Here is a 54,195-nt window from a genome sequence, read left to right on the forward strand (position 1 = left end):
AGTGCTGATGACAAAACTTGAACGTCCTGGCGACAAAGTTTGAAACCTCATTTATGGTTAAAAAAGCAAGATGGAAAATGAAGATAAAGCAGGGTTACTTGAAATAAGACTAAGAAAACAGCTGTTTATTCTCCTGACCTATAAAATCTATTGTTTATATCAGGGAAACAGAAGTTGATTTCAGGGAAGATGGAAACTTTTTGTGAGTTGTGTATAATGTAAAGGAAAATATGAATTCTTTATATCCTGAAGTAAAGACAGTTTACGCATCTCCTTTTTAGAATGTTTCTTGGGAGATAATTGGGCAAGAGTCAGTTTTTTAAATGTAAGTTTCATGTGTACTGCATTATAATTTGACATTGGTATACACAGCAAAGTGATCACAACCACAAGTTCAATTGCCATCAATCACACTGCAGTTGACTCTCTTCACCAATTTTGTCTACCCCTCACTCCCCCTTCCTCTTTGGTAATCGCCAATTGTTTGCTGTAGCTATGAGTGTCTTTTGTTCTATTTTGTTTGCTCATCTGCTTTTAGTAAGATCCCACATACGAGTGATATAGTATGGTATTTGCTTTTCTCCGCTTGAGATGGACCTCCGCAGAAGGTCCATCTATGTTGTTGCAAATGGCAGAATTTCATTCTGTTTAATGGCCGAGTAGTATTTATTTTATGTGTAAATCATTCATCTTCTTTATCCATTCATCTGTTGACAGGCACTTGTGTTGTTTCCATATCTTAGCTATTGCACATAATGCTATAAACATAGGTGTCATGTGTGTGTGTATGCTTAGTTGCTTAGTCATGCCTGACTCTTCTCTACCTCATGGACTATATCCCACCAGGCTGTGAAATCCATGGATTTCCCAGGCAAGAATACTGGAGTGGGTTGCCATTTCCTCCGCCAGGGAATCTTCTTGACCCAGGGATCAAACCCTGGTCTCCTGCATTGCAGGCAAATTCATTGCCTGCAGCTACTACGGAAGCCCATACGGTAGCCCATATAGGCTACGCATATATCCTTTCAAATTAGTTTTTGTGTTCTTTGGGTAAATACTCAGAATTGGAACAGCTGGGTCATATTGTAGTCCCAGTTTTTTTTGGAGGAAACGTTATACTATTTTCCATAGTTGCTGGACCAATCTCTATATTTTCTCTGAAATTTTGAATGCTGATAAAACTTCCCAGGGACTGGCTGCTTTATAACCTTGAGAGGTCTCCAAGTGCTTCAGCTCTGTTCCTTCTGAAATGTGAATAGCTAGAAAGTTAGAGCCCCAGGCTCCCTGACACCTTGAGAGTTTAAACTAGGCTCATTCCTGGCTGTAAACATTTCTCTTCAGGGAGATGAGAGAAGTTAGAATATTCTTTTAGATGAGGGCAATTAACCAAACAATGAATACCTCAGTTCCCACATGAGCATAGGTTGAACTCTAAAAGGAAGGTACAGAGAGTTCAGCATATGACAGCAAAATGTGCTGTGCAGTCTACTAATGGGAAAACGCGATACAATTGACTCTAAGAAAATATGTTATATACTAAAAGTTGTGCAATGCACAAAGATTCAACTGCTTGCATATGTAAGGAACATGGTTTTATTCTTTCTAGTCATTTCCATCTATCTATAGGCATGGACTATGTGCATGCATGTGTGCTAAGCTGTTTCAGTCACGTACGACTCTTTGTGACCCCCCCTGGAATGTAGCCTGCTAGTCTCCTCTGTCCATGGGATGCTCCACGTAAGAATCCTGGAGTGGGTTGCCATACCCTTCTCCAGGGGATCTTCCCAGTCCAGGGATCGAACCTGAGTCTTCTATATCTCTTGCATTGGCAGGCAGGTTCTTTACCACTAGTGTGACCCGGGACACCTGTGCATGTACTACGTACTGCTTATTCAGTAAAGTAACAGATTTCCTTCTGTTTTATTGGTTATGGAGAGAATTTTATTTGTTAAGACTTTTAATTCACCAATAATATGAAAGAATGAATTTCCTGCCTACACTACATATCCCTTTCCAGATGACCAAAGTTATTGTCTATAGATAAATTTGGGCATGTTGGTTGTGAATATTCAATTCAAAATAGGTACAAAATTATTCTATTTATGGAAACACTTATAAACTAATAATAAAAACCTTGATTACTATATGTGTCATTCTTAGAATTTCTAGTTCATGGTTGGGATTTTAGTTTATTATTTTTATTCTTTCTGTGACTAATGAATTTTTTAAATGACTGAATTATTTTACAGTCACGGAAGAACATATACATAATAGTAAAGTAATCATCTTTTGAAAAAAATCTTTTAAGAAGAAAATTTCTGCTAAGTGTTAGGTATTGAAATTCATCTGTCATTTTTTATATACAAGTATTTAATAAATAATCAGTGACATTGTGCAAAGTCAGTCTTATATAGTGTTCAGTGTAAACAGATGAGTTATCTTAGGTAGGTTACATAGGAAATGTGGTCACCATGAGGGATTTTACTCCTCTTGGTTTGGCTTGAAAGCAGAAGCAACTGATGAAGTTGCAGGGCACAGTGAAGGTGTTTATCCTAGTAAGTTCACGTGTGCATGCTTAGTCACTAAGTTGTTTCTGACTCTCTGTGACCCCATGGACTATATGCCACCAGGCTCCTCTGTCCATGTGTAAGTAGGAGACAAAGATTCAGAACAATAGTAGGTTGGGCTGTAAAAAATTATTTTTTCATGTGGCAATTAACATCAAAATATTTCAGAATAATAGTGTGTTGTGTATGTTTAAATGTAGACTCCAATTTATTCTCATAGGGTGGTTAACAGAATGTGACTTAACAAATCTACAGTAAAACATTTTAAGATAAGTTGGTTTTGTACAGGAAGTCCTCTGAATTAACAACATGGAATTTGCTTAGTGGCATCAGTTCAGTCAGTTCAGTTCCGTGGTCAGTCACATCTGACTCTTTGTGACCCCATGGACTGAAGCAGGCCAGGCTTCCTTGCTCATCACTAACTCCTGGAGCTTGCTCAAACTCATGTCCATCAAGTCGGTGATGCCATCAAACTGATGTCCATCGAGTTGGTGATGGGCTTTCCTGATAGCTCAGTTGGTAAAGAATAGGCCTACAATGCAAGAGGCCCTGGTTCTATTCCTGGGTGGAGAAGATCCCCTGGAGATGGGATAGGCTACCTACTCCAGTGTTCTTGGGCTTCCCTTGTGGCTCAGCTGGTAAAGAATCCACCTGCAATGCAGGAGACCTGGGTTCAATTCCTGGGTGGGGGAGATCCCCTGGAGATGTGAAATGGTATAAGAGTCAACAATAATAATGACAATGACATCCGTGTGGCTTAAAACATGTGATAGGTTAGGAGAACTGAGCAAGTCCCAGCCCCCTTTTCTGAATAGGAAGTAAGGTAGGAAACTGTGGCTTCTGCCAGCTTTGTGTGTTCCAAGGTTTGCCCCTGTTGCCCTGCCTCTCCTCACCCCAGGGAGGACCAGGCCCTGAGAGAACTTCAAGTCCAGAGGACCTGCCACATTTGCTCATAGCTGCTCACCATGGACCAGGCCTTTGCTTCATGGAGCAGGACTTTCCCAGGCTGCAGACTGATTGCTTAAATGTTCTTGCTTGTGTTATACTCAATGTTCACACAACTAGCAGAATTGAACATGAGCCCGAGGAGACCAAAGGAGACCCCTTGACACTGTCTTTTCAGTCCTGCTTCTGTAAAAAGTCATATCTTGTATTCTTGAAGAAATCTCTTGTGTTGTTTGCAATTCTAATGAGTTCCTGCAACCCATCTGTAGCACTGAAGAATTGCCTTAATAAATACATCCTGTGAGGACTATGTAATACCCAGTCAACAGATGAGAGACCTTTGTGAGGCAGGCCATACACAAGTCTGAGGAGAAGGGGTAAGGAATGTAGAAATATCCAGAGTAGCCCACTTCTTCCCAATGTTGGTGGAACATTGGGAAGCTCACTTCTACCAAATGTTGTGTTGAAAGAATGATTATGATGTTGCCTTCCTACAGAATTGCTCAACAAGTACTTGTATAGATCTTTGATTCCATCAGTAATTTAACATATGTTTATTAATTATGAAGTACGGAAGAGGCCTTTCACCTGGAGCTTTGTCTTGAGATATGTATAACTTTACTACAACAGACAGCCACTTAGGACTGAACATCAGAGTTGGTCAGATTCCTTTCACTCTGCTGTAACTGTCCAGTCCCTCACTCTTAACCACTTCATTTCTCTAAACCATGATCACTTCCTGGCACAAATGGGTGTGCCCGTTTCTTGTTTGCATTACTTGCTATGTGTGTCGGGGAGACTTGATGGGGAAGCAGAACTCCTCACTGCCCCCCCACCCCCAACCATCCAGACTTCCGGTATTCAGGGCATTCCTCTAGTGACACCAGAGGGTCTTTGGGGAGTGGACCAGCTGTGAAACTTATTCCAGAGACTTTGGTCAGAGAAGTGGCAACTGAACCTTAACTCACAACCCTTAAGAAAGCAGAGTCATGCTGTAGATGCCACAGTCTGTCAGCCTGTGACTGTCATGTTCAGTGAGAAATGGATCTCCATATCAAAAGCACAGCTTTATTTCAACAGAAGCTCCTTAGGCAACTGACAATTATGGTGACAACCAAAGTATTGCCAATCACAGGCTGTTTCTTCACTATTTTAAACAGTATCATTGTTCTGTGGGCCAAAGGTGGGTACTTCATTGCTGTATAGTTTTCTGACATAGAAACTCAAGGAACCCAGAGCACGTGGGGGTATCCAGTCCCTTCCAGAGAAAAACAGCAGGCTCAGATGGGTGTGCACGTGCTTTCCACCCAAGTCCTCCTCTATATTGGCTAAAAACTGCCATAGAAAGGGCTCATTTGCTTAGGTTTATAAATGACATGATGTTATCCTTTCTAGTCATTATAGTCTACCTATACGCATGTACTGTCATGCATGTGTGCTCAGCTGTGTCTGACTCTGCAATCCCATGGACTGTAACCTGCTAGGCTCCTCTGTTTAGGGATTGTCCAGGCAAGAATACTGGAGTGGCTTGCCATTTCCTCCTCCAGGGTATCTTCCTGACCGAGGGATCGAACCCGCGTCTCCTGCATTGCAGGCGGATTCTTTACCTCTGAGCCACCAGGGAAGCCCCATAGGCACGTGCTGCTGCTGCTGCTAAGTCGCTTGTCATGTCTGACTCTGTGCAACCCCATAGATGGCAGCCCACCAGGCTCCGCCGTCCTTGGGATTCTCCAGGCAAGAACATTGGAGTGAGTTGCCATTTCCTTCTCCAGGGCATGAAAGTGAAAAGTGAAAGTGAAGTCGCTCACTCATGTCTGACTCTTTGCGACCCCATGGACTGCAGCCTACCAGGCTCCTCCATCCATGGGATTTTCCAGAAAAGAGTACTGGAGTCGGGTGCCATTGCCTTCTCCAATAGGTACGTGCTAGGTATAGTTTATTGAATAATGTAAAAAATATCCTCTTTATACATCATTAAGAAGAGGAATTTCTTTAAGACTTTTAATTTACCAATAATATGAAGGATTGAATTTTTGCTTACATTTCACACCTCTCTCCAGATGACCAAAGTTACCGTCTGTAGATAAATTCGGATATGTCTGTTGTGAATAAATCAATTCATAATAGGTACATAACTGTTCTCTTTATAAAAGCATTTGTACAGCAATAATAAATACACCAGAGCCTTGAACATTATTTTCACTATAAACACCATTTCCATCTCATTGTTAGGACTGTAGGTTATTACTTTTATACTTTTCTGTGAATAGTGAATTTTTTAAAATGATTTTGAATTCTTTTATAATCATAGAATAACACATGCACAACAGGAAAATGCTTTTCCTTTGAAAAAGAGAAAGATTTATTTTCAAGAGAAAATTTCCTGCTAGGTGATGGGTATTGAAATCCATTGTCATACATTTGTTAGGTGAGTATTAAGCAATGAATAACATTACACAATATCTGTCATACAGAGTGTTTGATGTACACAGATGAATTATCTTAATAGAGTTGCTTACATAGAAATGAGGCTGCAAGAAGAGATTTTACTAGTCCTCTTGGTTTAGACAGAAACCAGCGGTAATTGATTTAGTTTCTGGGTGCAATAAAGGTGTTTTATTCTAGCGAGCAAATAGGAAACCAAGATTCAGAAAACTTGCAGGTTGGAACTGGAAAAAGTTATTTTTTCCAAATGGTAATTAACATTAAAATACTTCAGAATAATAAGTGTGCTCTTTATGTTTAGATGCTGACTCCAATTAGTGCCCATAGGGTGATTAATAGAATGTGAATTGACCAAATCTAGAATGAAACATTTTAAGGTGATTTTGTACAGGAGGTCTTCTTATCTGAATTAACAGCAAGGAGTTTGTTAAGTGGCATAAGAATTAGCAATGAAGTCAGTATGGCTTAAAACATGTGTTATGTCCGGAGAACTGAACAGATCCCAACCTCCTTGCACGAACAGGACATAAGGAGGGAGGGGCCATGGCTCTGCTAGCTTGCATGTTCCAAGGTTCACTCCTGTTGCCCCACTTCTCCCCACCCCAGAGGGAGCCCAGGCCCTGAGAGAACTTCAAGCCCAGAGGACTTGCCACAGCTGCTCACCATGGACCAGGCCTTTGCTTCAGAACAGGACTTCCCCAGACTGCAGATTGGTTGTTTAAATGTTCTTGCCTGTGTTACACTCAATGTTCACACAACTAGCAGAATATAATCTGAACCTCAAGAGATCAAAGGAGCTCACGACACTTTGCTAGTCCTGCTTCCTTTTATTTCTTTTTCTGCTCTGATTGCTGTGGCCAAACCTTCTAAAACTATGTTGAATAGTAATGGTGTAAGTGGGCACCCTTGTCTTGTTCCTGACTTTAAGGGAAATTCTTTCAACTTTTCACCATTGAGGATAATGTTTACTGTGGGTTTGTCATATATAGCTTTTATTATGTTGAGGTATGTTCCTTCTATTCCTGCTTTCTGGAGAGTTGTTATCATAAATGGATGTTGAATTTTGTCAAAGGCTTTCTCTGCATCTACTGAGATAATCATATGGCTTTTATTTTTTAATTTGTTAATGTTGTGTATTACATTGATTGATTTGCGGATATTGAAGAATTCTTGTATCCCCAGGATAAAGACCACTTGGTCACGGTGTATGATCTTTTTGGGTTGTCGGATTCTGATTGCTAGAATTTTCATTCAAAATTGTGTGGGTTTTCAATTAATTAATTAATTTATTTTTTGCATATCAAGCACTGGCAATCACTTTTGTAATAACTTTAGTAATTCTTTGGTAATCAGTTTTTAAGCTCCTCTTCAACAAAACTATCATGACATATATATTTTAAAAATGAACTGTAGTGTTACACTACTAAAACATCAGAAGCCTTTCAAAATATACTTAGGAGGGTTTCTCAGCCCCTTTCATACGATCACCGAGAAATTTCAGTCCCATACCAACTACTTTATAAGGCCCAGGGAGTACTGCAACTAATGCCAAGCTCGCCATATCAAGGACATCTGAAATATTGAAGGACTTTTTAGTTGTTCGAATACCTTCTTTTAGTTGATCTATCTCTTTATCTAACGCCTCAGCTTCCTTTTTGAATCCATCTGTGAGTAACTCTTTTTGCATCTGTAAAAAGGAGAGTCCCTTTTTGAAAATATCCCAAATCAGCATTTTGCGTCAAACAACTACAGTTGATATGCATGTGTGTCTATGTCTCTAACACTTTAGATTTTTTTATATTATTCTAATATTTGTAAACATTAGTTTCCCATGTTCCTTCAGCACCATCGTCTTGGGTACAGAGAAGCTGGGTATAGGTCAGGTCTGAAAACTACCCCAGGGAGAGGTTCCAGCCTTATAAATACACTTTGGGAGAACATGTAGGTGAGTCCTAAATATTTGTCAGTATCACTGAGGTAGAATGACCAGACACACGTGACCAAAATGGCACTGCTGACTCACTTCAGAACTCTAGCTATCAAACTCCAGGCAGGGACAAAGAATGTATTTATTTTAGGGGTATAAAAGGAATCAGGAGATCTGATCAGGAAACAAATGTAGCAAAGTTTATAGCTTTCAGCATCCAGTATTTTATACCAGGCACAATCTGATATTTTCAGGAGCAGATGGAACTATTCCAGGTCTCTGACGGTTGTATCCCAAATTCTAAGGACTCTAAGACTGAGGTCCTATTCACTTGGGAACAAATGTGATGCTATAATCACCATGAACAGCAGTCCAGGAGCCTGGGCCATGTTATTTGTCCCACTGAAACCCTAACACTACAGAAGATGCTGAGTCTTACAGACATAAACCGATTCACATCTCTGATGTTACAGTGAATCCTATGTTTTTGTATTTCCTTCTGGGATCTGACTTAAGGTCAAATTCCTGTCCCTTTATTCCTGAGGAGTTAGGGTCTCCCCATCAGGCCCCGCCCAGGCCCATCTAGACTTACCTTCAGCTTGTGCTCCAGCATCGTTTCCTGCTCTCTCAGAAGGTTTTCTCTTTCCCTTTCCATCTTCTCTTGCAGTTGGGCCAGGTTTTCTTTGAAGCTTCTCTCTTGTGCCTCCATTTTTTGTTCTTCTTCATTTTGTTTCTCTCTTAGCAGCTCCTGTTCCCTCTCAGCTGCATCCTTCTTGGCACACTCAGCTGTTTCACAAGAATTTTAAAGAGGGGAGAACATGACTTATGTTGAGTTGTCACCTCCTTTGCTCAGAGATAAAGTGGCTTTAATATTGTGGAATGGAGTCTGACTGTTCCTGCTACCACATCAGACAACATCTTTCAGCATATGATGTAAAGCACTGATTGGATGTACATATAACTCACACTCCCCCATTTACTTCCATATATAGCAGAGAGGTTCCATGGAAGAAGAGGAAGCTCTAGTGTCAGGAAATGTTTGCTCCCACACCTGCCAAAAGACAACAGGAGCCACCTTCCCCTCTGAGAGCTCAGTCCTCCCCTGTACCTGCCATGGCCTTGTCCCCAGCAGTGAGGGCCTGGTCTGCCTGCAGGATGGCTTCCTCTACTCCTGCCTGTGACTGCAGGTAGCTCTGGAGAACCTGGTTGGCCTGAGGAATCAAGAAGGAGCAAAGACTTGTCAGGTAGAAAAGACGTAGTGTCTTGCTGTGGAAATTATTGTTCAGTAAACTATAGACTGCATCCTGTAAATTCTTCATCCTTTGTAGGCTCCTCAAATGGTTACAGACCTGAGAATTATGTGCATGTCTACAAACATGCACGGAGCATTTGCTTGGAAGGCCACCGGAGCTGATTTTCAGGAGTCCCAGAGAGCCTGGGTAAATAAGAGTCTTAGCCCTTACAGTGCTGCTGCTGCTAAGTCGCTTCAGTCGTGTCCGACTCTGTGCAACCCCATAGACGGCAGCCCACCAGGCTCCGCCTGGGATTCTCCAGGCAAGAACACTGGAGTGGGTTGATCTCACGTGTCCCAGGACCCAGAGAATAAATAATAACTTGATAGAAGCCTGAGTCAGACTTACCTGCTGACCCTGGAGAGTCTCCCAGATTGGCTGGAGGCAACTGGAGCTTCACTTGGGAACATAGACACTGGCAGAAGACATTCTGGGAAGCTCCTTCCACCACTTGGACACTGGTGCTGGTGAGCACCATTTTGGAACCTTCCCCCTATCTTATTAGCCCCAAGACCCAGCCCGGCCCTAATGCAATGTTCTGCAGATGCCAGTCCTGGGATGCCTCAGGCCAAGCAACTGACTAGACATGCATGCAGCCCCATCCACCAGCAGATCTCCTGAGCCCACAGCTGCCTCTGGACATGGCTGTGCCTACCAGAGGGCCAGGGACCCAGTCCCACTCACCAGGGGGACTGAGACCTGAAACTCTCCAGCCAGAGACGCTGAGAGACATCAGGGGAAGATACTGGGTACAAAAGACCTCAGTTTCTCAGTCTGCAGGGCCAGTCCACTCATTAGCAGGCCATGTTATTCCTGGGACCAGCTGGGTTCAAGACCACCTGGACCAATATCAGGCCGACACAATCTTCAAAATCCCCCAGATCCAGGAGCCTAATGGCTCTACCATGGTCAACACATGCTCTGGAACTCCTGGATCCTGCACCCAGACCCCAGGACATGGCTCGCTCCTCTAGCAGGGTGTTACTAGATCTAGGACCTGGCTCACCCACCAGTGGGCAGCCAACAGACCTGGGATCTCCTGGACTCTTACTCAACTCATCAGAAAAACAGCACTAGACTCAGAACCCTCCTGGGGTTCCAAGTCAGCCTCCTCATGATGAGCTGTCTCTGTGCAAATCAGGATCTGGCAACCAAATGAACCAACAAAGACCCTTTGACTCTAATCTGCTGCTCTTTCCCAATCCTATTGCTCCTCACCTTAACTCCTTTCCTGGGAACCAGTTTATAGTCTTGTTCAAACTTGTTCCTTGCTTCTAAATAGAGACTGTGTCCTCCAGGGACAAAGAATGTGCCTCCTGAAATACTTTTCACCAAGGATTCTGAAACCTGCTTAAGCTCAGCCTCACAATATTTGACAGAAGCCTCTTCATTCTGGATCATGAAACTGTCCTTCTTTTTCTCCATGATGTCCTGCCAAGGAAATAAGGGAAAATTTAATAGAAAGAAGTTGTTAGACAGGATGGTCCAGCTGTGCCCCCTTGGAAGAAGCAGTCTGACAGCATCAGGGCACATGAGACTCAGAATAGACATGGAGTCAGGCGTCAGTTGTAGTCCCAGTTCTGACCAACTCTTTGTGTGACTTGTATGAAGTCCCCTAAATTCCCTGGGCTCAGTGTCAACATCTGTGCAATGAATGGGTTGGCAGAAGCATAGTACTACTTTAACAGATTAGCATTAATAGTGATCTATCCATCCATCACCAATGAACAACGAAAAGACAATTATGACTGAAAGTAGGGCTTCTTCTGCCAACTTGGATGGTAAGGATAAAACATACATACATAGGAAATCAAGTTCCTACTAATGAATTAACTATACACTGAGCAGGGCTTCCCAGGTGACACAGTGGTAAAGAATCTGCATGCCAGTGCAGGACATGCAACAGATGCTGGTTCAATCCTTGGGTTGGGAAGATCCCCTGTAGGAAATGGCAGCTCACTCCAGTATTCTTGCCTGGAAAATTCTGTGGACAGAGGAGCCTGGGGGCTATAATCCATGGGATCTCAGAGTGAGACGTGACTTAGTGAAACAACACCACACCAATTAGAGTTTTCAATTTTTCTTATATTCTCATCTTATTGAGAATTTGAGTGTGTGAAAATATAGGAAAAGAAATGTTTTGCTTGTACTTATAAATTCCAATCAGGCTTGCTTTCTCAATACAAAGAAGAGATTTTTGTAACTTATAATGGTCAAGCAAGTCTGAAAGTCAGACTTTCAGTGAAGGTGCTAATGATAAGCAGAATTGTGATCTCCAAGAGTTCTCTTTCCCAGGGTCCACACTCTACCTAATCCCTGGACTTGTGAATATGATGAACAATTATTCTGTGTACAGACTAAATTGCACAGAACATGTTGACTTTACAAAATGGAGATTACCCAGGTGGATATTACCTGGTCACACTTGCACTTTACATGTTATTCTTCTCCAGTTGGTGGCAGAAGTGGTAGTCCAAGAGATTAGAAATAGAAGAAGAAAACAGTGCACCATTGCTGCACTGAAGATGGAGGGGAGTTCCCCAGAATGTCCATGTGGATACCAAGTCAATGTGAACCTTGTTTTTAGCTATGGGACACCAAGCAGAATACCCACAGACCCTGGGTGGGATCTGACCTGAGGAATGATAACCTAATAGATGTGTGTTGTTTCAAGTTGCTAAGAGCAGAGTAATTTGTTTTGCCACAACAGAAAATAAGAAGCCCAATTTTTAGAAAATTGATAACTTGTAGCCTGTAGAGCCCTATCAATCATTAGAATCTAAACTCCTTTCATGACAAGAAGCACAGGAACCATTTTGTCAAAAAGGGGGAGTCTCAGCATCACTCCAGAAGAAAGGAATCAGGAAGCATATATTCTAGGACACATTACCACGAGCTTCTTCTGGAACATCAGCTTGTCATCCTTGAAGGAGCGCTCCATGAAGATGGCAATGGCTTCCTTCTCACAGGCTGTGTGCACCTCCAGCAGCTCCTGGAGCGTGTCTGTGGGAAGGTTCAGTCGCTGGGTCATCTGCTCATTGTAGTGATCAGCCGCCTTCTGCACGGCTGCTGAGTTCTCACGCTCAGCCAGAGTTATTACTGCGTTCTCCAAACAGGGAACTCCTCCACTGTTGATGGCATTTACATAGGCCTCCACCAGAGTCCCCAACCCTGAAAGATACATAATATTTATTAAATGGAGAGAGAATTCTTGCCTGTTTTATAGGTTTAGACATTAGCACCTTAAAAAAATCACTAAATTTTATGGAAGTGGAAGTTCCCTTTTCCTCTATTTATTCTTCTCCTCATTCTACTTACTCATTCTTGGATCCTTCTCCTGTTTGATCTATGGATCTACTTCTTTATAATAACATCACTATGTCTACTATTCACTCTATCTTTTATGATTCTCAAATTCATCATATTACAACATTGAACAAATGATCTCAAACAATATGCCCAAGATTTTCCTAGATCACTTTTCCCATTGTAATAAAATAAAAAAGAACTTATTATAGATATAAGTAAGTTACATAGCTTGTGGGCATTATTTGTAAATGAAAATGTCTTACTGAAATGTCATCAAGAATTTCAGAATAGTTGAAACAAAAATGAAACCAAGCAGGGCTCATCTCAGCATGACTGCCCAGGAGGCATGTCTGTGAAGCCAGCCCTGTACATAAGATTGTATTTACATTTGTTTCTCAGACTCTCAATGAACTTACACAGATTCATAACTATTATTTACTTTCTGCTTCATATAAATTCACAAAATATCTTGCCTATTCTCACTCGAAACACTTATCCCTTCAGACATCTCATCACCATGAAGATTTCTATCTTTAATTTATATCACTAATGTAATAGTTTCATGAGATTTGGTAGACTGCAACAAGCACTTATATATGCTTCTTTAAATGAAGAAACATGCATTTTCATGAGTGGTGTGAACATCCATTTTCCAAGTCACATGGAGAAGAAAACACAACTGCAGAGAAACCAAGAGAAATCCAGAGTGTAATCACAAGTTTACCACACACTGAAGCACAGAGAGTCATGAGGTAGAGAAGGAGACTCACCTCCCCCAGTGACAGTGATTCCTTCTCTTAGGGTCTTGGGCTTTGCATGGGTAAAGATATATGAGCAAAACTCTTTTGATTGCTTCTGGAAATTCACATCCAATTGGTTATCTGATAGTTCCTCAACACGGAGTAATAGCTTTCTGTCATTTGTAGGCCGGTCAAAGACAAAGCACTTTCTTTTTGGAAAAAATTTCCTGACACACTCTCTGGGCATGTTGGAATTTTGGATTTTGGGATCCTTGCCTGCAGAATTGGAAAAAGAGCAATCATGAAAGGAATAGGGGACTGAGGACTTTCAGTTCCAAGGATCTTTGCATCACTATAACTCTTGTGCTCGTATATCTCCTATTATTGAATCGTGCAAATCAATCTTACACTAATCTACCCAGAGCTGGAAAATCCCCTCGTCCCCCTTTTTTGTATATCTCTGAGAGCAAAGGAAGTACTTCTGAGGAGGCGGGGGAGGAATCCCTTCTTAGTGACAAACTTCTGATTCTTTTCCTTAACTTTCCATGCTGTGCAGTGGATCAACTACTTATTAGATGTTTCTTGAGTAATAGATTAATCCAAGAAATTGTCAGAAATATTTTTCTGATATTACAGTTCCCATGTGAGAAATGACATATGGGCTCTATAGTAATGTGATAGTAGAAATAAAGATATTTATTATATATTTATGATATTGCTGGAAAAATAACCTGTGGAAGACAAATGATACTCAGGATGTGAAGAAACGCTTCATAAATCAGAGCAAAAAAGTACACACATTGTAGATAGATTGGCAATTACTGTAGCATACACTATTTCATGTTAGTGTAGCCTAAATGAAACCAATCTCAAAGAAAGGCAATGCCAAAGAATGTTCAAACTACCACACAATTGCACCCATCTCACATGCTACCAAAGTAATGCTCAAAATTCTCCAGCCCCGGCTTCAATAGTACATAAACCATGAACTTCCAGATATTCAAGCTGGATTTAGAAAAAAACAGAGGAACAAGAGATGAAATTGCCAACATCCACTGGATCATCAAAAAAGCAACAGAGTTATGGAAAAACATCTATTTCTGCTTTATTGACTATGCTAAAGCCTTTGACTGTATGGATCACCACAAACTGTGGCAAATTCTTCAAGAGGTGGGAATACCAGGCCACCTAACCTGCCTTCTGAGAAATCTGTATGCAGGTCATGAACCAACATTTAGAACTGGACATGGAACAACAGACTGGTTCCAAATTGGGAAAGGAGTACGTCAAGGCTGTATATTGTCACCCTGCTTATTTAACTTCTATTCAGAGTACATCATGAGAAATGCTGGGCTGGATGAAGCACAAGCTGGAATCAAGATTGCCGGGAGAAATATCAATAACCTCAGATACGCAGATGACACCACCCTTATAGCAGAAAGTGAAGAGGAACTAAAGAGCCTCTTGATGAAAGTGAAAGAAGAGAGTGGAAAAAGTTGGCTTAAAACTCAACATTCACAAAATCAAGATCATGGCATCTGGTCCCATTACCTCATACAAATAGATGGGGAAACAATGGAAACAGTGACAGACTTTACTTTTGGGAGCTCTGAAGTCACTGCAGATGGTGACAGAAGCCGTGAAATTAAAAGATGCTTGCTAACTGGAAGAAAAGTTATGACCAACCTAGACAGCATATTAAAAAGCAGAGACATTACTTTGCCAACAAAGGTCCATCTAGTCTAAGCTATGGTTTTTCCAGTAGTCATGTATGAATGTGAGAGTTGGACTATAAAAAAAGCTGAGCACCAAAGAACTGATGCTTTTGGTCTGGGGTTTTGGAGAAGACTCTTGAGAATTCTTTGGACTGCAAGGAGATCCAACCTGTCCAACCTAAAGGAAATCAGTCCTGAATATTCATTGGAAAGACTGATGCTGAAACTGAAACTCCAATACTTTAGCCACCTGATGCAAAGAACGGACTCATTTGAAAAGTCCCTGATGCTGGGAAAGATTGAAGGCAGGAGGAGAAGGGGACAACAGAGGATGAAATGGTTGGATGGCATCACTGACTCGATGGACATTAGTTTGAGCAAGCTCTGGGAGTTGGAAATGGACAGGGAAGCCTGACATGCTGCAGTCTATAGGGTCACAAAGAATTGGACATTATTGAGTGACTGAAATGAACTGAACTGAACTGAAACCAGGAGACCTCATCTCTTCTTTCCGTAATTTTACACTGGATGTGATTACTATATAGAAGGATTCTGGGCATCTACCAGTAGTTCAACAAATACTTATTTATTGAAAGAATGAATAAATTATTGAAAGTGAAACTTAGTCACTTAGTTATGTCCAACTCTTTGCAACCTCATGAACTGTAGCTTGCCAGGCTCCTCTGTCCATGGAATTCTCCAGGCAAGAATACTGGAGTGGGTAGCCATTTTTTTCTCTGGGAGATCTTTCCAACCCAGAGATTGAACACAGGTCTCCTGCATTGCAGGCAGATTCATTACCAGTAGAGCCACCAGGGAAGTAAATGATCAAGTGAACAAAAATGAATATTGCTTCCAGGTACCACTCTGCTAAAATAATCTGAATAACTAACTTATTATATTAGCTGACATATACTATGTCAGGTTCTAGGATGAAGAGTGTGATATTATGAGGAAGAGCATATAAAGGATCTGACAGTCTTACTGGAAGGACATGACAATGCTTTTTTCCTGAACTCTGTAGTGTATAAATAGCCTATCTATCAATATGAAGAAGTAGCTACCTATGCTGGTAAGATGCACTGTGTTAAAGGTACTTTGAAAATTTGTTCGTTTACCTTTTGATTCTGGTTTGATGGATTATCTTTCTCAAATAGAAAAGGAGAAGCACTTAGATTTACTATGTAATGTAAGTTTATGTGAGCCTGTTTTTTTCATGGTATTCATTTCTCTAAAATAATTTGGTCTAATATTGGATTCCACATTTCCTCTGTGAGCTTAAGCTCTGGTCACTAGAGTTTTCCCAGTAACAATAATGATGGAAGCCACCATCTATCATTCACCAGGCACCATTAGCATGGCCTCAACTCAACCTCAAATCAAGACTGACATAAAGTACTGAATGTCAGAGCTCTGCCCTACCGAACCATCCAACACTCCAGCCCTGCTCTGATACCTGGAATCAACTTCAAGGCATTCTCCAGGTACTCATCTTCAGTGATGAGACAGTCATCTAACTCCAGTTCCAACATGAAATCCCGCACAGTCCAGATGAAGTCTGGAAAGAAAGTCACAAACTCGGCTGAGTCCTCTTCTTCACTGTAGCTGGGAGATGATTTGGTTCTGATTAACTCTGTTAGTTCAGTCACATAGCTGTGATTAGCTAAGGAATAAGAAGCACCCTCCAACACGATTTCCAGATTTGGCCCCAAAACACGTTATATCAACCTTCTCTTTTGCCCCATTTTCCCTCTATATCAGCCATGAAAATGGAATCATGGGAAAGAAGAAACAGTATCAGTCGCTAGTCCCATAAAGTCAAAGAAATCTGCTGGTTCAGTTCCTGGAAGGATACTGCAGCTGCTCCAGGGCCTGGTGGTTGATGGTGCTCATGCTGTTGTAGACAAAGGTGCTGCTCAGGAGCACGGCCAGGGCAAAGATCCACGAGTCATTCTTGGAGTCCCCCTAAAAAGTACATTACAGCGTGAGGATGCTACTCCTCATTCTTCCATATGGTTGTTCATTTACTATAACAGTTGTATTGTAACTGAATAGTAAGGCAAGTAGCATAAATTTTCAAGGCAATGCTAAATGCAAACCTTTTTGGTGTTTACACTGATCCCGCTAAGCACTTTGGTGTGGTTAGTTATTAACAGAAGTGAATGACATCATAAATGTGCATCAGGCTTCTCTCGTGGCTCAGTGGTAAAGAACCCACCTGCCAGTGCAGGAGATGTGGGTTAGATCCCTAAACTGGGAAGATCCCACATGCTGTGGAGGAACAGCTTGTGCACCACAACTATGGAGCCTGTGCTCTAGTGCCCGAGAGCCGCAACTACTGAGCCCATGCACTGGAACTGCTGAAGCCCACGCACCCTAGAGCCTGCGCTCTGCAATAAGAGAAGACACAGGAGTGAGACGCCTAAGCACTGCAGCTAGAGAGTGGCCCCCACTGTCTGCAATGAGAGAAAAGCCCGCACAACAACAAAGACCTAGTGAAGTGAAAAATAAAATAAATAAATTAACAGAATTATTTTTTTTTAATGTTGAATGTTTAATACAGTGCCTGGAACACATAAGTTATGCAACAATAAATGGGCCATGATTCCTTTGCACTTCTTTTCTTGATCATAAGCTATGTTAGGAACTAGTGTTATTCAATTTAATTCATCAACTATTCATTGTGCATTTAGAAAACAGCGGATACAACATCTCCTTATATGGATATAAAGTTTCCTATTACAGTCCCTCCTTAGAGAGATGGAGGGGCAGATTAACTGGCAACATGTAAATATATCCAGGATGCCAGGCATGAAATCTAATACTATACGGTAAAAGACAAAGGGGATGATTTCACATGAACCAGAAAATGTACTCTGTGCATTCAGAGCCAGACGTGATTGTGTCTGACAGTCATATGATGGCATTAGGTTAAAGAGCTGGGCTTTAAAGAAATGACAGAACATGGACTTCTGCAGTTACAGGGACCATGCACACGGAGGGTCCACAGAAACCAATCACAGTTGTCAGAGAGCATGATCAGAAAGCGTATTACATGCTCCTTTTATTTGACTGAAGTAGTGGTTACCCATGTGGTCATAGATGATGAGGCTGAAAATGAGATTCAGGAGAAGTCATGAGCGACTTTGGAACAGAGTATATATTGCCGAGACACACCGCAGGTAGGGAGGGCAGCAAGTTCTGCTGCTATCAGTGTGCAGTCTGGTGTGCTTTGGTTCCTTGACAAATACAATTAGACAAAAAGAAGAAGGTCATGCAAACTAGAATCTAGCAGGATCAGGAGACCATCTTGGGTTGACACTGAGATGATTATTGAGTACTTTAAATCTGGATTTTTAAACTCAGAATTTCTGAATTCATGCCCCAAATCCTTTTCTGCAGTGATGAAAATCAAAGATTCAATGTTACTACTTTTAATTTAGAAGCAGATTAATATAAATAAGGAGAAAAATTGATTGCAAGTAACACTGTGAAGACAAAATACCTAATATTATCCAATTAACATTTTCCTCATGAGTCTAGCTGAAGTTTTTTATAGAATTCATTGAAGAATTCCTCTTCAGAGATCCAAAACATGGAATAAAATGCTCCTGGTATGTTGGAAGCTTTTCTGGAGATTTTCAAAATAGTTTATTTGCTGAATCTACTTTCACAATTCCTACTTCCAAATTGAGTAACCCTACACATCTGAACCTGCAGATCCAGTTGACTGCATGAGTTACAGCTTTCACTAAGATTTCTTCCCAAACCTAAAAAACTGGGGTAAGGCCTCACTCTTTTTTTCATGGGTCAAGACTGCTTATTTTTTATCTCCCCAACTCAGCTCTGGCTTATACTTCACTCACTGTTGCACTTAACACAAAGCCTTAGATTTGAACCCAATACATATTTGTTAACTTCCATCTCTCACCCCAGTGTTAAAAATAAGGAGATGTGTCCCTAGTAACCAAAGTATTGATCTTATTAAAGAGAAAATTCAAGGAAAGAAAATTTAACCTCATTATTTATAACTGGATTTGCAGTTTATAGGAATATATGGTAAAAGTTGAATTGAGGTGAGAAATTGAATTGTAAGTGGGGTGTCAGGAGTAAAGAAGATTCCCTGCCTTACCTTCTCCACATCACCCAGACCCTCAGTGTCCAGAAGGACCAGGGTGTGGTTCTCCTTGGAGGGGTGGGGCACACACCACATCCAGATGCCCTTGGTTTCAGACCGCACTGTGGAGCCCAGACGGAAACCTGCCCAGAAAGAGGAGGAAGCAATGCACAGTAAGAGCAGATAGTCCAGGCTGCCCATGGGTTACTTTGGGTGAACTTATGTGCATGTGAGTGCCTGACTGTGGGGAGGATGCTTTCACTTTAACAAGTACAGAAGACCCATCCTCTACACATATTCAGAACCTTCTCAAGAAACACTTTGTGTCCCCTATTCATCTCTTACCATTAATAGCTCAAACCGTGTCACATTCTAAAATGTTAGCTCTATTAACCTCTCTACATTTGTCTGACACTGAAGAGCTCCCTTATCCTCCACTTTCTGATGGACTTTTACCAGTGAGAGATAACAGTAGAAGATTAGAAGGCAGTCACCTGTTGCCCTGGCTACCGCCCTGATGAACCATGGTGTCCCAGTGCCTCTGTTCCCACGTTTAGTCACATCTCCTTTTTGGTAAAGAATTGGCCTGCAATGCAGGAGACCCTGTTTGATTCCTGGGTCAGGAAGATCCCCTGGTAAAGGGATAGGCTACCTACTCCAGAATGCTTGGGCTTCCCTGGTGGTTCAGATGGTAAAGAATCCACCTACAATAGGGGAGATCTGGGTTCAGTCCCTGAGTTGGGAAGATCCCCTGGAGGAGGACATGGCAATCCACTCCAGTATTCTTGCCTGGAGAATCCCCATGGACAGAGGAGCCTGGTGGGTTACAGTCCATGGGATCGCAAAGTCGGACACGCCTGAGCAACTAAGCACAAGACCTTGATCTTTACCACATCTGGAATCCACTCACTGCTTGTCTCTTCATGCTGTAGGAGATATCAAAGCTACTTGACATTGTTCCTGCCACCCTCTGAGTGTTTCTGCATTACTTCATGGGTTCCCTTTGCTCAGCTCATGCCCTTGTAATCGTCCCTCCAATAAACATCTTCAGTTACCCTCTAAGTGGATTCTGTGTCCTTTCACAACCTGCATTGATACATCAACTTTTGTTACTTTTATTCCTCTTCTTCCTCCTCGTATTTTCCTCATTTCTCTTCTCCTCTTCAAAAATGAACAATTCTTTGTTTACTGACTCACACGGAGATATAACAGAAGGGAAAGCAAAACAGACCTGTAAGACTTGCTTGCCCTTCTTTCTCAAGGCTTAAGCCCAGAGATGGGAGAGGATGTGAGGTACATGCCTAAGAAGCTGCAGGTAACAGAAGCTGCTCACCCAACAGTCCAAGATTTTGACCTTGGTCAGATGCCAATGCTCCCTTCAACTGAGAATAGAAATGGATCTGATGAAATAGCTGAGGGAGCATGGTTCAACATGGCTCAGGCCATTCAGTGCCGTATCTTGTGTGCTCTGCTCAAAGTGGGTATAGGACCTGAGATGATCTTCTCTCTTCTACATCATGATGGCATTTGACTGTGTGCTGATTAATACAAAGAAATGTGAACTGATGGCATTTGACTGTGTGCTGATTAATACAAAGAAATGTGAACTGTCAGTTCCTCCAGGGAGAAAAGACAAGCTATAAGTGGAGGTCATCATGGTCAGTTATGAGATGTCAAGAACAGACAATGGTATTACCACAGGAGAGAAAATATTGACTTGCTTCTGCTAGTCAACCCTGACTGGGTGCTAATTTGTGCTTTCTTCTTCCTGTGGTATGACTCATATGGTAAGTCACAATTCAGATGTTTTAAAACATGACTGCTTAGTCGCTCAGTTGCGTCTGACTCTGGTCCCATAGGCAGTAGCCCGCCAGGCTTCTCTGTTCATGGGGATTGTCCAGGCAAGAATACTAGAGTGGGTGGCCATGCCCTCCTCCAAGGGATCTTCCCAACCCAGGATCAAAGCCAGGTTTCTCGCATTGCAGGCAGATTCTTTACCAACTGAGACACCAGGGAAGCCCTGAAACATGACTGGGTTAAAGGTTTCCTCAGTAGGAAAATCACCTCTTTATTCCCAGGTGTTATCTCAAGTAGGAAAAGAAAGAATGTTCCTCAAACTCCTTGCATGTATCTCTTTCTTAGAGTTCTGAAATCTTAAATCTCTCCAAAAATGACCTATTTACTAATTTATGCTGGCAAGCAAAAGCGTCCTCCCCTGATTGGTGATCAATTTCCTTTCAAAGAAAGACAAACATAAAATGTCTTGTTTTAAGTCAGTACGAGATTGCAAAGGAAAAATGAGAGTGGGAGAAAGGAAGAACAAAGAGAGATGGGGGAAGAGAGAGAGAGATACACACACAGAGAAACAGAGAATTTGAGTGAGACACTGAGATATTCCTAGGGACCCTTAGAGTTAAGTGAACTGAGGTTCTACTCCCTAATTGTGCTAAGCTGCTGGGCCACAGAGGAAGGCATTAGGAAAGAAATGGTGTGTGGTTTTCTCAGAAATGCCCAACAGGACATGGGTGTATTATCCTAAAAATCAATTAGAAACAAGTCAGGCAACTTGGTAGAAAAAAACCTCTTGAAATAGGTAAGACAAAAGGCAAATATATGAAAAAGTGCTCAAACCTATTAGTAGTGAGGCAAATAACAAGCAACCATACAGACACCAGATCGACAAATTTTAAAATGTTTTTACCGAAATTTTGTGACAATATGGAAAATTTAAATTGCCGCTAAAAAGCCCATAAACTGAACATAAAGCTAAAAAGACTGTTTGATGTTATCTTGAAAGGCTGAAGACAAACAATTCTTGATTCAGCAATTCCACTTCTAGGTAAAACATAAGGAAGTTAGTATATACACACACCAGGATATAGATGAAGAATAATCATGAGAGCACCATTCATAAAAGATAAAAGTTGCAAATAATGCCAGTGTTCATCAGCAACAAATGGATCAGTAAATTGTGGTATCCTCTGTCAGTTTAAAAGTACAAAATAGTGAAAGTAATTACAGACACCTATGACAAACTCTTGCCTGGAGAATCCCATGGATGGAGGAGCCTCGTGGGCTGCAGTCCATGCGGTCATTAAGAGTCGGACACCACTGAGCAACTTCCCTTTCGCTTTTCACTTTCATGCATTGGAGAAGGAAATGGCAACCCACTCCAGTGTTCTTGCCTGGAGAATCCCAGGGACCGGGGAGCCTAGTGGGCTTCCATCTATGGGGTCGCACAGAGTCGGACACGACTGAAGTGACTTAGGAGCAGCAGCAGCAGCATGACAAACTAGATGAACCTCATAAACTTCTTACTGAGAATATGAATCAAGATCCCAATGAATACCAGAATGTACTTTCCTCTATAAAGTTTAAGCTATTTTTAAGAAATAGTTGCATAGATTGTAAAACAATATTTAAATATAAAGAATGAAAGAAGGCACCATGAAAATCAAAACATCAGTGAGCTTCAGTGAGAGTGTAAGAGGGTGTGATTTGGGCTTTTGGGTGTTGGTGATGTTTTATTTCTTGCTCTGGGCAGTGACTGAACAGTTGATCACTTCATACTTATCAACTTTTTAATGTGTATATATATATTTTTTTATGTATTCTTCCATATGTGTTGTGACATATGTGTGCTCAGTCTTGGCTGACTCTTTGTGACTCCATGGACTATAGTCCACCACGCTCCTCAGTCCATGGAATTTTCCAGGCAAGAATACTGGGGTGGCTTGTCATTTCCTTCTCCACAGAATCTTCCTGACCCAGAGATTAAACCCAAGTCTCCTGCATCTCCTGCGCTGGTGGGTAGATTCTTTACCACTGCACCACGAGGGAAACCTGAAAATGTTAGTTGCTCATTCGTGTCTGACTCTTTGCAACCCCAATGACAGTAGCCCATAGCTGCCAGGATCCTCTCTCCATGGAATTCTCCAGGCAAGAATACTGCAGTGGGCTGCCGTTCCCTTCTCCAGGGGATCTTCCTGACCCAGGGATTGAAACCAGGTCTCCTGCATTGCAGGCAGAGTCTTTACCATCTGAGCCCCCAGGGAAGCCCCATCTATGTGCCTTAGAGTTCACATATTAGAAAAGACTAGTTAGAGAAAGAGAATATGTACAGTTGTCAAAGTTTTACTGTGAAATTAAACCAAAAGGAATGCATGGTAGTCTCATTGAGGTATAGGATATAGGGATTTTGCTGTCGGTGCTCCCTTCTATTGTCTTCTAAAAAAAAGACATATTAAAAAATATTTGTGTGCCGCTTGGAATGACTCTGTGGTTTAGGACAAATGTGGTAAAGGAGAAAGGAAGGCAGTAATTGTTGAAGATGAGCCCCTGAGAAGACGGCAGAGGATGGAATCAGGACGAATGAAGTAGATGTTCTGATGGGACTGGGAACTCTCGATCACTGGGCAGAAGAGTGAACACTGTGGAGGGATGGGTTTGAAGTTATAAACTCGGTGGTGAGAATTAGGAGTTTTCTTCAGTGACGGGGGAGGGGGGGTTAGGCTCTTCCTTAACATGACCCTAGAGGAGGAGGATCAGCAGCCTGCGTTACCATGCTTTCAAGCAAATATGCTGAATGACACTTAACAAAACTCACCGTGGTTCTGTCCTGCCAGGCGGTTCATCAGATAGGACTTTCCGGTCCGATACAGCCCTGCGATGGCCACCACCACCACAGGCTGAGATATCTGCTCGAGAGTCTTTAATGCTCTAGGATTTACTGTCAGCTGATTGTTCTGGTTTCTTACCAGACAGACGGGGTCCATTATGGTGGATCCAGATGCCATGGGAAGCTGTAACCCAGAGAAAAAACTCAGTAGAACACAAGGTCCCTAGAGGGGTGGGATTGGGGGGCAGAGGGAGGCTCAAGAGGGAGAGGATATATGTATACATATAGCTGACTCATATTGTTGTACAGCAGAAACTAACACAGCATTGTAAAGAAATTATATTTCAATTAAAAAATAATAAAATGTTAAAAAAAACCCAAACCACTACAGGGTCCTGAGGTCATCCCTCATGATTACCAAAGTCATATGCACATTAGTCTTCTGCTTGTGGAACTTAGATATCAATTCTCTTTGCTTTGTATATTTCAAAAAGGTAAGTACTTAGCCTAGTGTGCTAAGGCCTGTATAGGTACCGTATGTATGTTATCTTATTGATCCTTAAATGAACCCTAATGCAACCTTGCCCACATGAGGCATACAGTGAACAGACTGAGAACACAAAGCGCTGATGATAGAGCTTTGAGAACACCAACATTTTGGGGGTAAGTAGAGAGCGATGGGACATGAACGGGATGAGGGGTGACCAGAGGTGATTTCTTGAGTTCCAGAACGATTTGATCACTCATTAATTGCACAAATGTTTATTGAGAACCTTCCATGTGCCGGACACTGTTCTAGGAGCTTAGGATCAAACAGTGAACAAGACAGATACAAATTCTTGCTTCATGGATCTCTATTCTAGTAAAGGAGACAGATAATATAGACGGTGAAAAAAAAATATCCACATATATAGATATTAGAGGGTGGTAAATGCTCAGAAGGAAATGAGCAGGGAATGGGATTTGAAATTACATGGAGATTAATCAGGGAAAACCTTGCCAGGAAAGGAAAAATGAATGTGACTGGCGATCAGATGAAGGAATCAGTGGACTAGGACAGGCTGGAGGAAGAGTGATTGTGAGAGACAGAAGCTGAGACAAAGATGCTGCTCTCTCTTAAAACAGCACAGATCTTTAAGGTACCTAACAAAGTTGCACATGTAATAATTAATTTACTAACAAATTAAAGGTATTTCTTATTATTTAAGCAGATAGAGAAGAGATGCAAGCAATAGGGTGTTATAAGTTCTGGCTAGATATGCCAGGGTCTCACATCTGGGCCAGGCTCTACTTTCAGTGATTTCATCACCATGATTAGATGTTTCATGATCATAGGAGACAGAAGTCAGAAGGCGTTGACTGTTCCTTCATTTTCTCAAAAATAATACTAAGCAAAATCCACGTTTCCATATGTTACTGGCTATGTGACGACTGAGAAGATTAATTTCTTTGTGCCTCAGTTTTTTCTTCTATACAATGGCAGCATTAGACATAAAAATCAATCTGTCATTAGGGTTATTTGGAGGATTAAATATCTTATGATGCTTACAGTAGTCTTAAAATTATGCTGGTAGATAGTAAATTCTATATAAGTATTGCTTTACAACTGAATGTCAGAAGACAGGGACAGTAATTACTGAAGGAAAGTGGAGGACTGGCTCTGACACTTCCCTCCCTGGTTGCAAGCAAGTGGGAGGACACAGCCCAAGAGGAAGATGAGCAGGCTGGGGAGATCCAGTGGTAATAGCTGAGAGGGAATAGCAGTGATGTAGGAAGAGTCAGGCTGGAGGAGTTCAGAGCTGCCTTGGGATGTCCAAGTACAGGTTCTGGAATCGGGCTGCCAGGGTTCAAACCTGAAGGTTCACAGTGCTTATTATCTGTTGATGCCTTGAAAAAGGAACGTTAACTCCAACACCTTCTTTTTCTTAGCATTTTATATGTAAAGCAACAATTCTTGATTCATTACAGTACAGCTGATAACAGATAGGCTCTAAATCATGAAAAAAAATTTCTTGATTCATGTACTATTTTAATTAGACAGTGTGTTATAATGTGTCAGTGAGCTCTGTAAGATGCAAATTGCCAAGAATTATAAGGTATCTTTTTATCAGAAAAAACATTTATTTATTTAACAGATTTCTTCTGAACAATTTCTTTTCTTTTTCTATAGTGGATTTGGAGCAGAAATGGAAGAGTAAAACATGACCTTCCTTTTACTGCTGTGTTATGTCAAAATTAATAAAGGAAAACCTGGAGAATTCCCTGACAGTAGTTGGGACTCTGTGCTTTCACTGACAAGGGTGCTGGTTCCATCCCTGGGCTGGAAAGTGAGGTCTCACTTGAAGGCCTGTGTCCCCTCCCCCATCATGTATGTGCTGTGTGCTCCAGGCAAGAACAGTGGAGCCTGTTGCCATTTTCTCTTCCAAGAGATCCTGACCCAGGGATCAAACCCATGTCTCTGGTGTCTCCTGCATATCCTGCACTGGCAGGCGGATTCTGAGCCAACTGGGTTTAGTGTGTCCCCAACCCCAGCCCCCTCTACCACCGCCCCCCAGCAAGCCAGAAGGGGGCTTGTTGCAGAACTACAGACTGGAGGTCAGTTACGGAAGAATTGCCAATTACAGACCCCAAGGGAAAAATTTTCAACAGGGAAAGAGTTACCAATGACAACCCTCAAGAGGAAAAGGTGTACACTACATCTCCTACAAGAATTGACCACCCCAGCAACTCAGTCAATGAGAACTGGTCATCACTCTTGAACTCTGACTTTTCTTTCCAAACCAACCTTCCCAGCCCCTTACTTTTCTCTATAATGTTCTTTTTCTTTGTTGGACTTCCTCATGGCTTTTTAAAAATAGCTTGCTTGTCCCAAATTGCAATAACTCTACTATTCCTGAATAAATTCACTTTGGCTTGTAAAATAACTTTTATTTTTAAGGTGAATAGCTATAAGCAAGAGAAATTGCGGAGTTTATATCTTAGACCAAATATTGATCAAGCTTTGTGTAAGTCAATGAGTCTACAAAGATTTTGTATTTTAACTCAAAGTATACTGAGGGACCAAAACCAAGAAGCTTTTAACTTCAAAACTAAGCACTTGGAGGGACTTTCCCAGCAGTCCAGTGGTTAAGACTCCCTGTTCCCAATGCAAGAGACAGGGGTTAGATCCCTGGTCCAGGAACTAAGATCCCCACGTGCTGCGTAGCATGGCCTAATAAATATAAAACAACAAAAAGCCATAAAAAAGAAACTAAACAAATAGAAAAGAACAGTGCTAATAGAAGGCAGAAGTCAAGAATACCCCACACTGGAGATTTTCAGCAAGTACCAGAAGTTGTTCTGAGGCTGTTAATGTATGTGCCACTCATTAAAAACCATGCATGATCAACAAACATGATTAGATTTTACATTTACTATTAATAGGTGTTTTTTTTTTTTTTTTAGTAAGAGTGAGATTGAATTATTCCAAAGAAAACAGTTCTTGTATGTATTCAGAGTATCAAATGTTAAGACAAAAATAACCCCGAGTCCATCTTTTAGGATTTAAATTAGCTCTATGTTTAGGACCATCTTTTTTTGTTTGACAACTGCCCAGCGGAGTGCACTCAGGATGTGTCTGAGGAGAGCAAGAGTGGGCTAGAAGAGACCGCACCCATCGCCTCTGCGAAGGGCGGGCTGGGGAGTGAGAGTGAGTTTGGGTCTTCAATCTCAAAAATGACTTCAGCTTCCTTTCCTCAGAAGACTTACCTGCTTTCCTGCTTTTGGCTGCAGCCCTGCTTAGATGCTCCAGGAGCAGCGGAGCATCCGGGCGACAAGGTTGAAAGCAGCCTGGTATCCCAAAGGAGACTCCGAGCTGCCGGAACAATGCGCCCAGCCGGCCGCCACCCACCGGCGCCGCGCCTCCATCTGCTCCTCTCCTCCCCCAGTGTGGGGTCTGCGCTGGGGGATTTATTGTTATTTAACCGAAGTGTGCTTGGAAGGTCAAGTTTAGGAGCAGACTTACCTGGAGCTGCAGCCGGGGGTCAAGTCAGCTCGCCCCTAGGGCTCTTCTTGCTTCTGGCTCCTCTGGAAACCGACTCTTATGCTCAGAAGCTGGGAAAAAAAAAAAGCATCAGCAGCTGAAAAGCCAGCTGGTTATTAAAAGTGGTGGGGGTTATGGGAAACGAAATCAAAATCGAAAGTGATAATTGTTTGTTTGTTTTTTTAATGGAGGCAGGAATCTGGATGAATTCCAGGAAAGACAGGGAGACAAGTGTTCCTCCAGGCCTGGCTGGGCAAGCACAACTTTGTCCCTTCTCCACAGCTGGTTTGAAGGAGATGCACGTAATGGTAGGATGAGAGTTCAGCCGTCTGTCTCTCTGGGGTGTTTTGTGAGAGAGGGAGTTTATTAATTTTTCTTCACTTGAAAAATGTTTCATTTTTTCCCCTTTCTCTTTGCTTTCTAAAAAGTGTTTTAATTCGGTGATCTTTTTCTTCATTAGCTAAATAAATATGTGTGTATAAAATCCTCAATTTTATAACCCAGACATATTCACTATTTTTTAAAATTGAAGAATAATTGCTTTACACTGTTGTGCTGGTTTCTGCCACGCAATAACACAAATCAGCCATAATTATATGTATATCCCCTCCCTCTTGAGCTTCACTATTCTTTTGTTAGAGTTTTCCTTTTACTAGTGTGGAGCCAGATTGGGAGGTTAGGGGTTGATTCAGATTCCTTCCATTCTTTTCTGTATCCTTTAAGGCGTTGTACTAACCTCTAAGTTGAAAGCTTGACTGCGGCTGTTAGGGAACCAGGTTCTTTTGCCCAAGGAGCTGCAGACAAAAACACTGAGAGCAGGAGATTTGCAGCAGAGAGTTTATTTGTGAGGCAACCCAGTAAGGCTGCAGGGGCTGTGATGACACTAGGTCCCCTATGGGGCAGGCGGGTCTGTTCTGACTCTGATCAGCTATATTGGTTTTCAAACAAGCTCTTCCCTTATCTGCTCATTCTGTAAGATGAGCTCAAGAATTTCCCTTACTCTGCAGTTTCTGTTTCAGGTTTTTACCCTATGAAGCAGGGTTTCACTATCCAATTTGTATTTCAGATGGAAGTGAGGGAAAGGAAGGACAGGCAGAATATAATCTCAAAGTTCTATGGCCAAACTTTCCCAAGAGGACGTGCTTTCGCACATATTCACTATGCAGACTTCTTTAGCTGAAAAAGCAGCTAGAAAAGTATAAAACTCCTTAGCCAGATTGCCGTATGCTTATTTTGTAAAATAGAATGAGACCATATTTGGAGCTGCAAAGCATGTTATATAACTGAAGGTGTATGCTACAATATCAGGGTCAGATTTTTCTAGAATTCTGAGACTTCCTTTGGTAGATTCAAGACTTGAACCCAAACTGGGAAAACTACTGTGGCTCTATAATCCCTGAGCCACTGAGATGGATTTAGGGGGAAATTGAGCACATAACCTAAAGCCAAATAAAGTTAATCTTTTCTCAGTTACCTGGATCCCAGATATTTCTCTCTTTTCCTCTCTCACTGTTGGTCTTGTTCTGGATCTCTTGATCTATTCTCTTCTGTTTTCATGAACTTTTTGTTTTTGTCAATGTGAGTATAAAGATATATGTTTCAAAATGAAGACCATAAGGCCACTTAGATATGTTTGCCTCTGAAACATGATATATATTATACATATTATAAACATGATATATATTATTACTTACAAATATATTTGGAGTTTTATTTTCAGTTTCCATGGTTTGTCACTGCTTCAGGAAAAGTCCTTTTAAAATTATATCCCATAGGTATAAATGACAAAAGTATACTATTTTGGGAAAGTAAGAATAATTACTTAAGTAAGTAAGAATGGCATCACCAACTCAATGGACATCAATCTGAGTGAACTTCCGTAGTTGGTGATGGACAGGAAGGCCTGGCGTGCTGCGGTTCATGGGGTCGCCAAGAGTCGGACACGACTGAGCCACTGAACTGAATAATGATTAAAATGTGTTCCTAAATGGAAGACTTTGGCCACCTGATGTTGAGAGAGTCATTTCCTAGGCAGATTGATAAAAAGTCTAGGGGTCCCCAAGGAGAGAGGGGTCTTGAATTCTCAAGGAGGAAGAAAGGACAAACTTCTTTCCTTCTCTACATTCCTTAGGATTATATAATGTATTCTGCCTGAGGACAGTCTCTGGATTAAACCTTCTGGCTAATTCTGTAAATCATGGGAGTAGACCTGCTCTTTACAAGGATTATAACTATAATGTTTTCTGCCTGAGGACAGTCTCTGGATTAAACCTTCTGGCTAATTCTGTAAATTATGGGAGTAGACCTGTTCTTTAAAGGATTATATAACAATAATGTATTCTGCCTGAAGACAGGCTCTGGATTAAACCTTCTGGCTAATTCTGTTATCTTAAAATGTAAATTATGGAAGTAGGTCTGGTGAGGTCTTTACAACCTCCAGACATTCTTTGGATTCATTGGAGAGTAAAAGCTCACTTTTCATTCCAATCCCAAAGAAAGGCAATGCCAGAGAATGCTCAAACTACCACACAATTGCACTCATCTCACATGCTAGTAAAGTAATGCTCAAAATTCTCCAAGCCAGGCTTCAGCAATACGTGAACCATGAACTTCCTGATGTTCAAGCTGGTTTTAGAAAAGGCAGAGGAACCAGAGATCAAATTGCCAACATCTGCTGGATCATGGAAAAAGCAAGAGAGTTCCAGAAAAAGATCTATTTCTGCTTTATTGACTATGCCAAAGCCTTTCACTGTGTGGATCACAATCAACTGTGGAAAATTCTGAAAGAGACCACCTGACTTGCCTCTTGAGAAATCTGTATGCAGGTCAGGAAGCAACAGTTAGAACTGAACATGGAACAACAGACTGGTTCCAAATAGGAAAAGGAGTATGTCAAGGCTGTATATTGTCACCCTGCTTATTTAACTTATATGCAGAGTACATCATGAGAAATGCTGGACTGGAAGAAACACAAGCTGGAATCAAGATTGGCGGGAGAAATATCAATAACGTCAAATATGCAGATGACACCATTCTTATGGCAGAAAATGAAGAGGAACTAAAAAGCCTCTTGATGAAAGTGAAAGAGGAGAGTGAAAAAGTTGGCTTAAAACTCAACATTCAGAAAACGAAGATCATGGCATCTGGTGTCATCATTTCATGGGAAATAGATGGGGAAACAGTGGAAACAGTGTCAGACTTTATTTTTGGGGGCTCCAAAATCACCGCAGATGGTGACTACAGCCATGAGATTTAAAGATGCTTACTCCTTGGAAGAAAAGTTATGACCAACCTGGATACCATATTCAAAAGCAGACACATTACTTTGCCGACTAAAGTCTGTCTAGTCAAGGCTATGGTTTTCCCAGTGGTCATGTATGATGTGAAAGTTGGACTGTGAAGAAAGCTGAGTGCCGAAGAATTGATGCTTTTGAACTGTGGTGTTGGAGAAGACTCTTGAGAGTCCCTTGGACTGCAAGGAGATCCAACCAGTCCATTCTGAAGGAGATCAACCCTGGGATTTCTTTGGAAGGAATGATGCTGAAGCTGAAACTCCAGTACTTTGGCCACCTCATGTGAAGAGTTGACTCATTGGAAATACTCTGATGCTGGGAGGGATTGGGGGCAGGAGGAGAAGGGGATGACAGAGGATGAGATGGTTGGATGGCATCACTGACTCGATGGACGTGAGTCTGAGAGAACTCTGGGAGTTGGTGATGGACAGGGAGGCCTGGCCTGCTGCAATTCATGGGGTTGCGAAAAGTCGGACACGTCTGAGTGACTGAACTGAACTGAAGACACCGCCAGGCCTGCACACAGAAGAAAGGACTGAACAGAACTAGCCGGCTGCAGACCATCCCCCTCCAGTGACAGGCAGCCAGAGCCGGAATGGGGCAATTGCAGGGCCTGAGAGACATTATCTACCAAACTGCTAGCAGGCTTCTTTGCTAACTAAGACTTCTTTGGGTTCTGGACGGTCAACATCCACCTGAGAAGGTGTGCCAGTTGTACACCCAGAAACCGAGCGGCAGGGACGGGGGAGGTGATAAGTCACAGTGACCGTGCTCGCCAAACACCTCATCACATAAGCTGCTTGGACCTGGGAAGGCACAAAATGCAGGCCCAACCAAGTCTGCGCCTCTGAGGACTACCCAAGTGCCTGAACCTGAGTGGCTTAGACCTGGGAGGTGCATGCAGCCCAGGGCTGGCCTCCAGTGATTCCTGGCAGAGCAACCTAGAGCCTGAGCTGTGTGGGCAGGGAGGGTGCTCGCGCCTGGAGCCGGGGCAGGCCTAGAGTGGCTGAGACACTGCGAGCACATGCTAGTGTTATTTGTTTACAGCGTCCCTCCCTCCCCACAGCGTGAATAACTTTTATTTTTAAGGTGAATAGCTATAAGCAAGAGAAATTGCGGAGTTTATATCTTAGACCAAATAAAGCTTTGTGTAAGTCAATGAGTCTACAAAGATTTTGTATTTTAACTCAAAGCATACTGAGGGACCAAAACCAAGAAGCTTTTAACTTCAAAACTAAGCACTTGGGGGGACTTTCCCAGCAGTCCAGTGGTTAAGACTCCCTGTTCCCAGTGCAAGAGACAGGGGTTCCTTGGTCCAGGAACTAAGATCCCCACGTGCTGCGTGGTATGGCCTCATAAATAAATAAATATAAAATGACAGAAAGCCATAAAAATGAAACTAAACAAATAGAAAATAACAGTGCTAATAGAAGGCAGAAGATGACCAACAAGTTTCCAAAGGTGACTGTTCAGAATTATCTGATGCCTATGTCAGAAGCTTTCTCTATCTCCTTTATACTTTAATAAAACTTTATTACACAAAAGCTCTGAACAATCAAGGCTTGTCTCTGGCCCCAGATTGAATTCTTATCCTCTGGGGGCCAAGAATCCCCACATCATGATTCAACAACAACATTTCAGTGTGAAGAGCTGACTCAGTTGAAAAGACCCTGATGCTGGGAAAGATTGAGGGCAGGAGGAGAAGGGGACGACAGAGGATGAGATGGTTGGCTGGCATCACTGACTCAATGGATGTGAGTTTGGGACTCTTGAGAGTCCCATGGACTGCAAGGAGATCCAACCAGTCCATTCTAAAGGAGATCAGTCCAGGGATTTCTTTGGAAGGAATGATGCTGAAGCTGAAACTCTAGTACTTTGGCCATCTCATGTGAAGAGTTGACTCACTGGAAAAGACTCTGATGCTGGGAGGGATTTGGGGCCGGAGGAAAAGGGGACAACAGAGGATGAGATGGCTGGATGGCATCACGGACTCGATGGACGTGAGTCGGAGTGAACTCTGGGAGTTGGTGATGGACAGGGAAGCCTGGCGTGCTGCGATTCATGGGGTCGCAAAGAGTCGACATGACTGAGTGAATGAACTGAAATGAACTGAATGTCCCTTCACCATGACAAGGCTGTGATCCATGTAGGGTATTGGGGTCATTAGGAGGATTACATATCTCATAATGCTTACCATACTCTTAAACTTATAAAAGCACATAACCAACCATATATAATTTTACAATTGTGTGTCTCTGAAAACTGAGAGGGTAATTTCTGAATGAAAGGGGAGAGTTGGCTTTGGCCTGAGAAAGTGACACTTCCTTCCCTGGTTTCAGCAGTGGGAGGACACAGCCCAAGAGGAAGATGAGCAGGCTGGGAGGCCCAAGCAGTAACGACTGAGAGGGAGCACAGCAACGGGGGAAGAGTCGGGCTGGAGGGGCTGAAAGCTGCTGAGGTGTCCAAGTACAGTTCTGGAGTTGGGCTGCCAGGGTTCCAACCTGAGGGTTCAAGTCACTTACTGTCTGCTGAAACCTTGAAAAAGGAACTTACGGGCAAAGCCTCCATTTTCTTACCAGTGTTATAGGAAAAACAGTAATTCCTGCCTGATTCATTACTATACAAATGGTAAGATATAAGTTCTCTGAAAGTTTTTAAAACTTTTCCTGCATTAATGTATGGCTTTAACAGTAAATAAGTTGGATAATATGTTAGAATGTGTTGGTGCATTCTGTAAGTTGCAATTTGCCAAGAAATATAAGTTATCTAAAATCTTTCAGTCAGGAAAAAACATCAATTTGCTCAAAGGAATTCCACTCTAAAATTTCTCCTTCTCTCGCTCTCTCTTGCTTTTTTTTTCTACAGTGGATTGTGAGCAGAGATAGAGCAGTAAAATGACCTTTTACTGCTGTGTTAGGTGAAAATTAATAAAAGGAAACTTCAATCAAATGGAATCAGCAGGCCAGAAAGATCAGTTATGAGAATTGACAATCACAAACCCAAGGAAAAAAATCTTCAACAGGAGATTCTCCAGTGACAGTCCCCAATAGGAAAAAGTATACCTCACATCTCCTAGAAGAACCCAGAGTACCCCAGCATCCCAGCCAAAGAGAAGGGTCATTACCTTGAACTCTCACTTTTCTCCAATGCACTTCGTTTTAAAACAATCCTTCCCAGCTTACTACTTTTCTCTATAAAATAAGACAGAGAAACTTCCTCTTTTTCTTGGTTGAGTTTGCCACATGTCTTTTGCTACAGCTTACTAGTCCCAAATGACAATTCCTCTACTATTCCTGAGTAAACCCATTTTTACTTGAAAAATCACTATTTTTAAGTTGAACAGTTTTAAGCAACAAGAATAGTAGCATTCACTTCTGAGTCAGAATATTGATAAAGCTTTGGTAGGAGCTCATAAGTTTACCATGTATTTTTTTTAATTAAAAATATTCTGAGGTTTCCAAGCAAGAAACCTCAAAATGAAATAACTAGAATGAAATAGTGTTACTAGATTGCAGAAGATGATGAACAGTTTCCAATGGTTACTATTCAGTAGAGTTATCTGAAGTGATAGTTAAAAGTACCCCACACTCTTTATTTTCAGCAAGCATCAGAATTTATAAGAGGCAGTATTTGCATGGGCCAGGTATTTTTAAAAAATGCATGGTAAATAAACATGAATAGGCTTACAGTAAGTATTTTTTTATTAAGAATGAGATTAAATTATTTCAAATAATACAGTTTTGTATTATTCAGAATATTGAATGTTAAGAAAAAAAAATCCACTGTTAATGTGTTACGATTTAAATTATCTGTGATGACCACCAGTGCCCAGTGGGGTGCTGTCACGATGGAGGGGGCTGGAGGAGGAGACTGCACCCAGGGCTTCTGTGAGGGAGCTGGGAGTTTGGGCCCTCAGTCCTAAAGTAGACTTCAGCCCCTTTTTCTCAGAAGATGAAGCATACTCTCGTCCTTGTCCCATGTGGACTTTTTGCTCCAGCCCTGCTTAAGGGGTTCACTTGTACAACAAGGAAATCAAACCAGTCAATCCTAAAGGAATCCAATTCTGAATATTCATTGCTGAAGTTAAAGCTCCAATATTTTGGCTACCTGATGTGAAGAGCCAACATATTGGAAAAGACCCTGATGCTGGGAAAGATTGAGGGCAGAAGCAGAAAGGGTGACAGAGGATGAAATGGTTGGATGGCATCATGGACTCAATGGACATGAGTTTGAGCAAACTCCAGGAGGTAGTGGAGGCTGGGGTGCTGCAGCCCTTGGTGTCGCAGAGTCGGACACCATCTTAGCAGCTGAACAACAGCAACTGCTACATGCTCCAGGAGGAGCAGAGCATCAGGGTGACATGCCTCAAAGCCAACCAACTCTGAGCTGCTTGAGCTAATCTCTGACCCTACGGGGCCATCCTCACCTCCCCTCCCCCAGGATAGGGCCTGCACTGGGGGATTTTATTGTGGTTATTTAACAGAAGGGTGCTTGGAAGGTCAAGCTTAGGAGCAAACTTACATGGAGCAGATGCTGCAGCCGGGAGTCAAGTCAGCTGCTCTGAATCACCCCTAGGGCTCCTCTTGACTCTGGCTCCTCTGGAAACTGCTCTTATATTCAGAAGCTGAAAAGCCAGTGGGTTATTAAAAGTCATCAGGTGTGGGTGGGGTTTATGAGAATCGAAATTGAAAGGACAGGACTTGTATTTTTTTTTTCCTTTCCTGGAAGCAGTAACCTAGATGCCTTCCAGGAAAGCCAGGGAGACAAAGCTTCTTCCCTGCCTGGCTGTGTAAACCCAACTTCATCCCTCCTCCACATGTGACTTAGGCATTCCTGACCCCACAGTGAATGGGACCCAAATAATGGTTGGATGAGAGTTCAACAGCCTGTCTCTCAGGGGTGTTTTTGTGAAAGAAGGGGTTTGTTTATTAATTTTTCTTCAGTTGAAAAGTCTTTAATTCGTTTGTTTTTCCCTTTCCTTTTTAAAAAAGTATATTCTTTTTAACTCTGTGATTTCTTTCTTCACTGGAGAAGGAAATGGCAACCCACTCCAGTGTTCTTACCTGGAGAATTCCATGGACAGTGGAACCTGTGTATTTAATCCTTGATTTTATAGCCCAGAAATATTAACTTTTTTCTTTTTTTCTGTTCTTTTACTAAGGTGGATCCACCTTTGGGGTTTGGGGGTTGATTCAGATTTCTTCCATTCTTTTCTGTATCCTAAGGTGTTGTATTAACCTACAAGTGAAAAGTTTGACTGCTGCTGTTAGGGAACCAGGTTCTTTATCCCAAGGAGCTACAAGTCAAAACACTGAGACACCAAGGTTTGCAGCAGAGGCAACCCAGTAAGGAGGCAAGAGAACAAGTCTCAGGTCTGCCTCCCAGGAAGACAGGTGCTTAGAACATTAACAGGAGCAAGAAGCAGAATGGTCGCAGGTCTTAGAGAAAGGTGATTGATGGTAAGGAAAAGTGAGATAATTGGTGTTCTGTGCAAGTTTCTCTTGGTTACATGCTTCTTCATGGGACACGTGCAAATACAGAGGATTTGGTGTGAAACAGGTTGGTGAATTTTGGGCTGTGATGACAGTGGGTCGCCTATGGGACAAGCAGGTCTCTTCTGCACAGATTCTGATGAGTTGTATTGGCTTGACCTAGTATCAGCCAGTTTTGTTGTGTTACAATAGGAGTTTTCAAACAACCTGTTCCCTTATCTGCTGTTCTGTAAAAGGAGCTGAAGAATTTCACTTAGTCACCAGTTTCTGTTACAGGTTTTTAACCCTGTGAATCAGAGTTTGGCTATCCCATCTGTATTTCAGATGTCAATGAGGAGAAAGGAAGGACAGGCAGAATGTAGTCTCAAAGCTCTATGGCCGAGACTCCCCAGGAGCAAGTCTTTGGCATATATTCCCTATGCAGACTTCTCTAGTTGCAAAATCAGCTAGAATAGTATAAAAATCCTTAGTCCGATTGCCATATGCTTATTTTGTAAAATAAAATGATACTGTATTTGGAGCTGCAGAGCGTATTGTAACTGTAAAGGTGCATGTGACAATATCAGGGACAGATTTTTCTAGAATTCTGAGACTACACTGAGTAGATTCAAGACTTGAATCAAAGCGGGGAAAATTACTGTGGCCCTGTAATTCCTGAGCCACCAAGATTGATTTAGGGGGAGGTTAGGCATATGACCTAAAACCGATAAAGTCAATCATTTCTCAGTTACCTGGATCCAAGAAATTTTTTTTCTCTCTCTTGCTCTTGGTCTTGTTCTGTCTCTTTCGATCTCCTCTCTTGTTTTCATCAGCTTTTTGTTGTTGTCAGTGAGGGTATAAAGATTTGTGTTTCTAGATGAAGACTCTAAGGCCACTTAGATATGTTTGGCTCTGGAACATGATATATACTATTTCCAAAGTATCTGCAAGTGTTATATGAAAACAGATTATAGTGTGTGTGAGTAATACATACAGCAGCATATAAAAATAGATTTTAAGAGCAAAAATGCCTGTCTATAGGCATGCAGAAAATTGAAGAAAATTTCAGCTTTATAGAAGACATATTATTGTTGTATTTGTATGTACCTTGTGGCTCAGCTGGTAAAGAATCCTGCAATGTGGGAGACCTGGGTTTGATCCCTGGGTTGGGAAGATCTCCTGGAGAAGGGAAAGGCTACCCACTCCAGTATTCTGGGCTGGAGAAGTCCATGGACTATACAGTCCATGGGGTCACAAAGAGCTGGACATGACTGAATGACTTTCACTTTATAAAATGGCTTCCAATAAATTGAGAAATGGCAGAACTGAAAGAATAGGGAAAGTCACAACTTTAAGAACACACTTATCCCACTTAAGAGATTAATTAATAGAACCAACACACAAAATCAGTAATGGTGTTGAAGTCATGAGGTGAAGTGAAGTGTTAGTTGCTCAGTCGTGTCTGACCCTTTGCAACTCCATGGACTGTAACTCATCAGGCTCCTCTGTCCATGGAATTCTCCAGGCAAGAATACTGGTGTGGGTTGCCACTTTCTTCTCCAGGGGAATCTTCCTGACACAGAGGTCAAACCCATATCTCCTGCATTGTAGGCAAATTATTTAACATCTGAGCCACCAGAGAAGTCCAAAGATTTGAAGACGATAATTAGCAAATTGAACAAATAGATATTTAAATGTTGATAATTGTGATGAAACACTGTAGAAAACATATTTTTTCAGGTTAACAAATTAGTCAAGCAGAGTATACCAATTTACCATAATACTATGTTAAAAAAATATTCCCTGGTGGCTCAGATGGTAAAGAATCTGCCTAAAATGCAGGAGACCCAGGTTCAGTTCCTGGGCTAGGAAGATCCCCTGGGGAAGGGAATGGCTGCCCATTCCACTATTACTGCCTGGAGAATTCCTTGGACAGAGGAGGCTGGCAGGCTGTATAGTACATGAGTTTGCAAAGAGCTGGACACAACGGAGCAACTAACACTTTCACTTTTCAATGTTATAAAACAGTGACAAAAAGACAACTGAGGATTCTTATATTTTTATATTATAATTCTTAATACTATATAGGTCACAAAGAATTTTATTTTGAAAAATGTAAAATATTTTTTAAATGAGCAATACTGATAATACTATATTTCAGACTTCAAGATGCAGTTAAATCACTAATTTCAGTGAAATTCATATACTCAAGCCATAAACTAGTAAAGAGTTAAAGTAGAAAGCAAACTAAATATCAATCTCTTCAAGTGGTCCAAATGAGGAAAAAGTAGAAGAAACCAAAATAAAAGCAAAACAGACTTAATGAAGTAGAAAGCCAGTATACAATAGCAGAGTCAAAGCAACCAAACTGGTTGTAAAATTGGTAGTTTATGAAATTGGTAAAGCTAGAGTGACTAATCAAGAGAAATGAGATCCATGTTTCAAACTACTAAGAATCCAAACTGACTCAAGAGAACATTGCATCAATCTGAAAAGGAAAAAAGGGGCAAATAATATATAAAATCATGCTTTTAAATACCCATCTCAAGTGAGGTCTCAAAGCAAGAAGATAAAATTTCAAAGAGTCGCAATCCCTTTTGAGAAGATGAGCCACATAAACAAGTTATCTTTTATCTGATTATAGATATTAGAATAACAAAAATTTTAATAAACTTCCTGTATATTGCACAATGGCCAGAATCCCCAATAAACCTTGACATCAGAGAAATTCACACATACTCATATAAAATCTTCCATTGGCCTCCATCAAGTATCATAAGAAATAGTAGATGCAGGGCAGGAGATATGCAATAACCTTTGTTGGGCAGACTGAGGAGCTTTTCAAGATTTGAGGTGCAACAGATTTACCTGGAAAACCTAAGAGTATGCAGGCATTCAACAAAGCCTTGCAGTGAGTAAATGAAAACAAGAAACAAAAACAGCTGTCTACCATTGGAATAGGTCAAGAGCACAGAGACTGCCCACAAGACAAGTATGCAGGGTCTGCTAAAGGTTGGGATGCAACAGGAAAACTAAAAGCATCTTCTGGTGCTTCAGGTCTTCCACTACAAAGAGTAGAATTCCACTGGAGGAATGTGAAGCTTGTGGTGGACTTGATGTAGTGTAGCAACAACAAAACTCAGCACAGGTGAATTACTACACTGAATAAATGCCCCCACAAGCATCCTAACCAAAAGAGAGGTTGTGCTATTTTTCAAATATGAATCTTATTATCTCAATATCCACTATTTTTTCTTTTTACAGTCGTACGCATACAATAAAAATGGAGTCAAGCAAAAACAAGAAACAAACAAACACAAACAAACAAAAAACCCCAAGTTAAAACTATGCATCATAATGAGAGAAGACAAAGAACAGAAACAAGATCAGAAATAAACCTAATGTGGACCAATCAGGGCCTTAGAAATCACTATTACTATGCTGAAAGATCTACTGGAAAGGTGAATAACACACATGAACACATTAAAATCTTTTAAAGACTGCATGCTACTAATAGAGTTAAGTGGAAATCCTATAAAAGTAGAGCACAATATCAGTGACTAAGAATTCTTTTAAAGGAATTAACAGAAAATATGCGCACAAATTGGTGGAAAGAACCATACAATCTGAGATAGATCAATAGTCATTAACCACATGGAAACACAGAAATAAAGAGAGAAAAATATTCTGAGGCTTCAATAGTTTAGGATATCCCTCAGGACAATGACAAAAGGTTTCTTGTGCACATAACTTGAAAAATAAAAATGGAAGAAGTAAAGAAAGAGCCAGGAAAAATACTTGAAAAGAAAATTTCCCAAAATTAATCAAAGAGACAAATGACCAATCAAAGGTTCACAGAACCCCAAACAAAACAAATATAAGATAAATATGGCCTTGCACCCCACAGACTAGTAATAAAAGCCAATTATGAAGAGAAAATCTTAAAGACAAGCAGTAAAAAAAGAAACATTACATCCAGAAGAACAGAACTAGGCTTGGAAAGAAACATTGCTAAGAATTATACAAGCTAAGAAAAAGTGGAATAACATCTTTATTAAGGTGTTGAATAAAAAATGTCAACTAGAATTATCTACAGATTAACAATGCCTTTAAAGTGAATGCAAAAGGTTTTTTAAAATGTAGCATTTGTATGTACCTATTGGTGGGAATGTAAATTGATGGAGCCACTATGGAAAACAGTATGAAAGTTCCTCAAAAGACTAAAAATATAACTACCATAGCAAGGGTATGGTATGAGCATGGCACACGGTATGAGTTTATGTAAGCATTACACTCATTCATGATTGTTCTGTGCTCATGAACTAATCGCTTCCTAAAGGCCCCACCACCAAAACCAGCACATTGGGCATAAGTTTTTCAACATATGATATTTGGGGAGACATACTGATTTAGATGGTAGTAGAAAAGTTCTGTAGGGCAGGCAGGGGTCCCCAACACCCCTCACCCCCTGCTGCCAACTGGTTCTAGTCCATGGCCTGTTAGGAACTTGGCTGCACAGCAGGAGGTGAGCTGCAGGGCAAGAAAGGGAAGCTTCATTGCCACTCCTCATCACTAGTATCACCACTTGAACTATCCTCTACCTCCACTCCCATTGTCCTCCATAAGACCAGTCCCTGGTTCCAAAAAGTTTGGGAACCGCTCTTCTAGGGAAAGCAAAAATAGCAGAGAGACAAAAATATTAACAGTAAGGAAATGTTATTTCCTGACACAGCAGCCAAAACAAGTGGTAAACACAGTCTAACCTGTAGACAGTTAACATAAAACCTCACACTATAGACATATTTACCTCAGGTCTTTCAAAATATTAAACTATGCCCACTTTCAAGAAAAAATTACTAGATATGCTAAAAGGCACAAAGCAGTCTGAAGCATCAAGTCAAGTATCAGAACCAGACTCAGACATGGCAGAAATTTGCAAATTATCAGACAGGTAAATTTAAAATTACTGTGATTAATATGCTAAGAAATCTAATGGAGAAAGAGGAAAACATGAATGAACAAGTGAGTAATGTAGGGAGAGAAATGGCAACTCCCACAGTTGTAAGGAGATACAAGAAACGAAAACCATGCTGACAGAATGAAGAATGTCTTTGGTGGGTTCATCAGTAGACTGAACATGACTGGGACGGACTCAGTGAATTTGGAGGTGTGTCGATAGAAACTTCTCAAATTGAAAATCACATCATATTCAACTACAGAAAATCAAAGGCAAAGAGAAACTCTCGAAATAAGCCAAAGAGATTTTATTTTACTCATAGAAGCACCAGGGTAAGAATTTTATCAGACATCTCCTTTGAAAGCATACAAGCAAGAAGAGAATGGAGTGAAATAATTAAAATCTTGAAAGAAATAGCAACACCAAATTAGAATTCTGTATCTGCTGAAATTATTCTTCTGAGTGAAAGAGACATAAGCACTTGCTCAGACAAGCAAAAATTGAGGGAATCTGTCACTAGGAACCCTGATTTGTAAGAAATGTTTAAAGATCTTCAGAGGAGGAAAATGATATATCAAAAATTTGGATTTACATAAAGACTGGAAGAGCACTGAAGAAGGAATAAATGGCAAGAAAATAAAAATATATTTCTCTTGTTCTAAGTTGATCTAACACACAACAATTTATTAAAACAATAATAGCACCAATGTATTTGAAGATTGAAGCGTAAGTATGAGTGAATTGAATTATAGCAATGATACAAAAGACCAGAGAGAAGAATAAGGAATATTTTGTTATTTTAAGGTGCTTGTGCTAGTGGTGATGTGGTATAGTGTTATTTGACACTGAACATGGATTGGTTAGAAATGTATATTGCAATCTCTAGGGCAAACAGTTAAAAAAATTTTTTTTAAGAGTATAATTGCTATGCTAAGGAAGGATAGAAAATGGGATCGTATGAAATGCATAATTAAAACCAAAAGTTAGAAAAGCAGTGAAAGATAAAATAGTGACAAAGATATGGGCAATGAATAGCAAAAAGTATAAAGTAAGGTAGATATTAATCCTACTATATCAGTAATCAATTTCAATATCAATGGTTTACATACACCAATTAAAAGACAGAGACTCAGAGTGGATTAAAAACACAAAACTCAATTATGTGTTGTGTACAAGAAAACCACTTTAAATATAAAGACAAAGGTAGACTAAAGGGATGGAGATTATGGCATATCATATAGGGTATATATAGATTATAGTATATGTCATATATGGTATATATAGATGATGGTAGATAACATCAGTTTAGTTCAGTTCAGTCCCTCAGTCATGTCCAACTCTTTGGACCATGGACTGCAGCATGCCAGGCTTCCCTGTCCATCACCAACTCTTGGAGCTTGCTCAAACTCATGTCCATCGAGTGGGTGATGCCATCCAACCATCTCAACCTTCTCCTCCTGCCCTCTATCTTTACAGCATCAGGGTCTTTTCCAATGAGTCAATTCTTTACATCAGGTGGCCAAAATATCGGAGTTTCAGCTTCAGCATCAGTCCTTCCAATGAATATTCAGGACTGATTTCCTTTCAGATTGACTGGTTTGATCTTGCATTCCAACGGATTCTCAAGAGTCTCCTCTAACACCACAGTTCAAAAACATCAATTCTTTGGCACTCAGCTTTCTTTAGAGTCCAACTCTCACATCCATACATGACTAATGGAAAAGCCATAGCTTTGACTAGATGGAGTTTTGTTGGCAAAGTAATATCTCTGCTTTTTAATGTGCTGTCTATGTTGATCACAGCTTTTCTTCCAAAGAGCAAGTGTCTTTTAATTTCATGGCCGCAATCACCATCTGCAGTGATTTTGGAGCCCCTCCAAAACTAAAGTCTGTCACTGTTTGCATTGTTTCCCCATCTATTTGCCAGAAGTGATTGGACAGCATGCCATGATCTTAGTTTTCTGAATGTTGAGTTTTAAGCCAACTTTTTCACTGTCTTCTTTCACTTTCATCAAGAGGCTCTTTAATTCCTCTTCACTTTCTGTCATAAGGGTGGTGTCATCTGCATATCTGAGGTTCCTGATCTGTCCCCAAGCAATCTTCATTCTAGCTTGTGTTTTGTCCAGCACAGCATTTTGCATGATGTACTCTGCATACAAGGTAAAGAAGCAGGGTTATAATATACAGCCTTGATGTACTCCTTTCCAGATTTGGAACCAGTCTGTTGGTCCATGTCCAGTTCTAACTGCTGCTTCCTGACCTGCAAACATATTTCTCAAGAGGCAGGTCAAGTGGCCTGGTATTCCCATCTCTTGAAGAATTTTCCACAGTTTGTGGTGATTCATACAGTCAAAAGCTTTAGCATAGTCAATAAAGCAGAAGTAGATGTTTTTCTGGAACGCTATTGCTTTTTTTGATGATTCAATGGATATTGGCAATTTGATCTCCAGTTCCTCTGACTTTTCTAAAACCAGCTTGAATATCTGGAAGTTCACAGTTCATGGAGGGTTGAAGCCTGGCTTGGAGAATTTTGAGCATTACTTTGCTAGTGTGTGAGATGAGTGCAATTGTGCAGTAGTTTGAGCATTCTTTGGCATTGCTTTTCTTTGAGGCTGGAATGAAATCTGACCTTTTCCAGTCCTGTGGCCACTGCTGAGTTTTCCAAATTTGCTGGTATATTGAGTGCAGCACTTTCATAGCATCATCTTTCAGGATTTGAAATCACTCTACTGGAATTCCATCACCTCCACTAGCTTTGTTTGTAGTGATGCTTCCTAAGGCCCACTTGACTTTAGGCTTCAGGATGTCTTGCTGTAGGTGAGTGATCACAATATCATGGTTATCTGTGTCGTGAAGATCTTTCTCTGCATAGTTCTTCTGTGTATTCTTATCACCTTTTCTTAATAGCTTCAGCTTCTGTTAAGTCCATACAATTTCTGTCCTTTATTCTGCCTATCTTTGCTTGAAATATTCCCTTAGTAGCTCTGATTTTCTTGAAGAGATATCTAGTCTTTCCCGTTCTTTTGTTTTCCTCTATTTCTTTGCATTGATCACCAAGGAAGGCTTTCTTATTTCTCCTTGCTATTCCTTGGAACTCTGCATTCAAATGGGTATATCTGTCCTTTTCTCATTTGCCTTTCACTTGTTGTCTTTTCTCAGCTATTTATAAGACTTCCTCTGACAACCATTTTGCCTTTTTGCATTTATTTTTCTTGGGGATTGTATTGATCATTGCCTCCTGTACAATGTCATGAACCTCTGTCCGTAGTTCTCCAGGCACTTTGTCTATCAGATATAGTCCCTTGAATCTATTTGTCACTTCCACTGTATAATTGTGAGGGATTTGATTTAGGTCATACCCAAATAGTCTATTGGTTTTCCCTATTCTCTTGTATTTAAGTCTGAATTTGGCAATAAGGAGTTCATGATCTGAGCCACAGTCAGCTCCCAGTCTTGTTTTTGCTGACTGTATAGAGCTTCTCCATCTTTGACTGCAAAGAATATAATCAATCTGATTTCAGTGTTGTCCATCTGATGATGTAGAGTCGTCTCTTTTGTTGGAAGAAGGTGTTAGTTATGACCAGTCCCTTCTCTTGGCTAAACTCTGTTAGCCTTTCTCCTGCTTCATTTTGTACTCTAAGGCCAAATTTGCCTGTTATCCAGGTGTCTCTTGACTTCCTACTTTTGCATTCTATGCCCCTATGATGAAAAGGACATCTTTGTGGGTGTTAGTTCTAGAAGGCCTTGTAGGTCTTCATAGAACCATTCAACTTCACCGTTTTTGGCACTAGTGGTGGGGCATAGACTTGGATTACTGTGGTATTGAATGGTTTGCCTTGGAAATGAACAGAGATCTTTCTGTTGTTTTAGAGATTGCACTCAAGTAATGCATTTCAGACTCTTATTGACTATGATGGCTACTCCATTTCTTCTAAGGGATTCTTGCCCATAGTAGTAGATACATCTGAATTAAATTTGCCCATTCCAGTCCATTTTAGTTCACTGAATCCTAAAATGTTGATGTTCACTCTTGCCATCTCCTGTTTGATCACTTCCAATTTGCCTTCATTCCTAACCTAACATTCCAGGTTCCTATGCTATATTGTTCTTTGCAGCATTGGTCTTTACTTCAATCACCAGTCACATCCACAACTGGGTGTTGTTTTCACTTTGGCTCCATCTCTTCATTCTTTGTGGAGCTATTTCTCCACTCTTGTCCAGTAGCATATTGAGTACCTACTGACCTGGGGAATTCATCCTTCAATGTCATATATTTTTTCCTTTTCATACTGTTTATGGGGTTCTCAGGCAAGAATACTGAAGTGGTTTGCCACTCTCTTCTCCAGGGGACTCTGCATTTAGATGCTTATATCTTTCCTTTTCTCCTTTGCTTTTTGCCTCTCTCCTTTTCACAGCTATTTGTAAGGCCTCCCCAGACAGCCATTTTGCTTTTTTGCATTTCTTTTCCATGGCGATGGTCTTGATCCCTGTCTCCTGTACAATGTCACAAACCTCATTCCATAGTTCATCAGGCACTCTATCTATCAGATCTAGTCCCTTAAATCTATTTCTCACTTCCACTGTATAATCATAAGAGATTTGATTTAGGTCATACCTGAATGGTCTAGCAGTTTTCCCTACTTTCTTCAATTTGAGTCTGAATTCGGTAATAAGGAGTTCATGATCTGAGCCACAGTCAGCTCCTGGTCTTGTTTTTGTTGACTGTATACAGCTTCTCCATCTTTGGCTGCAAAGAATATAATCAGTTTGATTTCGGTGTTGACCCTCTGGTGATGTCCATGTGTAGAGACTTCTCTTGTGTTGTTGGAAGAGGGTGTTTGCTATGACCAGTGCATTTTCTTGGCAAAACTCTATTAGTCTTTGCCCTGCTTCATTCTGCATTCCAAGGCCAAATTTGCCTGTTACTCCAGGTGTTTCTTGACTTCCTACTTTTGCATTCCAGTCCCCTAGAATGAAAAGGACATCTTTTTGGGTGTTAGTTCTAAAAGGTCTTGTAGGTCTTCATAAAACCATTCAGCTTCAGCTTCTTCCACATTACTGGTTGGGGCATAGACTTGGATAACTGTGATACTGAATGGTTTGCCTTGGAGACGAACAGAGATCATTCTGTCATGTCTGAGATTGCATCCAAGTACTGCATTTCAGACTCTTTTGTTGACCATGTTGGCTACTCCATTTCTTCTGAAGGATTCCTGCCTGCAGTCGTAGATATAATGGTCATCTGAGTTAAATTCACCCATTCCAGTCCATTTTAGTTCATTGATTCCTAGAATGTTGATGTTCACTCTTATCATCTCTTGTTTGAGCACTTCCTATTTGCCTTGATTCATGGACCTGACATTCCAGGTTCCTATGCAATATTGCTCTTTACAGCATTGGATCTTGCTTCTATCACCAGTCACATGCACAACTGTGTATTGTTTTGTTTTGGCTCCATCCCTTCCTTCCTTCTGGAGTTACTTCTCCACTGATCTCCAGTAGCATATTGGGCACCTAGTGACCTGGGGAGTTCCTCTTTTGGTATCCTATCATTTTGCCTTTTCATACTGTTCATGGGGTTCTCAAGGCAAAAATACTGAAGTGGCTTGCCATTCCCTTTTCCAGTGGACCACATTAAGCATCTGAATACAGAGTTCCAAAGAAGAGCAAGAAGAGAAAAGAAAGCCTTCTTCAGCCACCAATGCAAAGAAATAGAGGAAAACAACAGAATGGGAAAGACTAGAGATATCTTCAAGAAAATTAGAGACACCAAGGGAACATTTCATGCAAAGATGGGCTTGATAAAGGACAGAAGTGGTATGGACCTAACAGAAGCAGAAGATATTAAGAAGAGGTGGCAAGAATACATGGAAGACCTATACAAAAAAGATCTTCATGACCCAGATAATCATGATGATATGATCACTAACACAGAGCCAGACATCTTGGAATGTGAAGTCAAGTGGGCCTTAGAAAGCATCACTACGTTTTCATTTCTAATTTTATTGATTTGATTTTTCTCTCTTTGCTTCTTGATGAGTCTGGCTAATGGTTTGTCAATTTTATTTATCCTTTCAAAGAACCAGCTTTTGGCTTTGTTGATTTTTGCTATGGTCTCTTTTGTTTCTTTTGCATTTATTTCTGCCCTAATTTTTAAGATTTCTTTCCTTCTACTAACTCTGGGGTTCTCCAACTCTTCCTTTTCTAGTTGCTTTAGTTGTAGAGTTAGGTTAGTTATTTGACTTTTTTCTTGTTTCTTGAGGTATGCCTGTATTGCTATGAACTTTCCTCTTAGCACTGCTTTTATAGTGTCCCACAGGTTTTGGGTTGTTGTGTTTTCATTTTCATTCGTTTCTATGCATATTTTGATTTCTTTTTGATTTCTTCTGTGATTTGTTGGTTATTCAGAAGTGTGTTGTTCATCCTCCTTATGTTGGAATTTTTAATAGTTTTTCTCCTGTAATTGAGATCTAATCTTAATGCATTATGGTCAGAAAAGATGCTTGGAATGATTTCGATTTTTTGAATTTATCAAGTTTAGATTTATGGCCCAGGATGTGATCTATCCTGGAGAAGGTTCCATGAGCACTTGAAAAAAGGTGAAATTCATTGTTTTGGGGTGAAATGTCCTATAGATATCAATTAGGTCTAACTGATCTAATGTATCATTTAAAGTTTGCGTTTCTTTGTTAATTTTCTGTTTGGTTGATCTGTCCATAGGTGTGAGTGGGGTATTAAAGTCTCCCACTATTATTGTGTTATTGTTGATTTCCCCTTTCATACTTGTTAGCATTTGTCTTACATATTGTGGTGCTCCTATATTGGGTGCATATATATTTATAATTGTTATATCTTCTTCTTGGATTGATCCTTTGATCATTATGTAGTGGCCTTCTTTGTCTCTTTTCACAGCCTTTGTTTTAAAGTCTATTTTATTGGATATGAGTATTGCCACTCCTGCTTTCTTTTGGTCTCTATTTGCGTGGTATATCTTTTTCCAGCCCTTCACTTTCAGTCTGTATGTGTCCCTTGTTTTGAGGTGGGTCTCTTGTAAGCAGCATATAGAGGGGTCTTGTTTTTGTATCCATTCGGCCAGTCTTTGTCTTTTGGTTGGGGCGTTCAATCCATTTACGTTTAAGGTAATTATTGATAAGTATGATCCCGTTACCATTTACTTTATTGTTTTGGGTTCGGGTTTATACACCCTTTCGTGTTTCCTGTCTAGAGGATATCCTTTAGAATTTGTTGGAGAGCTGGTTTGGTGGTGCTGAATTCTCTCAGCTTTTGCTTGTCTGTAAAGCTTTTGATTTCTCCTTCGTATTTGAATGAGATCCTTGCTGGGTACAGTAATCTGGGCTGTAGGTTATTGTCTTTCATCACTTTAAGTATGTCTTGCCATTCCCTCCTGGCCTGAAGAGTTTCTATTGAAAGATCAGCTGTTATCCTTATGGGAATCCCCTTGTGTGTTATTTGTTGTTTTTCCCTTGCTGCTTTTAATATTTGTTCTTTGTGTTTGATCTTTGTTAATTTGATTAATATGTGTCTTGGGGTGTTTCGCCTTGGGTTAATCCTATTTGGAACTCTCGGTGTTTCTTGGACTTGGGTGATTATTTCCTTCCCCATTTTAGGGAAGTTTTCAAGTATTATCTCCTCAAGGAATTTCTCATGATCTTTCTTTCTGTCTTCTTCTTCTGGGACTCCTATAATTCGAATGTTGGAGCGTTTCATATTGTCCTGGAGGTCTCTGAGATTGTCCTCGTTTCTTTTAATTCGTTTTTCTTGTTTCCTCTCTGATTCATTTATTTCTACCATTCTATCTTCTATTTCACTAATCCTATCCTCTGCCTCCGTTATTCTACTATTTGTTGCCTCCAGAGTGTTTCTGATCTCATTTATTTACTCTTTTTTATTTCTTCTAGGTCCTTGTTAAACCTTTCTTGCATCTTCTCAATCCTTGTCTCTAGGCTATTTATCTGTGTTTCCATTTTGATTTCAAGATTTTGGATCATTTTCACTATCAATATTCGGAATTCCTTCTCTGGTAGATTCCCTACTTCTTCCTCTTTTGTTTGGTTTGGTGGGCAACTCTCCTGTTCCTTTACCTGCTGAGTATTCCTCTGTCTCTTCATCTTGGTTATATTGCTGCGTTTGGGGTGGCCTTTTTATATTCTGGTAATTTGTGGAGTTCTCTTTATTATGGAGCTTCCTCACTTTGGGTGGGGTTCTATCAGTGGCTTGTCAAGGTTTCCTGGTTAGGGAGGCTTGTGTTGGAGTTTTGGTGGGTGGAGCTGGTTTCTTCTCTCTGGAGTGCAGTGGAGTGACCCGTAATGGGTTATGAGACATCAAAGGTTTTGGGATAATTTTGAGCTGCCTGTATATTGAGGCTCAGGGGAGTGTTCCTGTGTTGCTGGAGAATTTGCATGGTATGTCTTGTTTTGGAACTTGTTGGCCCTTGGGTGGAGCTTGGTTTCGGTGTAGGTATGAAGGCATTTGATGAGCTCCTATTGCTTAATGTTCCCTGAATTCAAGAGTTCTCTAATGTTTTCAGGCTTTGGATTTAAGCTTCCTGCTTCTGGTTTTCAGTTTTATTTTTACAGTAGCCTCTAGACTTCTCCATCTATACAGCACCGATGATAAAACATCTAGGTTAAAGATGAAAAGTTTCTCCACATTGAGGGACACTCAGAGAGGTTCACTGAGTTACAAGGAGAAGAGAAGATGGAGGGGGTAGTTAGAGGTAACTGGAATGAGATGCGGTGAGATCAAGAGGGGAGAGAGCAAGCTAGCCAGTAGTCACTTCCTTATGTGCGCTCTATAGTCTGGACCGCTCAGAGGTATTTACAGAGTTATACGGGGAAGAGGAGAGGGAGGAAGTAGACAGAGGTGACCAGGAGGATAAGAGAGAGGAATGAGTAGGAGAGGAGAGAGACAAATCCTGCCAGTAACCAGTTCTTTAGGTGTTCTCTACCGTCTGGAACACACAGAGATTCACAGAGTTGGATAGAGAAGAGATGGGGGAGAAAAGAGACAGAGGCCGCCTGGTGGAGAAAAAGGAGAGTCCAGAGGAGGAGAGAGTGGTCAAGCCTGTAATCTCGCTCTCAGGTAAACTTGGGTAGTGAAGTTTGGGTTTTTAAATGTACAAAATTGACAACAAAAACCTAAGAGCAAAGATTAAAAATCTGGAGTAGAGGTTGGATTTTCAGATACAATATTAAAGAAAAGCAGAAGGAAAAAGGAAGAAAGAAAAAAAAAGAATTATTAAAAAACAAACAAACAAAAACAAAACAAAACAAAACAAAACACCAACAACCATCCAAAGAGTATATATGGTGTTTGCCTTAAAAAAAAAAAAGTCTTGTTTTAAAAAAAAAAATAGTAATACTAGGTTATAGAAATAAAAATTAGAGGAGAAATAGAAGACTTAATTTAAAAAAAGCTAGGAAAAAAAAAAAAGCAAAAAGCAAAAAAAAAAAAAAAAAGGAATGATTTTAAAAATATTAAAAATATATCTGGCTCTTCTCTGATGTTATGGGCCGTGTGGGCTCACTTCCAAGGTGGTTCCCTCTGTTTAACTTCTTCTGTTTGCTGGTTTTTTAGGCTCACTAGTTCAGTTGCGCTGTGGGGAGGGGGGATGCTGTTTTGAAGACAATGGTCTGCTTTTCTGGTTGCCTGATGTCCTCTGCCAGCCTACAGAAGTTGTTTTGTGGAGTTTGCTCAGCGTTGAAATGTTCTTTTGAGGAATTTGTGAGGGAGAAAGTGATCTTCCCGTCCTATTCCTCCGCCATCTTTCCCTCCCCCCGCTTTGATATATAAATGAAACCATTTTATCCTTTCTAGTCGTGTGTGTTTGTGTTAGTCAGTCATGTCTGACTCATTGTGACCCCATGGGATTGTAGCCTGCCAGGCTCCTCTGTCCATGGAATTCTCCAGGCAAAAATACTGGAATGGGTGTCCATTCATTTCTCCAGAGGACCATCCTGACCCAGAGATCGAATCCAGGTCTCCTGTGTTGAGGGCAGGTTCTTTACCACCTGATTACAGTCTACCTATATATATGTTCTAGTGTTACTTGCTTAGTTGTGTCCGACTCCTTGCAACTCCATGGACTATGGCCCACCAGGCTCCTCAGTCCTTGGGATTCTCCAGGCAAGAATACTGGAGTGGGTTGCCATGCCCTTCTCCAGGGGATCTTCCTGACCCAGGGGTTGAACCCAGCTCTCTGTCATTGGAGGCAGATTCTTTACTGTTTGAGCCATGAGGGAACCCCATGCATGTACTAGGCCTGCTTATTCAATGACATAAAAATGTCCTCTTTTTAAACTGTTCTGAAGAGGAATTTCTTTAAGAGTTTTAATTCACCAGTAATATGAAGGAATGGAATTTTTCCCTACATTTCATACCTCTTTTCAGATGGCCAAGGTTACTCTCTGTAGAGAAATTTTGGCATGTTGATTGTGAATAACTCAATTCATAATAGGTACAAAACTGTTCTTTTATGAAAACATTTATACATCAATAATAAACACCTGAGAATCTTGAAAATTATGTATTCCATTATAACCAGCATTTCTAGCTCATTGTTAGAATTGTAGTTTATTATTTTTATACTTTTGTGTCAATAGTGAATATTTTTCAATGATTTTGAATTCCTTTATAATCATAGTAGAATCGTAGAAGAACACACACAACTGGAAAGTACTTTTCCTTTGAAAAAGAGAAATCATTTATTTCAAAAGAAAATTTTCTGCTAGGTGATGGGTATTGGAATCCATTGTCACATATTTGCTGCTACTGCTGCTAAGTGTCTGTGCTTTCATCCACTGTTAGTCTCATTCTGTGTTGTCCATTGTTCTGAATTTTTAGGATCTACATGGACTTTACCAGGAATGGTTACCTTCTCACTCATTTCCACTACTTTCTAAGAATATTGGAGCCAATAGTCATATCACAATTGTATTATAATGTAATTGTATTTGTATTGTACAATGTAATTGTATTACATATTACAGTTGTATTTATATGTAATACATATATTATGTATTATATATATATATATATATAATACATATATGTAACACATATATTCAGAAAACTAAGATCATGGCATCTGGTCCCATTGCTTCATGGGAAATAGATGGCGAAACAGGGGAAACAGTGTCAGACTTTATTTTTGGGGGCTCCAAAATTACTGCAGATGGTGACTACAGCCATGAAATTAAAAGATGCTTACTCCTTGGAAGAAAAGTTATGACCAACCTAGATAGCATATTAAAAAGCAGAGACATTACATTGCCAACAAAGGTCCGTCTAGTCAAGGCTATGGTTTTTCCAGGGGTCATGTATGGATGTGAGAGCTGGACTGTGAAGAAAGCTGAGCACCGAAGAATTGATGCTTTTGAACTGCGGTGTTGGAGAAGACTCTTGAGAGTCCCTTGGACTGCAAGGAAATCCAACCGCTCCATTCTAAAGGAGATGAGCCATGGGTGTTCTTTGGAAGGAATGATGCTAAAGCTGAAACTCCAGTACTTTGGCCACCTCACGTGAAGAGTTGACTCATTGAAAAAGACTCTGATGCTGGGAGGGATTGGGGCAGGAGGAAAAGAGGATGACAGAGGATGAGATGGCTGGATGGCATCACTGACTCGATGGACATGAGTCTGAGAGAACTCTGGGAGTTGCTGATGGACAGGGAGTCCTGGCGTGCAGAGTCAGACACAACTGAGTGACTGAACTGAACAAGTCCTAAGGGCATATATGTGCCTTTGCAGACCTTGTTTTCTTGGGAGCAGAATAAAAGCACTGTTGTTGTTGTTATTCAGTCACTAAGTCGTGTCCAGTGCTCTTGCCTGGAGAATCCCATGGACAGAGGAGTGTGGCAGGTTACAGTCCATAGGGTCTCAAAGAGTTGGATTTTCTATTTGCATTTCTAATAAGTTCTGACACTCTATCTGCAACACTAAAGAATTTCCTTAATAAATACATTCTGTGAGGACTGTGTAATACCAGTCAACAGAGAAGGACCCTCGTGAGCACACCATACACAAGTCTAAGGAGAAGTGGAAAGGGATGTAGTAATGTCCAGAGAAGCTCACTCTTCCTGTACTATGTGAAAAAATGTTTGTCTTGCTGTCTTCCTCCAGAATTGTTCAACAAGTACTTGTGTAGAAGTTTGATTCCATCAGTAATTTAACAAATATTTATTAATTCTAAAGTCGGGAAGAGGCCTGGAGCCTTGTCTTAAGATGTGTATACTTTATTCCAACAGACGACCACTTGGGACTGAACATCAGAGCAGTGCAGGTTCCTTTCTCTCTGCTTTAACAGTCCTTTCCCTCACTCCTGACCCCTTCCTTTCTCTAAGCCACGATCACTTCATTGCACAAATGCGTGTGCCTGTTTCTTGTTTGCATTACTTGTCACGTGTGTCGGGAAGATTTGATGGGGAAACAGAACTTCTCACTGCCCCTCACCCCCTTTACCAGACCATCCAGACTTCTGGTGTTCAGGATATTCCTCTGATGACACCAGAGGGTCTTTGGGGACTGGACCAGCTGAAGGACTTATTCCAGAGACTTTGGTCAGAGAAGTGGCAATTGAGCATTAACCCTGAACCCTTAAGAAAGCAGAGTCATCCTATAGACTCTGCAGTTTGTCAGCATATGGGTGGCCTGTTCAGTGAGAAATGGATCCTCCTCACATAGAAAGCACAGTTTTATTTCAATAGACATTCCTTGAACTGGTAACAGTTATGGTGACGACATGAATTTTGCCAATTACTG

The 54,195-nt window shown here is 40.8% G+C and overlaps 1 protein-coding gene across 2 annotated transcripts; it reads right to left on the reverse strand.

Annotated features, from left to right (window-relative positions):
* Positions 1 to 5,847: 5,847 nt before the first annotated feature.
* On the reverse strand, positions 5,848 to 35,608 carry LOC101119773 (guanylate-binding protein 4-like). 2 transcript variants are annotated; one of them, XM_004002172.6, is made up of 12 exons: positions 35,511 to 35,608; positions 27,679 to 27,767; positions 23,664 to 23,859; positions 19,073 to 19,200; positions 16,796 to 16,905; positions 16,397 to 16,593; positions 13,256 to 13,501; positions 12,067 to 12,347; positions 10,395 to 10,607; positions 8,993 to 9,095; positions 8,477 to 8,670; positions 5,848 to 7,644 (listed from the first exon to the last, which is right to left on the reverse strand). In XM_004002172.6, the coding sequence occupies exons 3-12, from the start codon at positions 23,851 to 23,853 to the stop codon at positions 7,411 to 7,413; spliced, it is 1,896 nt and encodes a 631-aa protein (XP_004002221.2). In that variant the 5' UTR covers positions 23,854 to 23,859; positions 27,679 to 27,767; positions 35,511 to 35,608; the 3' UTR covers positions 5,848 to 7,410. The 2 variants fall into 2 exon arrangements, with proteins under 2 accessions (XP_004002221.2, XP_042096163.1); XM_042240229.2 differs by adding an exon at positions 9,525 to 9,591 and having other exon boundaries at positions 5,848 to 8,670.
* Between the last annotated feature and the right edge of the window lie 18,587 nt (positions 35,609 to 54,195).

Source organism: Ovis aries, chromosome 1 (genome assembly GCF_016772045.2).
Source record: "Ovis aries strain OAR_USU_Benz2616 breed Rambouillet chromosome 1, ARS-UI_Ramb_v3.0, whole genome shotgun sequence".
Classification (NCBI taxonomy): domain Eukaryota; kingdom Metazoa; phylum Chordata; class Mammalia; order Artiodactyla; family Bovidae; genus Ovis; species Ovis aries.

Excerpts from the sequence above, each read along its gene's own strand:
- LOC101119773 (XM_004002172.6), bottom strand. The coding sequence starts at position 23,853 with ATGGCATCTGGATCCACCATAATGGACCCCGTCTGTCTGGTAAGAAAC. Across the intron at positions 16,594-16,795 it reads CAGGCCCTGGAGCAGCTGCA|CTATGTGACTGAACTAACAG; the intron begins GTATCCTTCCAG and ends AGCTAATCACAG. Across the intron at positions 7,645-8,476 it reads TGCTGGAGCACAAGCTGAAG|ATGCAAAAAGAGTTACTCAC; the intron begins GTAAGTCTAGAT and ends TCCTTTTTACAG.